The sequence below is a fragment of the Triticum urartu genome, chromosome 5, assembly GCF_003073215.2.
Source record: "Triticum urartu cultivar G1812 chromosome 5, Tu2.1, whole genome shotgun sequence".
NCBI classification, from domain to species: Eukaryota; Viridiplantae; Streptophyta; class Magnoliopsida; order Poales; family Poaceae; genus Triticum; species Triticum urartu.
Window position 1 is genome coordinate 583,148,899 of NC_053026.1, and position 71,307 is coordinate 583,220,205.

At 43.5% G+C, this 71,307-nt stretch overlaps 6 protein-coding genes and 1 non-coding gene across 7 annotated transcripts in view; 3 read left to right on the top strand and 4 right to left on the bottom strand.

The window, feature by feature from the left end:
- Positions 1-28,590: 28,590 nt before the first annotated feature.
- Positions 28,591-28,787, bottom strand: LOC125511939. Its single transcript, XR_007285205.1, has one exon. It is a non-coding gene; the product is annotated as a U2 spliceosomal RNA (small nuclear RNA).
- Positions 28,788-29,013: 226 nt separating this feature from the next.
- LOC125510946 (PITH domain-containing protein At3g04780) lies at positions 29,014-32,289 on the top strand. The gene is made up of 7 exons (XM_048676232.1): positions 29,014-29,333; positions 29,533-29,656; positions 31,085-31,133; positions 31,237-31,297; positions 31,435-31,481; positions 31,567-31,644; positions 32,030-32,289. Exons 1-7 carry the CDS (start codon positions 29,157-29,159, stop codon positions 32,076-32,078), a joined length of 585 nt encoding a protein of 194 aa, XP_048532189.1. The 5' UTR covers positions 29,014-29,156; the 3' UTR covers positions 32,079-32,289.
- Positions 32,290-32,426: 137 nt separating this feature from the next.
- On the bottom strand, positions 32,427-34,407 carry LOC125510948 (protein LIFEGUARD 2-like). The gene is made up of 2 exons (XM_048676234.1): positions 33,095-34,407; positions 32,427-33,015 (listed from the first exon to the last, which is right to left on the bottom strand). Exons 1-2 carry the CDS (start codon positions 33,348-33,350, stop codon positions 32,540-32,542), a joined length of 732 nt encoding a protein of 243 aa, XP_048532191.1. The 5' UTR covers positions 33,351-34,407; the 3' UTR covers positions 32,427-32,539.
- A 147-nt stretch (positions 34,408-34,554) lies between these two features.
- On the bottom strand, positions 34,555-38,376 carry LOC125510945 (protein LIFEGUARD 2-like). The gene is made up of 4 exons (XM_048676231.1): positions 37,973-38,376; positions 37,754-37,867; positions 35,109-35,266; positions 34,555-34,986 (listed from the first exon to the last, which is right to left on the bottom strand). Exons 1-4 carry the CDS (start codon positions 38,226-38,228, stop codon positions 34,780-34,782), a joined length of 735 nt encoding a protein of 244 aa, XP_048532188.1. The 5' UTR covers positions 38,229-38,376; the 3' UTR covers positions 34,555-34,779.
- A 271-nt stretch (positions 38,377-38,647) lies between these two features.
- LOC125510944 (heat stress transcription factor A-2e-like) lies at positions 38,648-42,541 on the top strand. The gene is made up of 2 exons (XM_048676230.1): positions 38,648-39,362; positions 41,302-42,541. Exons 1-2 carry the CDS (start codon positions 39,075-39,077, stop codon positions 42,052-42,054), a joined length of 1,041 nt encoding a protein of 346 aa, XP_048532187.1. The 5' UTR covers positions 38,648-39,074; the 3' UTR covers positions 42,055-42,541.
- Positions 42,542-42,981: 440 nt separating this feature from the next.
- LOC125510947 (sigma intracellular receptor 2-like) lies at positions 42,982-44,183 on the bottom strand. The gene is made up of 2 exons (XM_048676233.1): positions 43,729-44,183; positions 42,982-43,331 (listed from the first exon to the last, which is right to left on the bottom strand). The coding sequence occupies exons 1-2, from the start codon at positions 44,050-44,052 to the stop codon at positions 43,167-43,169; spliced, it is 489 nt and encodes a 162-aa protein (XP_048532190.1). The 5' UTR covers positions 44,053-44,183; the 3' UTR covers positions 42,982-43,166.
- A 24,525-nt stretch (positions 44,184-68,708) lies between these two features.
- LOC125510950 overlaps positions 68,709-71,307 on the top strand; it is a 4,076-nt gene continuing 1,477 nt past the window's right edge. Inside the window, exons 1-4 of the mRNA XM_048676235.1 lie at positions 68,709-69,866; positions 70,061-70,253; positions 70,787-70,932; positions 71,158-71,275. Coding sequence (XP_048532192.1) covers positions 68,807-69,866; positions 70,061-70,253; positions 70,787-70,932; positions 71,158-71,275 — 1,517 coding nt within the window. The 5' untranslated portion in view covers positions 68,709-68,806. The remainder of the gene's footprint in view (positions 69,867-70,060; positions 70,254-70,786; positions 70,933-71,157; positions 71,276-71,307) is intronic.

Consider the following 71,307-nt stretch of genomic DNA (forward strand, 5'->3'; position numbering starts at 1 on the left):
GGACTATATTGGGCTTTATTTTCCACTTTTATATTATTTTTGGGACTAACCTATTAACCGGAGGCCCAGCCCAGAATTGTTGTTTTTTGCCTATTTCAATGTTTCGGAGAAACAGAATATCAAACGGAGTCCAAACGGAATAAAACCTTCGGGAACGTGATTTTCTCACCGAACGTGATCCAGGAGACTTGGACCCTACGCCAAGGCATCAGAGAGGCAGTCACGAGGGTGGGTGCACCCCTCCCCTAGGGCGCACCCCCTGCCTCGTGGGCCCCTCGATGCTCCACCAACGTACTTCTTCCTCCTATATATACATACGTACCCCCAAACGATCAGAACAGGAGCCAAAAACCTAATTCCACCGCCGCAACTTTCTGTATCCACGAGATCCCATCTTGGGGCCTGTTCCGGAGCTCCGCCGGAGAGGTCCGTCATCACGGAGGGCTTCTACATCATCATAGCCTCTCCAATGAAGTGTGAGTAGTTTACCTCAGACCTTCGGGTCCATAGTTAGTAGCTAGATGGCTTCTTCTCTATTTTTGGATCTCAATACAAAGTTCTCCCCCTCTCTTGTGGAGATCTATTCGATGTAATCTTCTTTTTGCGGTGTGTTTGTTGAGACCGATGAATTGTGGGTTTATGATCAAGTCTATCTATGAATAATATTTGAATCTTCTCTGAATTCTTTTATGTATGATTGGTTATCTTTGCAAGTCTCTTCAAATTATCCGTTTGGTTTGGCCAACTAGATTGGTAGTTCTTGCCATGGGAGAAGTGCTTAGCTTTGGGTTCGATCTTGCGGTGTCCTTTCCTAGTGACAGAAGGGGCAGCAAGGCACGTATTGCATCGTTGCCATCGAGGATAACAAGATGGGGTTTATTTCATATTGCATGAATTTATCTCTCTACATCATGTCATCCTGCTTAAAGCGTTACTCTGTTTTTAACTTAATACTCTAGATGCATGCTGGATAGCGATCGATGAGTGGAGTAATAGTAGTAGATGCAGAATCGTTTCGGTCTACTTGTCACGGACGTGATGCCTATATACATGATCATGCCTAGATATTCTCATAACTATGCTCAATTCTGTCAATTGCTCAACGGTAATTTTTTCACCCACCGTAGAATACTTATGCTCTTGAGAGAAGCCACTAGTGAAACCTATGGCCCCCGGGTCTATTCTCATCATATCAATCTCCATCACTTAAATCTTGCTTTGCTTTTTTACTTTGCCTTTACTTTTTACTTTGCATCTTTATACTAAAAATATTATATCTATCAGATCTCACTCTCGTAAGTGACCGTGAAGGATTGACAACCCCTAATCGTGTTGGTTGCGAGTAGCTATCGTTTTGTGCAGGTACAAGGGACTTGAGCGTGGCCTCCTACTGGATTGATACCTTAGTTCTCAAAAACTGAGGGAAATATTTACGCTACTCTGCTGCATCATTCCCTTCCTCTTCGGGGAAAACCAACGCAAGCTCAAAAGGTAGCAGTGGGTAAGTCCTGTCCATTGTGTCCCTAAAAAGGGAGGTATTACTACCGTTCCTAATGCTAAAGATGAATTGATTCCGCAAAGAATTATTACAGGTTATAGGATGGTAATTGATTTCCGCAAATTAAATAAGGCTAATAAAAAAGATCATTACCCCTTACCTTTTATTGATCAAATACTAGAAAGATTATCCAAACATACACATTTTTGCTTTCTAGATGGTTATTCTGGTTTCTCTCAAATACCTGTGTCAGCTGATGATCAATCTAAGACCACTTTTACTTGCCCGTTCGGTACTTTTGCTTATAGACGCATGCCTTTGGGTTTATGTAATGCACCTGATACCTTCCAAAGATGCATGATGGCTATATTCTCTGACTTTTGTGAAAAGATTTGTGAGGTTTTCATGGATGATTTCTCCATCTATGGATCCTCTTTTGATGATTGCTTAACAAACCTTGATCGAGTTTTGCAGAGATGTGAAGACACTAACCTTGTCTTGAATTGGGAGAAGTGCCACTTTATGGTTAATGAAGGTATTGTCTTGGGGCATAAAAGTTTCTGAAAGAGGTATTGAAGTTGATAAAGCTAAGGTTGATGCTATTGAAAAGATGCCATGTCCCAAGGACATCAAAGGTATAAGAAGTTTCCTTGGTCACGCCGGTTTTTATAGGAGGTTCATTAAGGACTTCTCAAAAATTTCTCGGCCTCTACCTAATTTATTACAAAAAGATATACCATTTGTTTTTTATGATGATTGCGTAGAAGCATTTGAAATACTTAAGAAAGCATTGATCTCTGCACCTATTGTTCAGCCACCTGATTGGAATTTACCCTTTGAAATTATGTGTGATGCTAGTGACTATGCTGTAGGTGTTGTTCTAGGACAAAGAGTTGATAAGAAATTAAATGTTATTCAATATGCTAGTAAAACTCTAGACAATGCATAGAGAAATTATGCTACAACTGAAAAAGAATTCTTAGCAGTTGTATTTGCTTGTGATAAGTTCAGACCTTATATTGTTAATTCTAAAGTAACTATTCACACGGATCATGCTGCTATTAAATATCTTATGGAAAAGAAAGATACTAAACCTAGACTTATTATATGGGTTCTCCTCCTACAAGAAATTGATCTGCATATTATTGATAGAAAGGGAGCTGAGAACCCCGTTGCAGACAACTTGTCTAGGTTAGAAAATGTTCTTGATGACCCACTGTTGGAAATATGCCCTAGAGGCAATAATAAAAGTATTATTATTATATTTCTTTGATCATGATAATTGTCTTTATTCATGCTATAATTGTATTATCCGGAAATCGTAATACATGTGTGAATAACAAACACCAACATGTCCCTAGTAAGCCTCTAGTTGACTAGCTCGTTGATCAACAGATAGTCATGGTTTCCTGGCTATGGACATTGGATGTCATTGATAACGGGATCACATCATTAGGAGAATGATGTGATGGACAAGACCTAATCCTAAGCATAGCACAAGATCGTGTAGTTCGTTTGCTAGAGCTTTTCCAATGCCAAGTATCTTTTCCTTTGACCATGAGATCGTGTAACTCCCGGATACCGTAAGAGTGCTTTGGTGTATCAAACGTCACAACGTAACTGGGTGACTATAAAGGTGCACTACAGGTATTTCCGAAAGTGTCTGTTGGGTTGACACGGATCGAGACTGGGATTTGTCACTCCATATAACGGAGAGGTATCACTGGGCCCACTCGGTAATGCATCATCATTATGAGCTCAAGGTGACCAAGTGGTTGATCACGGGATCATGCATTACGGTACGAGTAAAGTGACTTGCCGGTAACGAGACTGAACAAGGTATTGGGATACCGACGATCGAGTCTCGGGCAAGTAACATACCGATTGACAAAGGGAATTGTATACGGGGTTGATTAAATCCTCGACATCGTGGTTCATCCGATGAGATCATCGTGGAGCATGTGGGAGCCAACATGGGTATCCAGATCCCGCTGTTGGTTATTGACCGGAGAGTCGTCTCGGTCATGTCTACATATCTCCCGAACCCGTAGGGTCTACACACTTAAGGTTCGGTGACGCTAGGGTTGTAGGGATATGTATATGCAGTAACCCGAATGTTGTTCGGAGTCCCGGATGAGATCCCGGACGTCACGAGGAGTTCCGGAATGGTCCGGAGGTAAAGATTATATATAGAAGTGCAGTATTCGGCCATCGGGACAAGTTTCGGGGTTATCGGTATTGTACCGGGACCACCGGAAGGGTCCCGGGGGTCCACCGGGTGGGGCCACCTGTCCCGGGGGGCCACATGGGCTGTAGGGGGTGCGCCTTGGCCTGCATGGGCCAAGGGCACCAGCCCCAAAAGCCCATGCGCCTAGGTTTCCACAAAAGGGAAGAGTCCCAATGGTGGAAGGCACCTCTAGGTGCCTTGGGGGGAGGGAAACCTCCCCTTGGCCGCCGCCACTAGGAGATTGGATCTCCTAGGCTGGCGCACCCCCCCCCTTGGCCCTCCTATATATAGTTGAGGAGGGACTTCATACCTCAGCCTTTGGTGCTTCCCCTCTCCCCTGTTACATCTCTCCCTCGTAGTACACGGCGAAGCCCTGCTACTGTGACGCCCTGCATCCACCACCACGCCGTCGTGCTACTGGATCTTCATCAACCTCTCCTCCCCCCTTGCTGGATCAAGAAAGGAGGAGACGTCATCCGTTCCGTACGTGTGTTGAACGCGGAGGCACCATCCGTTCGGTGCTAGGATCTCCGGTGATTTGAATCACGTCGTGTTCGACTACATCATCCCCGTTCTTTGAACGCTTCCGCTCGCGATCTACAAAGGTATGTAGATGCATCCGATCACTCGTTGCTAGATGAACTTCTAGATGGATCTTGGTGAAACGAGTAGGAAAATTTTTGTTTTCTGCAACGTTCCCCAACAGTGGTATCAGAGCCAGGTTTATGCGTAGTTCTCTTGCACGAGTAGAACACAATTTGTTGTGGGCGTTGATGTTGTCAACTTTCTTGCCGCTACTAGTCTTATCTTGCTTCAACAGAATTGTGGGATGAAGCGGCCCGGACCAACCTTACACGTATGCTTACGTGAGACCGGTTCCACCGACAAACATGCACAAGTTGCATAAGGTGGCTGGCGGGTGTCTGTCTCTCCTACTTTAGTTGGAGCAGATTCGATGAACAGGGTCCTTATGAAGGGTAAATAGAAGTTGACAAATCACGTTGTGGCTTTCACGTAGGCAAGAAAACGTTCTTGTTAGAACCCTACTTCAGCCACGTAAAACCTGCAACAACAATTAGAGGACGTCTAACTTGTTTTTGCAGCAAGTGCTTTGTGATATGATATGGCCAAAGTTGTGATGAATGATGAATGATCGATATGTGATGTATGAGATGTTCATGCTATTATACAAGGAATCACAACTTACATGTCGATGAGTATGACGGTGACAGGATGATCATGGAGCCCCAAGATGGAGATCAAAGGAGCTATGTGATATTGGCCATATCATGTCACTATTATTATTTGATTGCATGTGATGTTTATCATGTTTTGTATCTTGTTTACTTAGAACGACGGTAGTAAATAAGATGATCCCTTACGTCAATTTCAAGAAGTGTTCTCCCCTAACTGTGCACCGTTGCTACAGTTCGTCGTTTCGAAGCACCACATGTTTATTGGGTGTGATAGATCCTTACGTTCACATACAACGGGTGTAAGACAGTTTTACACATGCAAAAAACACTTAGGGTTAACTTGACGAGCCTAGCATGTACAGACATGGCCTCGGAACACAGAGACCGAAAGGTCGAACACGAGTCGTATGGAAGATACGATCAACATGAAGATGTTCACCGATGATGACTAGTCCGTCTCACGTGTTAATCGGACACGGCTTAGTCGACTCGGATCGTGTAACACTTAGATGACTAGAGGGATGTCTAATCTGAGTGGGAGTTCATTAATAATTTGATTAGATGAACTTAATTATCATGAACTTAGTCTAAAATCTTTACAATATGTCTTGTAGATCAAATGGCCAACGTTGTATTCAATTTCAACGCGTTCCTAGAGAAAACCAAGCTGAAAGACGATGGCAGCAACTATACGGACTGGGTCCGGAACCTGAGGATCATCCTCATAGCTGCCAAGAAAGATTATGTCCTACAAGCACCGCTAGGTGATCCACCCGTCCCACAGAACCAAGACGCTATGAACGCTTGGCAGACACGTACTGATGACTACTCCCTCGTTCAGTGCGGCATGCTTTACAGCTTAGAGCCGGGGCTCCAAAAGCGTTTTGAGAGACATGGAGCATATGAGATGTTCGAAGAGCTAAAAATGGTTTTTCAAGCTCATGCCCGGATCGAGAGATATGAAGTCTCCGATAAGTTCTTCAGCTGTAAGATGGAGGAAAATAGTTCTGTCAGTGAGCACATACTCACTATGTCTGGGTTACATAACCGCTTGACTCAGCTGGGAGTTAATCTCCCGGATGACGCGGTCATTGACAGAATTCTCCAGTCGCTTCCACCAAGCTACAAGAGCTTTGTGATGAACTTCAATATGCAGGGGATGGTAAAGACCATTCCTGAAGTATTTGCTATGCTGAAATCAGCAGAGGTAGAAGTCAAGAAGGAACATCAAGTGTTGATGATGAATAAAACCACTAAGTTCAAAAAGGTCAAGGGTAAAAAGAACTTCAAGAAGGACGGCAAGGAAGTTGCTGCGCCCGGCAAGCAAGCTGTCGGGAAGAAGTCAAATAATGGACCCAAGCCTGAGACAGAGTGCTTTTATTGCAAAGGGAAGGGTCACTGGAAGCGGAACTGCCCCAAATACTTAGCAGACAAGAAGGCCGGCAACACCAAAGGTATATTTGATATACATGTAATTGATGTGTACCTTACCAGTACTCGTAGTAACTCCTGGGTATTTGATACCGGTGCCGTTGCTCATATTTGTAACTCACAGCAGGAGCTGCGGAATAAACGGAAACTGGCGAAGGACGAGGTGACGATGCGCGTCGGGAATGGTTCCAAGGTCGATGTGATCGCCGTCGGCACGCTACCTCTACATTTACCTACGGGATTAGTTATAAACCTCAATAATTGTTATTTAGTGCCATGTTTGAGCATGAACATTGTATCAGGATCTCGTTTAATACGAGATGGCTACTCATTTAAATCCGAGAATAATGGTTGTTCTATTTATATGAGAGATATGTTTTATGGTCATGCTCCGATAGTCAATGGTTTATTCTTAATGAATCTCGAGCGTATTACTACACATGTTCATAGTGTGAGTACCAAAAGATGTAAGGTTGATAATGATAGTCCCACATACTTGTGGCACTGCCACCTTGGTCACATAGGTGTCAAACGCATGAAGAAGCTCCATGCAGATGGACTTTTAGAGTCTCTTGATTATGAATCATTTGACACGTGCGAACCATGCCTCATGGGAAAAATGACCAAGACTCCATTCTCAGGAACAATGGAGCGAGCAACCAACTTATTGGAAATCATACATACTGATGTGTGCGGTCCAATGAGTGTTGAGGCTCGCGGTGGCTATCGTTATGTTCTCACCCTCACTGATGACTTGAGTAGATATGGGTATGTCTACTTAATGAAACACAAGTCTGAAACCTTTGAAAAGTTCAAGGAATTTCAGAGTGAGGTTGAAAATCAACATGACAGGAAAATCAAGTTTCTACGATCAGATCGTGGAGGAGAATACTTGAGTCACGAATTTGGCACACACTTAAGAAAATGTGGAATAGTTTCACAACTCACGCCGCCTGGAACACCTCAGCGTAACGGTGTGTCCGAACGTCGTAATCGCACTCTATTAGATATGGTGCGATCTATGATGTCTCTTACCGATTTACCGCTATCTTTTTGGGGCTATGCTTTAGAGACTGCCGCATTCACTTTAAATAGGGCTCCGTCGAAATCCGTTGAGACGACACCGTATGAATTATGGTTTGGGAAGAAACCTAAGCTGTCGTTTCTAAAAGTTTGGGGATGCGATGCTTATGTCAAGAAACTTCAACCTGAAAAGCTCGAACCCAAGTCGGAAAAATGCGTCTTCATAGGATACCCTAAAGAAACTGCTGGGTATACCTTCTACCTCAGATCCGAAGGCAAGATCTTTGTTGCCAGGAATGGATCCTTTCTAGAGAAAGAGTTTCTCTCGAAAGAAGTAAGTGGGAGGAAAGTAGAACTTGATGAAGTATTGCCTCTTGAACCGGGAAATGGCGCAACTCAAGAAAATGTTCCTGAGGTGCCAGCACCGACTAGAGAGGAAGTTAATGATAATGATCAAGATACTTCTGATCAAGCTCCTACTGAAATTCGAAGGTCCACAAGGACACGTTCCGCACCAGAGTGGTATGGCAACCCTGTCTTGGAAATCATGTTGTTAGACAACGGTGAACCTTCGAACTATGAAGAAGCGATGGCGGGCCCGGATTCCAACAAATGGCTAGAAGCCATGAAATCCGAGATAGGATCCATGTATGAAAACGAAGTATGGACTTTGACTGACTTGCCCGTTGAACGGCGAGCCATAGAAAATAAATGGATCTTTAAGAAGAAGACAGACGCGGATGGTAATGTGACCATCTATAAAGCTAGGCTTGTTGCTAAGGGTTATCGACAAGTTCAAGGGGTTGACTACGATGAGACTTTCTCACCGGTGGCGAAGCTGAAGTCCGTCCGAATCATGTTAGCAATTGCTGCATTCTACGATTATGAAATATGGCAAATGGACGTCAAAACGGCATTCCTTAATGGTTTCCTTAAGGAAGAATTGTATATGATGCAGCCGGAAGGTTTTGTCAATCCTAAGAATGCTAACAAGGTGTGCAAGCTCCAACGCTCGATTTATGGGCTGGTGCAAGCATCTCGGAGTTGGAACATTCGCTTTGATGAGATGATCAAAGCGTTTGGGTTTACGTAGACTTATGGAGAAGCCTGCGTTTACAAGAAAGTGAGTGGGAGCTCTGTAGCATTTCTCATACTATATGTAGATGACATACTTTTGATGGGAAATGATATAGAACTCTTGGACAGCATCAAGGCCTACTTGAATAAGAGTTTTTCAATGAAGGACCTTGGAGAAGCTGCTTATATATTAGGCATCAAGATCTATAGAGATAGATCAAGACGCCTCATAGGTCTTTCACAAAGCACATACCTTGATAAGATTTTGAAGAAGTTCAAAATGGATCAGTCCAAGAAAGGGTTCTTGCCTGTTTTGCAAGGTGTGAGATTGAGCTCGGCTCAATGCCCGACCACGGCAGAAGATATAGAAGAGATGAGTGTCATCCCCTATGCCTCAGCCATAGGTTCTATTATGTATGCCATGTTGTGTACCAGACCTGATGTAAACCTTGCCGTAAGTTTGGTAGGAAGGTACCAAAGTAATCCCGGCAAGGAACACTGGACAGCGGTCAAGAATATCCTAAAGTACCTGAAAAGGACTAAGGAAATGTTTCTCGTTTATGGAGGTGACGAAGAGCTCGTCGTAAAGGGTTACGTCGATGCTAGCTTCGACACAGATCTGGATGACTCTAAGTCACAAACCGGATACGTGTATATGTTGAATGGTGGAGCAGTGAGCTGGTGCAGCTGCAAACAGAGCGTCGTGGCGGGATCTACATGTGAAGCGGAGTACATGGCAGCCTCGGAGGCAGCACATGAAGCTATATGGGTGAAGGAGTACATCACCGACATAGGAGTCATACCCAATGCGTTGGGGCCAATCAAACTCTTTTGTGACAACACTGGAGCTATTGCACTTGCCAAGGAGCCCAGGTTTCACAAGAAGACAAGGCACATCAAGCGTCGCTTCAACTCCATTCGTGAAAATGTTCAAGATGGAGACATAGAGATTTGTAAAGTACATACATACCTGAATATAGCAGATCCGTTGACTAAACCTCTCCCTAGGGCAAAACATGATCAACACCAGAATTCCATGGGTGTTCGATTCATCACAATGTAACTAGATTATTGACTCTAGTGCAAGTGGGAGACTGTTGGAAATATGCCCTAGAGGCAATAATAAAAGCATTATTATTATATTTCCTTATTCATGATAATTGTCTTTATTCATGCTATAATTGTATTATCCGGAAATCGTAATACATGTGTGAATAACAGACACCAACATGTCCCTAGTAAGCCTCTAGTTGACTAGCTCGTTGATCAACAGATAGTCATGGTTTCCTGGCTATGGACATTGGATATCATTGATAACGAGATCACATCATTAGGAGAATGATGTGATGGACAAGACCTAATCCTAAGCATAGCACAAGATCGTGTAGTTCGTTTGCTAGAGCTTTTCCAATGTCAAGTATCTTTTCCTTTGACCATGAGAACGTGTAACTCCCGAATACCGTAAGAGTGCTTTGGGTGTATCAAACGTCACAACGTAACTGGGTGACTATAAAGGTGCACTACAGGTATTTCCGAAAGTGTCTGTTGGGTTGACACGGATCGAGACTGGGATTTGTCACTCCATATAACGGAGAGGTATCACTGGGCCCACTCGGTAATGCATCATCATTATGAGCTCAAGGTGACCAAGTGGTTGATCACGGGATCATGCATTACGGTACGAGTAAAGTGACTTGCCGGTAACGAGACTGAACAAGGTATTGGGATACCAACGATCGAGTCTCGGGCAAGTAACATACCGATTGACAAAGGGAATTGTATACGGGGTTGATTAAATCCTCGACATCGTGGTTCATCCGATGAGATCATCGTGGAGCATGTGGGAGCCAACATGGGTATCCAGATCCCGCTGTTGGTTATTGACCGGAGAGTCGTCCCGGTCATGTCTGCATGTCTCCCGAACCCGTAGGGTCTACACACTTAAGGTTCGGTGACGCTAGGGTTATGAAGATATGTATATGCGGTAACCCGAATGTTGTTCGGAGTCCCGGATGAGATCCCGGACGTCACGAGGAGTTCCGGAATGGTCCGGAGGTAAAGAATTATATATAGGAAGTGCAGTATCGGCCATCGGGACAAGTTTCGGGGTTATCGGTATTATACCGGGACCACCGGAAGGGTCCCGGGGGTCCACCGGGTGGGGCCACCTGTCCCGGGGGGCCACATGGGCTGTAGGGGGTGCGCCTTGGCCTGCATGGGCCAAGGGTACCAGCCCCAAAAGCCCATGCGCCTAGGTTTCCACAAAAGGGAAGAGTCCCAATGGTGGAAGGCACCCCTAGGTGCCTTGGGGGGGAGGGAAACCTCCCCTTGGCCGCCGCACCTAGGAGATTGGATCTCCTAGGCTGGCGCACCCCCCCCCCTTGGCCCTCCTATATATAGTTGAGGAGAGGGAGGACTTCATACCTCAGCCTTTGGTTCTTCCCTCTCCCCTGTTACATCTCTCCCTCGTAGTACACGGCGAAGCCCTGCTACTGTGACGCCCTGCATCCACCACCACGCCGTCGTGCTACTGGATCTTCATCAACCTCTCCTCCCCCCTTGCTGGATCAAGAAAGGAGGAGACGTCATCCGTTCCGTACGTGTGTTGAACGCGGAGGCACCATCCGTTCGGTGCTAGGATCTCCGGTGATTTGAATCACGTCGTGTTCGACTACATCATCCCCGTTCTTTGAACGCTTCCGCTCGCGATCTACAAAGGTATGTAGATGCATCCGATCACTCGTTGCTAGATGAACTTCTAGATGGATCTTGGTGAAACGAGTAGGAAAATTTTTGTTTTCTGCAACGTTCCCCAACACCCACTACCTATTGATGATAACTTTCCTGATGAACAATTAAATGTCATAAATGCTTCTCATACTGCTCCATGGTATGATGATTATGCTAATTACATTGTTGCTAAATTTATACCACCTAGCTTTACATACCAGCAAAAGAAAAAGTTCTTCTATGATTTGAGACATTACTTTGGGAATGACCCACATCTTTATAAAGAAGGAGTAGATGGTGTTATTAGACGTTGTGTACCTGGGCATGAACAGGAACAAATCCTACGCAAGTGTCACTCCGAATCTTATGGAGGACACCACGCTGGAGATAGAACTGCACATAAGGTATTGCAATCCGGTTTTTATTGGCCTACTCTCTTCAAGGATGCACGTAAGTTTGTTGTATCTTGTGATGAATGTCAAAGAATTGGTAATATTAGTAGACGTCAAGAAATGCCTATGAATTATTCACTTGTTATTGAACCATTGATGTTTGGGGCTTTGATTATATGGGACCTTTTCCTGCCTCTAATGGATATACACATATTTTAGTTGTTGTTGATTACGTTACTAAGTGGGTAGAAGCTATTCCAACTAGTAGTGTTGATCATAACACCTCTATTAAGATGCTTAAAGAAGTTATTTTTCCAAGGTTTGGAGTCCCTAGATATTTAATGACTGATGGTGGTTCACATTTTATTCATGGTGCTTTTCATAAAATGCTTGCTAAATATGATGTTAATCATAGAATTGCATCTACTTATCACCCACAGTCTAGTGGTCAAGTAGAATTGAGCAATATAGAACTCAAATTAATTTTGCAAAAGACTGTTAATAGATCTAGAAAGAATTGGTCCAAGAAACTTGATGATGCATTATGGGCCTATAGAACTGCATATAAAAATCCTATGGGTATGTCTTCGTATAAAATGGTTTATGGAAAAGCATGTCACTTACCTCTCGAACTAGAACATAAGGCTTATTTGGCTATTAAAGAACTCAATTATGATTTCAAACTTGCTGGTGAGAAGAGGTTATTTGACATTAGCTCACTTGATGAATAGAGAACCCAAGCCTATGAGAATGCCAAATTATTTAAAGAAAAGCTTAAAAGATGGCATGACAAAAGGATACAAAAGCGTGAGTTTAATGTAGGTGATTATGTATTTCTATACAACTCTCGTTTAAGATTTTTTGCAGGAAAACTTCTCTCTAAATGGGAAGGTCCTTACGTTATCGAGGAGGTCTATCGTTCCGGTGCCATAAAAATCAATAACTTTGAAGGCACAAATCCGAAGGTGGTGAACGGTCAAAGAATCAAACATTATATCTCAGGTAATCCTATAAATGTTGAAACCAATGTTATTGAAACCGTAACCCCGGAGGAATACATAAGGGACACCTTCCGGAACGTTTCAGACTCTGAAAAGGAATAGGTGTGTGGTACGGTAAGTAAACCGACTCCAAAACAGTTCTAATGGCAATTTTCTCCGTTTTGGAATATTTAGAAAAATAGAAAAATAAGAAGCAGTCCGGGAAGGACACGAGGGCTCCATGAGGGTGGAGGGCGCGCCCTGCCCCCCTGGGCACGCCCCCTACCTCATGGGCACCTCGTGTGCTCTCCGGACTCCGTTTTCTTGCACGTTACGTATTTTGGTGGGTAAAAATTCATTATATAATCTCCCAAAGGTTTTAACTCCCGTATCACACAAATATCCTCTGTCTTTGTTTCGAGCTATTTTTCTGACAGATCTAGGTCGTCATGTCGTCTTCAAGTGCCCCCAAGGACCAATTCTTCGAGAAGGTCATCAACCCCTACCTCGCGGAAGTGCTGCAACACCCTCAAACCATCGAGATGCGTGAGGGGTTGTTGCACATCCGCGATGTTGAGGGACCAAGGAAGACCGGAAGCATGGAGGCAAGGCTCGAGGCATTGGAGCAACAAGTTTTCAAGTGTCAGGAGATGGTGGAGCGTGGACTCGATTCCAATCACATTATGATCACGGACTTCACCAACAACCACAAGCTGGACGTCAAGGACATTGGGGAGGCCATCTTCAAGCTTCATGAGAAAATCGAGCACCTCCAAGCCCAGATCTATGACCTGCCAAATCAAAACTGTGAGTATGAATATAGATTCAAGAGGATGAGTTTGGATGCAGATTTGAGGTTTCAGGAGACTCGATCATCCTTCTATGATGGTGAGCCTATGCCTTGGAAGAGGGACGACAAGCCTACGCCATCAACAAAACCATCAACCCCTTCACCGGCAAAAGAGATATAATCACATGGGTATGGGCACTCCTCTTGGCAGCTGCCAAGCTTGGGGGAGTGCCCCGGTATCGTATCACCATCACTTCTATCTTTACTGTTTTCTCTTAGTTCGATCCTTTTGATAATATCTTGATCTAGTAGAATAAAGTTTTAGTATGATCTAGTTGTGAGTTTTGCTTTATGATCCTTCTATGTAATCGAGTCTGTGAGCTATATATAAAAAAGATTAGTGTTGAGTCAAGGGCTTGATTATTTTGCCATGATCTTGAGTGAATAAAAGAAAAGAGAAAGAATAAAAAGGAAATAAAAGAGATCATATAGATCCTATGGAGAGTAATGAGCTCACATATAAAAAGTATGATGAATAAAAGTTGTTGAGAGTTGACAAACATAGTTTTGGTCATCATTGCAATTAATAGGAAGTAATAAAGAAGAGAGGTCTTCACATATAAATATACTATCTTGGACATCTTTTATGATTGTGAGCACTCATTAAAATATGACATGCTAAAGAGTTGACGTTGGACAAGGAAGAAAACATAATGGGTTATGTTTTCTTACATCTGAGATAAATTATATTGTCATGGATCATCCAACATGATTGAGCTTGCCTTTCCCCCTCATGCTAGACAAATTCTTTGCACCAAGTAGAGATACTACTTGTGCTTCCAAACACTCTTAAACCAGTTTTGCCATGAGAGTCCACCATACCTACCTATGGATTGAGTAAGATCCTCCAAGTAAGTTGACATCTGTGCAAGCAATAAAAATTGCTCTCTAATTGTGTATGACTTATTAGTGTGGGAGAAAATAAGCTTTATACGATCATGTGATATGGAAGAAATAAAAGCGACGAACTGCATAATAAAGGTCCATATCACAAGTGGCAATATAAAGTGACGTTCTTTCACATTAAGATTTTGTGCATCCAACCATAAAAGCGCATCACAACCCCTGCTTCCCTCTGCAAAGGGCCTATCTTTTACTTTTATCTCCTACCTTACATAAGAGTCATGGTGATCCTCACCTTTCCTTTTACATTTTATCTTTTGGCAAGCACAATATGTTGGAAAGATCCTGGTATATATGGCTAATTGGATGTGAATTTTCATGAACTATTATTGTTGACATTACCCTTGAGGTAAAACGTTGGGAGGCAAAACTATAAGCCCCTATTTTCTCTGTGTTCGATTAAAACTCCATACCCATAAGTATTGCGTGAGTGTTAGCAATTGTGAAAGACTATATGATAGTTGAGTATGTGGACTTGCTGAAAAGCTCTTATATTGACTCTTTCCTATGTTATGATAAATTGCAATTGCTCCAATGACTGAGATTGTAGTTTGTTAGTTTTCAATGAAGTTTATGATTCATACTTGAAATTGTGATTGAATTATTACTCTAGCATAAGAGATCATATGACAATAATTATATAAGCTGTTGTTCTAATAATGATCATGATGCCCTCATGTCTGTATTTTATTTTTATCAACACCTCTATCTTTAAACATGTGGACGTATTTTTCGATTTCGGCTTTCGCTTGAGGACAAGCGAGGTCTAAGCTTGGGGGAGTTGATACGTCCGTTTTGCATCATGCGTTTATATCGATATTTATAGCATTATGGGCTGTTATTACACATTATGTCACAATACTTATGCCTATTCTCTCTTATTTTACAAGGTTTACATAAAGAAGGAGAATGTCGGCAACTGGGATTCTGGGCTCGAAAAGGAGCAAATATTAGAGACCTATTCTGCACAGCTCCAAAAGTCCTGAAACTTCACGGAAGTCATTTTCAGAATATATAAAAAATACTGAGCGCAAGAAGTACCGGAGGGGGGCCACACCCTGCCCGCGAGGGTGGGGGCGCGCCCTACCCCCCTGGGTGCGCCCCCTGCCTCGTGGGCCCCCTGTTGACCCTCCGATACCCATCTTCTGCTATATGGAGTCTTTCGATGAGGAAAAAATCATAAGCCAGCTTTCGGGACGAGACTCCGCCGCCACGAGGCGGAACCTTGGCGGAATCAATCTTGGGCTCCGGCGGAGCTGTTCTGCCGGGGAAACTTCCCTCCGGGAGGGGGAAATCATCGCCATCGTCATCACCAACGATCCTCTCATCGGGAGGGGGTCAATCTCCATCACATCTTCACCAGCACCATCTCCTCTCAAACCCTAGTTCATCTCTTGTATCTAATTCTTGTCTCTAAGTCCGGGATTGGTACCTGTAGGTTGCTAGTAGTGTTGATTACTCCTTGTAGTTGATGCTAGTTGGTTTATTTGGTGGAAGATCATATGTTCAGATCCTATATGGATATTAATACTCCTCTGATTATGAACATGAATATGCTTTGTGAGTAGTTACGTTTGTTCCTGAGGACATGGGAGAAGTCTTTCTATTGGTAGTCATGTGAATTTGGTATTCGTTCGATATTTTGATGAGATGTATGTTGTCTCTCCTCTAGTGGTGTTATGTGAACATCGACTACATGACACTTCACCATTATTTGGGCCTAGAGGAAGGCATTGGGAAGTAATAAGTAGATGATGGGTTGCTAGAGTGACAGAAGCTTAAACCCTAGTTTATGCGTTCCTTCGTAAGGGGCTGATTTGGATCCATATGTTTCATGCTATGGTTAGGTTTACCTTAATACTTTTGTTGTAGTTGCGGATGCTTGCAATAGAGATTAATCATAAGTGGGATGCTTGTCCAAGTAAGGGCAGTACCCAAGCACCGGTCCATCCACATACCAAATTATCAAAGTAGCGAACACGAATCATATGAACGTGATGAAGACTAGCTTGACGATAATTCCCATGTGTCCTCGGGAGCGCTTTTCTCTATATAAGAATTTGTCCAGGCTTGTCCTTTGCTACAAAAAGGATTGGGCCACCTTGCTGCACTTTATTTACTTTTGTTACTTGTTGCTCGTTACAAATTATCTTATCACAAAACTATCTATCACCTATAATTTCAGTGCTTGCAGAGAATACCTTGCTGAAAACCGCTTATCATTTCCTTCTGCTCCTCGTTGGGTTCGACACTCTTACTTATCGGAAGGACAACGATAGATCCCCTATACTTGTGGGGCATCACATACCTATTCCTTTTCGGAGTCTGAAACGTTCCGGAAAGTGTCCCTTATGTATTCCTCCGGGGTTACGGTTTCAATAACATTGGTTTCAACATTTATAGGATTACTTGAGATATAATGTTTGATTCTTTGACCGTTCACCACCTTCGGATTTGTGCCTTCAAAGTTGTTGATTTTTGTGGCACCGGAACGATAGACCTCCTCGATAACATAAGGACCTTCCCATTTAGAGAGAAGTTTTCCTGCAAAAAATCTTAAACGAGAGTTGTATAGCAATACATAATCACCTACATTGAACTCACGCTTTTGTATCCTTTTGTCATGCCATCTTTTAACTTTTTCTTTAAACAACTTGGCATTCTCATAGGCCTGGGTTCTCCATTCATGAAGTGAGCTAATGTCAAGTAACCTTTTCTCACCGGCAAGTTTGAAATCATAATTGAGCTCTTTAATAGCCCAATAAGCCTTATGTTCTAGCTCGAGAGGTAAGTGACATGCTTTTCCATAAACCATTTTATACGGAGACATGCCCATAGGATTTTTATATGCAGTTCTATAGGCCCATAATGCATCATCAAGTTTCTTGGACCAATTCTTTCTACATCTATTAACAGTCTTTTGCAAAATTAATTTGAGTTCTCTATTACTCAATTCTACTTGACCACTAGATTGTGGGTGATAAGGAGATGCAATTCTATGATTAACATCATACTTAGCAAGCATTTTACGGAAAGCACCATGAATAAAATGTGAACCACCATCAGTCATTAAATATCTAGGGACCCCAAACCTCGGAAAAATAACTTCTTTAAGCATCTTAATAGAGGTGTTATGATCAGCACTACTAGTTGGAATAGCTTCTACCCACTTAGTAACGTAATCAACAGCAACTAAAATATGTGTATGCCCATTAGAGGCAGGAAAAGGTCCCATATAATCAAAGCCCCAAACATCAAACGGTTCAATAACAAGTGAATAATTCATAGGCATTTCTTGATGTCTAATAATATTACCAATTGTTTGTCATTCATCACCAGCTTAGACTTTATGCTTCCGGCTCGTATGTTGTGTGGAATTGTGAGCGGATAACAATTTCACACAGGAAACAGCTATGACCATGATTACGCCAAGCTATTTAGGTGAGACTATAGAATACTCAAGCTTCAGAGTGGCACTTGCGTAGGATCTGTTCCTGTTCATGCTCAGGTACACAACGTCTAATAACACCATCTACTCCTTCTTTATAAAGATGTGGGTCATCCCAAAAGTAATGTCTTAAATCATAGAAAAACCTTTTCTTTTGCTGGTATGTGAAACTAGGTGGTTTAATTTTAGCAACAATGTAATTAGCATAATCAGCATACCATGGAGCAGTATGAGAAGCATTTATGACATTTAATTGTTCATCGGGAAAGCTATCATCAATAGGTAGTGGGTCATCAAGAACATTTTCTAACCTAGACAAGTTATCTGCAACGGGGTTCTCGGCTCCCTTTCTATCGATAATATGCAAATCAAATTCTTGTAGCAAGAGAACCCATCTAATAAGTCTAGGTTTAATATCTTTCTTTTCCATAAGATATTTAATAGCAGCATGATCCGTGTGAATAGTTACTTTAGAATCAACAATATAAGGTCTGAACTTATCACAAGCAAATACAACTGCTAAGAATTCTTTTTCAGTAGTAGCATAATTTCTCTGGGCATTGTCTAGAGTTTTACTAGCATATTGAATAACATTTAATTCCTTATCAACTCTTTGCCCTAGAACAGCACCTACATCATAATCACTAGCATCACACATAATTTCAAAAGGTAAATTCCAATCAGGTGGCTGAATAATAGGTGCAGAGATCAATGCTTTCTTAAGTGTTTCAAATGCTTTTGCACAATCATCATCAAAGACGAATGGTATATCTTTTAATAAATTAGTCAGAGGCCGAGAGATTTTTGAGAAGTCCTTAATGAACCTTCTATAAAAGCCTGCATGACCAAGGAAACTTCTTATACCTTTGAAGTCCTTGGGACACGGCATCTTTTCAATAGCATCAACTTTAGCTTTATCAACTTCAATGCCCCTTTCAGAAATTTTGTGCCCCAAGACAATACCTTCATTAACCATAAAGTGGCACTTCTCCCAATTCAAGACAAGGTTAGTTTCTTCACATCTCTGCAAAACTCGATCAATATTGCTTAAGAAATCATCAAAAGAGGATCCATAAACAGAGAAATCGTCCATGAAAACCTCACAAATCTTTTCACAAAAGTCAGAGAATATAGACATCATGCATCTGCGAAAGGTAGCAGGTGCATTACATAAACCAAAAGGCATACGTCTATAAGCAAAAGTACCGAAAGGGCAAGTAAAAGTGGTCTTAGCTTGATCATCAGCTGACACAGGTATTTGAGAGAAACCAGAATAACCATCTAGAAAGCAAAAATGTGTATGTTTGGATAATCTTTCTAGCATTTGATCGATAAAAGGTAAGGGGTAATGATCTTTTTAGTAGCCTTATTTAATTTGTGGAAATCAATTACCATCCTATAACCTGTAATAATTCTTTGCGGAATCAATTCATCTTTATCATTAGGAAGGACAGTAATACCTCCCTTCTTAGGAACACAATGGACAGGACTTACCCACTGACTATCAGCAACGGGATAAATTATACCTGCCTCAAAGAGATTTAGTATTTTTTTATTACCACTTCTTTCATCTCAGGATTCAGCCGTCGTTGATGATCAACAACTGGTTTGGTATCTTTCTCCAAATTTATTTTGTGTTGACATAGAGTGGGACTAATGCCCTTAAGATCATCAAGAGTATATCCAATAGCAGCACAGTGCTTCTTCAGAGTTTTCAATAAATTTTCTTCCTCCTTCTCTGAAAGGTTAGCACTAACAATAACAGAATATATATTCTTTTCATCAAGATAAGCATATTTAAGAGTATCAGGCAATGGTTTAAGCTCAAACACGGGATCACCCTTGGGTGGAGGAGGATCCCCTAAGATTTCAATAGGCAAGTTGTGTTTCAGAATAGGTCCCTATTTAAAGAAAACTTCATCTATTTCCCTTCTTTCATTCATAAACATATCATTTTCATGGTCTAGCAAATATTGTTCTAAAGGATCACTAGGAGGTACATCAATAGAAGCAAGACCAATAATTTAATCTTTACTAGGCAATTCCTCTTCACGGTGTTGTCTACGAAATTTAGAAAAGTTGAACTCATGAGACATATCACCTAAACCAATAGTAACAACATCCTTTTCGCAGTCTATCCTAGCATTAACAGTGTTTAAGAAGGGTCTAACAAATATAATGGGACAAAAGCTATCTTGTGGGGAACCAAGAACAAGAAAATCAGCAGGATATTTTGTTTTCCCACACAAGACTTCAACCTCTCTAACAATCCCAATTGGTGAAATAGTATCTCTATTGGCAAGTTTAATTATGACATCAATATCTCCTAACTCAGCAGGTGCAATATCATGCATAATTTTTTTGTATAAGTCAATAGGTATTGCACTAGCACTAGCACCCATATCACACAAGCCATGATAACAATGATCTCCTATTTTAACAGAAATAACAGGCATGCCTACCACAGGTTTATGTTTATCTTTAGCACAAGGTTTAGTAATTCTAGCAGTTTCATCACAGAAATAAATAACATGCCCATCAATATTATCAGCCACGAGATCCTTAACAATAGCAATATTAGGTTCAACTTTAACTTGCTCAGGAGGTGTATAGGTTCTAATATTGCTTTTACGAACCACAGTTGAAGCTTTAGCATGATCTTTTATCCTAACAGGAAAAGGTGGTTTCTCAACATAAGCAGTAGGAATAATAGGATCATTATAAGTGATAGTCTTTTCTTCAACTTTAATAGGTGCAGCTACTTTTACTTCTATGGGAGGATGATATTTAAACCACTTCTCCTTAGGGAGATCAACATGAGTAGCAAAAGATTCATAGAAAGAAGCTACTATCTCAGAGTCAAGTCCATATTTAGTGCTAAATTTACGGAAAACATCGGTATCCATAAAAGATTTAACACAATCAAACTTAGGTGTCATACCTAACTCCTTACCTTTGTCGAGATCCCAATATTTAGAGTTGCGTTTAATTCTTTCCAATAAATCCCATTTGAATTCAATAGTCTTCATCATAAAAGAGCCAGCACAAGAAGTATCGAGCATGGTGCGATTGTTGTCAGAAAGCCGAGCATAAAAAATTTGAATAATCATTTCTCTTGAGAGCTCATGATTGGGGCATGAATATAACATTGATTTAAGCCTCCCCCAAGTTTGAGCGATGCTTTCTCCTTCGCGAGGACAAAAATTATATATATAATTACGATCACGATGAACAAGATGCATAGGATAAAATTTCTGATGAAATTCCAATTTCAATCGTTTGTAGTTCCATGATCCCATATCATCACATAGCCTATACCATGTAAATGCATCTCCCTTCAAAAATAAAGGGAAGACCTTATTCTTGATAACATCATCGGGCATACCTGCAAGCTTAAATAATCCACAAACTTCATCCACATATATTAGGTGCTCATCAGGATGTAATGTTCCATCTCCTGCAAAAGGATTAGTTAGCAGTTTTTCTATCATACCCGAAGGAATTTCAAAGTAGACATTTTCATTTTCAGTAGGTTCAGTAGGTTGAGGAGCAACTCTTTGCTCTACTGGTCGGGATGAAGATACCCCGAACAAGCCCCTCAGAGGATTACTTTCCATAGTAACAAGTGACAGTAAATTTCAGCACACTATATAAATTTTTCCTTACCAAATTCCACCTACCAAAGGCGCTTCACTCCCCGGCAACGGCGCCAGAAAAGAGTCTTGATGACCCACAAGTATAGGGGATCTATCATAGTCCTTTCGATAAGTAAGAGTGTCGAACCCAACGAGGAGCAGAAGGAAATGATAAGCGGTTTTCAGCAAGGTATTCTCTGCAAGCACTGAAATTAGAGGTAATAGATAGTTTTGTGATAAGATAATTTGTAACGAGCAACAAGTAACAAAAGTAAATAAAGTGCAGCAAGGTGGCCCAATCCTTTTTGTAGCAAAGGACAGCCTGGACAAACTCTTATATAGAAGAAAGTGCTCCCGAGGACACATGGGAATTACCGTCAAGCTAGTTTTCATCACGTTCACATGATTCGCGTTCGGTACTTTGATAATTTGATATGTGGGTGGACCGGTGCTTGGGTGTTGTCCTTACTTGGACAAGCATCCCACTTATGATTAACTCCTATTGCAAGCATCCGCAACTACAAAAGAAGTATTAAGGTAAACCTAACCATAGCATGAAACATATGGATCCAAATCAGCCCCTTACGAAGCAACGCATAAACTAGGGTTTAAGCTTCTGTCACTCTAGCAACCCATCATCTACTGATTACTTCACAATGCCTTCCTCTAGGCCCAAATAATGGTGAAGTGTCATATAGTCGACGTTCACATAACACCACTAGAGGAGAGACAACATACATCTCATCAAAATATCAAACGAATACCAAATTCACATGACTACTAATAGCAAGACTTCTCCCATGTCCTCAGGAACAAACGTAACTACTCACAAAGCATATTCATGTTCATAATATGAGGGGTATTAGTATGCATATAGGATCTGAACATATGATCTTCCACCAATAAACCGACTAGCATCAACTACAAGGAGTAATCAACACTACTAGCAACCTACAGGTACCAATCCCAGACCTAGAGACAAGAATTGGATACAAGAGATGAACTAGAGTTTGAGAGGAGATGGTGCTGGTGAAGATGTTGATGGAGATTGGACCCCTCCCGATGAGAGGAGCGTTGGTGATGACGATGGCGATGATTTCCCCCTCCCGGAGGGAAGTGTCCCCGGCAGAACAGCTCCGCCAGAGCCCTAGATTGGTTCCGCCAAGGTTCCGCCTCGTGGCAGCGAAGTCTCGTCCCGAAAGCTTGCTTATGATTTTTTTCCTCAACGAAAGACTCCATATAGCAGAAGATGGGCATCGGAGGGCCACCAGGGGGGCCACGAGGCAGGGGGGTAGGGCGCGCCCCCCACCCTTGTGGCTGGTGAGTGGTCCCCCTCTGGTACTTCTTGCGCTCAGTATTTTTTATATATTCTGGAAATAACTTCCCTGAAGTTTCAGAACTTTTGGAGGTGTGCAGAATAAGTCTCTAATATTTGCTCCTTTTCTAGCCCAGAATCCCAGCTGCCGGCATTCTCCCTCTTTATGTAAACCTTGTAAAATAAGAGAGAATAGGCATAAATATTGTGATATAATGTGTAGCAACAGCCCATAATACAATAAATATCGATATAAAAAGCATGATGCAAAATAGACGTATCATGAATGCATAATCGAGTGAGTCCTACATGCAGTCAATATTTCTGTCGTGATAGTGAAAAGCAATGCCGCGAGGAAACGCCGCGCCCAGGCCATCGACACACGACAAGAGCAGTGTTACACACCAACACTATTCTCACGGGTGTAAAGAAGAACGGAGGTGACTAGGATAGAATCAACTTTTCATGTGCAAAAATAGAAAAAAGCAATGTGTGTCGTCTGTTTTATGATCGATGTCAGAGATTCTGCTTTGGTGGACCTTGATGTACATTTCATGATAACCCTCTGACTAACACTTACATAAAAAACAAATCCTTCTACTATATCCATCTCACAAGACATGTAACATCCATCAAAGATCTAACGGTCCACATTGCACTTTTCTGTGTTTGCACATGGAGACTTGATTCTATCTAGCCGCTCTCAAAAGAATGCGACTCTGCATGCATTCCACCGCCTTACGCTAACAGTTACTTTTTTCCATGTGTGTGGTAGCCGATGATTAATTTGAGTCATTCATCAAAATTAATGGAATATGTTTCTTGTAGCGGAGAAATATTGTGCAATATGATACAGTTAATGACCTAACTAAGCCACTTCCTTGCGAACATGAATTACTCCAAAGATTAATGACAGTTTTTCTTATGACTTCAATTCATATATATGTTTTGTTCTCAGGTTAGTGTTCAAGGTTTTTAAATCTTGACTGCACGTATAATAGTGTGCCTAACACTTCGAGGAGAGAGTATTGCATGGCTTTCGTTGTGATGTGGAATTGAGCCCAAATACTAGACATGTTCCTTCTAATTACCACCTCATGGGTGTTCTTGTGAATTTTCCTAAAAACAATTCCCACTTTCTAAGGAACGCCGGCATATGAATGCAGTACCACATGTATGTGCATGCGCTCGTGTTCTATCTTCTCATAAAGTTCTGAGGCTTTTCTTGCACCCACTCTTAGTCTCTGAAGATGAGACCGTTGTGGGGCTCACTAATCAACTACTCCCTCTGTGATTGAAAGAGTATTCTTCCAACTTCGTTGAAGGATCAAACTATCTAAAAGTTTCATCGAGTTTGTGCAAAAATATATCAATGTTTATGAAACCAAATAGGTATACGATGAAAATATATTTTATCATGAATATAATGTTACTAATTTGAGGGCATAAATGTTGGTGTATTATTATATAAATACGGTCAAACATAAAAAAAATTAACTTTCCAACAAAGTTAGAAGTACACTTTTTCAAGGACGGAGGGAGTACCTCTTGGTTCATCAACCCGCATACGGTAATAACTAAGCAACCCCAACCCATATCTCTACTCCTATAAAGACTTAGTTGGTGATGACGGTGTGTCTAGCATCCGTCATTTCCGACCATTAGATCTGCATCTAATGGTTGTGAGGTAAGTTGTGGCATTTTTGCAACAATAGGCCACTTCTCTGCTTCAATTTGCAGAAAACCCCTTATTATCTTGAAAGCAATCACATCCCTCCCTCACCTCATCAAAACAACTTGAGAAATATATTTTGAGTGAAACCAAATATATTTTTAGTGGTATATGTATATAAAAACAAGAGTGTTTTCTTTCAAGTTTGTGAACAAGTACTATTCTATTCCGGATCCGTTGCGACGCACAGGCACGTTGCTACTATTATATATTTGTATCTTCACTTCTACATGGACAAACTGCTTTTTAGCACCTTGTATCCAACTTCAAGTACTCCAGTTCATGCACTAGTGTTTACATATGAAAAAAATACTAGTGTTGTCCATTGAATGATACACAAAAATAGAAAGATGATAAGTTAGAAGAGCAAGATTAATTTCTTGTTGTTGATGAGTATGTATGCATGGGTTTAGTGGTGAGTTTAAGAACGGATGATATATGGAGGAATTATCACGCTCAAGCCTTCAAACCACGCTGCGACCAACTTGGACGTGCGAGGGCATGATCTTTATTTTGAAGTTGCTCAAGCTACTTGCACGGAAATTCATTACATCTCAAAAGCATAGATACTCTTGGTATCTTGACTGCACATAAATGTCGAGGTTCAAGATGAAGCACGTGACTCAGCTGGTATGCCGATGATCAATCCTAGACCTTGCTGAGTGATGGGTCATTCAATTCTTCTTAGTGAGCACTAATTTTGCTACCTAAGAATCTATGACTTTGTGCCATCAATAGGCTGGCTACAACACAAAACTAAGCGCATCTCAAAAGATATTCACCCAATGTCCTCCCCTACTTGTTTCATGGACACCCCCTGCTTGTCTGCGGCTGACGAGGTACCCAACGATGTCCCTCAATTTTTCGCTACTTGTCAGCTCCCCCACCTCCTTCTCTCTTTTATCTTCTCAGACTCATTTTTGCACTTGCCATTGAAATAATTAAAATATAAATACTGAAGCAATAGTAACTCAAATGTAAAGTTTCCAAATTACTAGCTCAAATTTAAATCAATTCTATTCATTCACTCATGTTCTATTGGTTTCCATGATGCACTCACATATGCTTCACTAAATGATTGAGAAGTTGTGTATGCACTTCTTGACAACGAATCCGTCGATGCATCTCAAGGAAGTTCTCAAACTCAACTGTGTGTTGTGTGTAAGTTTGATAGGAGCACCCGGTCCAAACATACACGGATACACCACGTACACCATCCCCCTCGCTCTCCACAATCATGTTGTGCACAGTTACACAATATTTCATCGTATCTCACAATGTATCAGGATCACACTATTTATCAGATCTGCGAACACTTGCCAAACGTGCTTTTTTGCATGGTTATATGTGTCCCATTCATATCATAAAGATCATAGTACAAGCCACATAGACACCGATATGATAAAACTGAAAAGACAGCATAACGCTAACCTTTGCATGAAGGACCACCATCCAAGAAGGCAAATTACAATCAAGACTGAAGAATCCCTTTAGCTCGACACCAACATCCGTCACATGCCTCCGACACCGCCACAACAACCACCAAAGGAAAATATGACAGATCACCTCCTCACCCGAGCTCAACGCAGCTCCATCATTGATATGCAGCTCCATCACACGAATCAAACTTTGCAACACCTCAGACACGCTATCAAACTCCAGATCTGGCACTCCCGCTCGACGAAGTCGTCTTCGGAGGAAACCATATCTGCCAACCACCAACCACGATCCCAACATACTATCCGCCATCTTCTAAATGCCGCCAACACAACCCACTATCTGGATCCACTCCTGGACTACCTCCCAAGCTCCATGCCGACACTGGAGCAAATATTGTCGCATCTGCGGAGCCCGAGGGCACATGTCCACTACAGGGATGCCGCCGCTATCATACTACCCCTTCTTGAACTGATAGCCACCAAGAACCATCACCAACCACATAGCATAACACCGCATCGTGAGATGATTTGGAGTGCTTTTATTTACCGTCGTCGTCGCCCTCGCCGAAGCCAACCATGAGAGACTAGAGTGCGGTAGTGGAGCTTCCGAAGTCAAATAGTCTTAGCGTGGGCCCCATTGTCAGCCAACACACCTAGAAATCCCCCTCCCCCAAGGGACTGGCCCCCATGCTACTCCCTAGGTGGCACTGAAGCGTCAACCCTTCCCTAATAAATAAATTACTTTGGGCTTGGACCCACGTAAAAAATGAAACATGCATTTTTTAGATTGTGTATGTTTTGCTCACTGTAATATTTTTCTTGCACATGCTCTCAGTCTTCCAACATGTGGCTCATGGAACCCACCTACCTACTAAACTTAAAGCGCTAACTGGGCCAACCCATTCCAATAACATATACATCTCTTTCACCCCCCCTTACATGGACATGACTTGAAGTCCATAGTATGCACTACAATCTTAGTCTCAACATATAGGTGGTGTCGATCATGATACTAAGAAGATAGATAGTTGAGTTATTAAAACTTAAGAGACCAAGAAAGATTGGATTCATGTATGTTGGGTGTATGTATGGGCTTGCTATCAATACCAATTTTGATAATTTTAAGAATGGAGGGCGTCGGGAGGAATTCCATTAGAAAGCCCATCAAACTAGTAAGTAGTTGATGCCAGATCCAGACAATGTGTTCAAAGTCATAAAGGAAGAAGCTTCTCCTATTCAACAGGAGCAAGTTAAAAAGGTCTTGGCAATTGAGTTCGGCCGGGGCTTCACTTTTAGTTGTGCTCTTGTACATAAAGAATGTCCATCAAGATAAATGTGACCTTTTGCATTTGCATCTAAGTACTATGATTATCTGGTCTGATTCGAGAAGACCCTTTTTTGAAGGTAAACCGAAATCTTGACCTTTCAAAATTTGCTGTGGTTCGGAGTCCTTCATTCTGAACAAGAGTTTCGGTCATTCTCACGTGGAACTTATGATTCATAAAAACTCATTTAACAACATCTTACGGTTTTAGCTATCTAGGTAAATTTTGCGCCCTGCATCCCAGCAAAACTATCAAGGCACCACTCAAAATAGCTCATGGGACAGAGACACGCAGCAGACAGAAGGGAAATTTCAAAGTTAGAGTTGGTTGGGCTAGTGATGGATATCTTCTTCTCTGGTCTTGAGTTTGAGACCGATGGCTAGAGTCGATGAGAATTTGAAAAACTTTCGTTATGATAGTTGTTATTGGAAGCTTGAGTCAGCCGCGTAGCACATTGAAGTACGCTTTTGAAAAAGTTGTTAAAGAGTCTTTATGAACGAGCGGGGTGAGTGGGTTGGCATGGCAGGTGCTGGTTCGACTTGGCTTGTGGCAATTAGAATTCTTTGTTGGATGTCGTTAGGTGGTGTTGGGTGCTCTCTAATTGTGCTGAACTGATCGTGCAGCTAGGGTAGGTAGTGATAGATTCCTCCTCTGGTGTTGAATTTTCAAACCGATGGCTGGAGTAGGTGCCATCTGGTTGTTCTCTATGAAAAAAATTACGAACAAAGACAACTCGAGCAAGAGGCATACGAATGAGCTGCTTAAATGTGTTTCCTGTAAAGAACTAACTAGCTAGAATCAATGCGCCACCTGTTCTCGAGTAATTTTGGAACGGTTTAACCGCTTTCTTTCTACGTATAACCGCGGCGTAGCTCATTTGTGGCTCAACCATGCTAGAGCTTTCGGTGAATTCCGAGCATCTTATCTCAGCCCGAACCAAATCTACTGAATGGCACAACCAAACTTTCGATCACACCATTCATGTTTGTGATCAGATACTCGAATCAGCTGAACACCCAATCTTGAGATGCCCCGTTGCAAAGGAGGTCTGGTGCCGCATGGCTACAAAATCAGAGCATGAATGAAGGGGAATCCTATTTTAATTAACACCGTATCCACTGCTAGACAAAGAACTTCAAGCACATTCACTCTTGTGGAAGGAAATATCGTTGGATCTGCTCCAGCTGCTGGCTATTTTTCAGCCATGGCGCGGGGCAGAAGAAAAAAGTGAGGGAGAGTCTAAACCTGACCTTTGGCCTTATTCCTTCAGCACGGAGGAATATTCCAAAGCTGCAGGAGCACAGCGTTCAGGTTTATCAGTTCTGATTTCAGACAGATACAGAGAAGAACCGTCGGCTCATTTCAAACAAACTTTTGGATTCGATTTGGTTGGGGTGCGCCGGGCCCAGGCAGCAGTGCAACGCCTGGGCGACACGCAAGGGCCCCAGTGGCAAGCCACTGTGGTGGGCCCTTCCCCACAAAAAATAAATTTAATATCATTATGGGCACATGACCCACATATCAGATATTAAACTGATAAGAACAGATACTACACTTGATCTTAGCCAAAAGGCCGAGAAAGGTATGAGTTGCAAGCCGCGCCAGCCGCTCCTTGTTATAGCCTCGCCGAGCCCCTCGCCCTCCCTCGCCGCGCGATGTGGGACTAAACGAAACCACCAGCCTCCGCTCCCCTCACGCACCGGCAGTTGTGCTAGCCGCGTGGGCTCTGATTTCCGCCGGCCCGATGGGCTTCAGCTCGAACGGGCCCGACTGCGCGACCGAGAGGAAAAGAAAAGGCATCGGGTGCTACCCCGGCCGCAGCTCGCTCGCACGCAACGCAAGTCGTCATCGCACGAGACGAGACGAGTCGAGGTCCAAGTCGCTCGAGCGCGAGCCCGCCGTCTCTCTCGCGTCCGCCCCTGCTCCGACCTTCCAGAAGCTTCCGGGAGCCATCCATGGCCACCGCGCCCGCGCCGACCGCAGCCGCCCCCGCGCCCGCCGCCGCCGCCGCGGCCGCCCCGTCCGCGTCGGTGCCGCGCGGGCAGGTGGATCTGGTCGACTTCATCGACTGGACCGGCGTCGAGTGCCTCAACCAGGACCCCGCCCATGCCATCGCCAACGCCCTCAAGCAGGTACCGCGTCTACTCCCGCGGCCAGACGCGATCCCCGGCGCCGATCTGGCGGCGGCCCGTTCGATTTTCGCCGGGGGCACTCCCCCCTAGGGTTTCGTAGATTAGCGTCGTGTCACGGGCGTGTGTGTGCTGTGTTAACCCTTCTTCGGATTTTAGTTTAGATGGGATTATGTTTCTGACGATTGTTGGTTTTTATCAGGGTTACAGGGAGGATGAGGGGCTGCACCTCGCCAGCGACTCCGACGAGCAGCTGCTGATCTACATCCCCTTCATGCAGGTCATCAAGCTGCATTCCGCGCTCTTCAAAGGCCCTGAGGAAGAAGGTGAGATTTGTCACTCAAAATGCTAGGTTGCTGCATACATTGACTACTTAAGAGTTAAGCCTCTTTTCTGAGCTCAGGGAGGAACTTGTCTATGTTCGAACTAGGGGGCTCGATTTAGTCTGTTGTGAATGCTAATAGACGGTTGAACACAAGTTTTTGTAAATGCATGATAAGCAAGTTGTTTGGACCTTATGTGTGTCTGGCCCAAAGTTCAAAAAGGTGCTGGGCGTTAATTATGCATTTAGGGACCTATTTGCGCCTAGTTTGCCACTCCGTATGCGCGCCCAAATGGAAAAGGCGCTACGCGTATGCACACCTTGCTCTTTTCCGAGCGCACAGGGCCAAAGCGCTATGTTTGGCCGACGCTTGCGCGCTTTTTTGAACTTTGCTATGACCTGTCGTCTAGTGTTTAATGCTTAATAGAAGAGATTATTATTTATGGTGCTACGGACAGTATAGAAAATTCTAGAGGTATAACAAGTATAGAAAATTCTAGAGGTACAACAAGTATAGAAAATTCTAGAGGTACAACATGGGTGTGTGCATTAATCAATGCAGAGCCTGGGGCTCCTTCCTTTTTGGGAAAATAACATGGCATGATCTAGTGGCCTAGTACGCTTGGATTTGCCACTTCTTGGGTGTTGTATATAAATAAAATTGACAATTTACAGCTAATATCTGGAGTTATTGATACACTAGTGGGCTAGAACACTCTTTTCTGATGTCAAGGAGCACTTGTCGCCTTTGGAACTAGTGGACTATTTAGTCTGTTATAGGTCTGCAAATGCTAGTAGAGGGTGCAAGCTCTGTTATTTCTGTTAATTTATGATCAAATGTTATTTGGTGGGACCTATGTGGTGACCATCTGACCTATCGTCTAGTTTTTCATGCTACATAAAATGGATGGGGTTACTTATGGTGCTGTTGACAGTATAGGCTGTGTGCATCAGTCAATGCAGAGGATAGGGCTCCCTCCTTTTCGGGAAAAACACGGCATAATCCAATGCAACCTAGGATTTGATCCAATGGCCTATGACGCTCAGATTTGCCACTTCTCCATCATTGGACATAAGTAAATTGATGGCTGGTATTTGAAATTATTGTTACACTAGTGGTAAATAACATAGAAAACATTACTCATGTATCATTTACATATTTTAGTTTTGTTTAATGCTGGAAAGCTCAAGAGTTTTTTCTCTTTCAACGGTTTACATCAATATATTGCTTGATATTGGCAAGAATGACTTCGCATGCTAAGCTGCATGCTGCTTCTCTCTTACGACCTTTTTGTGTTCATGCTTCTTTTTCTCTACCTTGGAGTTATGTATTTAGTTTGTAAGTAGTAGGCCCTTTCTTAAACCACTTTCAGTATTTCGCTTGGGTGTTGATGCTTCCTCAAATACTTAATGCAATTTTCTTTGAACACAGGCCCAAAGACAGTTAAACTCTTCTCCAACAGAGAGCATATGGGTTTCAGGTATACTTCCTTTTAGTTTAACTTGAAGCTCATTGATACTGACTTCTGAAAACGTTTTGGGTTTTCCCTTAAGCCTGACATAAGTTTCTGTATTGGTTGGCAGCAATGTCAATGACTTTCCTCCAAGTGACAGTGTTGACCTATCATCCAGCCATTTACTGGAAGTACGTTCTTATCCTAAAAATCTAAGTCTGCTTTGATACTCTTTTTCTTGATGCCCATGTAGCATCATCAGTTATTCGTCCTGTCTTGGCTTATGCATTACCTCAAATTGATGAGCCTTGGCTATTCTTCTCTGCAGGGTAAGCCTGTGACGCTGAAGTATGTGAAGTTCCAGAATGTTCGCAGGTATGTGCATCTCTCTCTAGCACGTTTGTAACAGGCATTTTGCAGTGTTACCTGATTCTTATAACCCCTTTTTTTGTCATCCCAGCCTGACTATGTTTATCGAAGACAATCAAAGCGGAGCTGACATCACAAAAATTCAGAAGATTGCGCTTTATGGAACCACGTAAGTTCTGTTAGCACTTGGTTCTGTTAGCTGTACTGCTCAGATTGTGGGTGATCTGTGATTAGTTGTGCCATCAGCATCCTTAGTTCCTAAAGTTGCACAACAATCCAACCATTATATTCTTAGTAACAGAGTATTTTGGAAAGATAACTGAAGGGTGAAAGAGTCATTATTTTAGCAAATCAGAACTGAATGTGCAAGAGTCATTATTGTATGAGGCAATAATGAAGTTTAAGTTCTGACTTCCTTTGTCATAGATTAAGAAGAATCACTACATTGATATTGTAGACTGAATTTCTCTTTTCCCATGTACACATCTGATGAAAATCATCATTACTTGTGATTCATCTCCTGAACACTTGCTTTTTTTTTGTTCTTTTGCCAGTGTGGACACAACAAATATGAAGGACCTGAAGAAGATAGAAGAACATTAAGAAGACCCATCTAAGATGGTGTGTTCCAGTGGGTGTAAACAGTTAACTGTTGTGCTTGATGCTGGCAACTTTGTGCCCCTATTTTACACATGAGGTATTTAAGAGCCCAGTTAGCCTCCTGTAGGCTGCAATTTCTGCGTGTGGGCTTGTTTGACAAACGAAACGATGTTCCTTGCTGAGAAAATTCATATCCATATCCCTTTTTCCTTGAGAGTTTGGTGTTGATGATGCTTGCCTTGGCTTGTTGAGATCGCTTCATGTTTGTCCCGACGAAAAATGTTGATTGGAGATTGGCAATACTACATTTCTGTTAATGTCCAAATCACAGTCACTCTTGTTGAGAGCACGTAATAACTTTCCATACATACATGGTAATCTACATACGGTATCTAGTTTAGCATACATACATGCGCCAGGCAGGCATCGTCATGTTAGGTCTGGCTGGTTTGCTACGATCAAGATCAGTCGGCGGCCTCGAGGGCCATGAGGATGGCCCTGAAGAGGTTGATGATGTCGAGGTAGAGGGTGATGGAGGCAGCGACATACTCGTCGTAGGTGTAGCGCTTGATGAGGTTGTCGGTGTCGTAGATGATGAAGGCGGAGAAGATGAGGGCGGCGATGCAGCCGTAGACGAGCACGGCCGTCTTGCCCATGGGGAAGAGGATGATGACGATGGCGTAGAGCATGAGGATGACGCAGGCGGCGAAGAGGAAGGGCCCCAGGAACTCGAAGTCGTGGCCGCGCCTGCCCGCCCAGAAGGTGTAGGCGGTGAGGGAGACGACGACGACGAGCGTCATGCCCGCCGCCTCGAAGATGATGGGCCCGCGCTTGGTGAGGCACCCCAGCCCCACCGACAGGCTGACGCACACGGTGAAGATGCCCAGGAACACCATGTTCACCGGGTGCTTCTTCCGGTAGTAGACCATGGGCAGCATCACTGCGCTTGCAGCCACTGCGTCCATCAGCAACGCATGGAGAAATTAGGCATGAATGAAAAGCGAAGCAGAGATGCCGACCGAGGAGGGGGGAGATGAGGATGAGGATGAAGGCGACGAGGGCGGCGAGGGTGCGGGAGAGGAAGAAGTTGCGGACGCAGACGGTGAGGTTCATGGCGGCGGCGACGGCCACGGTGACGAGCATCTGGATGGAGACGATCACGTACACCTTGCGGATGAATGCCCAGCGCAGCTCCGGGCTCTCAATCATGTACCCGTCGGGCCCCGACGGGTAGCACGCCTCCACGTCGTAGTGGTGGTGATCGTGCTTCCCCATGGCCTTGGATCGGCGCCTGCCTTTCCTTGCCAGCAGGTAGAGGACGACGGACGGACGCACGGACGGGCAGGTTGGTCGACGGTCGTGTCCCGGCCAAGGAATGGTGTCTCAATAGCTTCCGCTAGCCATGGGCGTCAAGTCATTTGGAGGTCATGGCTGGAGGCATCTATTCTGGGCGCGGTCGCTTCAAAATCTGCTTCCCTGTGCCTCTTTCTTCACCATCCAAATAATTCCATCACGTTGCTGATAATAACGGAATACACAAGCTAGGACTGACAGGGACCACATAGCACCCTTGATGAACAATCCAGAATAGCGGCGAGCACCAAAGGAACGCAAAAAAAACCTCCAAGCCATGTCTCCAAAACAATGCTTCCAATACCCTTAAAAAAAAAACAATGCTTCCAATAGAGAAACACAGTGGGTGCTATCGCCCGGATCCGTTTTGTGCAGACCGTTGGCATGGTGCGATTGTCTAGCAGTGGCGCTGGCTGCTCTGGGCCGTGCGGGCAGCAATGGCGGTGAGTGGTGCGACGTTGTGGCTTCCGGAGCCCTGTTGCAGTGGTTTGTGCTGGTGCCGGCGTCAACACAAGTAGTACACCATGGTGATGATGTGACCGTGGGGTCCTTTTCCTCCAGTCCGGTTCGCGCTACGAAATTCGAGCGGGGCTCCTACCCTGAGTCAGAGGTGGCGAGGCGGAAATGAGCGAAAGCCTTGTTCTTCACGGGGGTCGTTGCCGGTGATGTTCCTTGGAGGGCATTGTCGAAGAGTATTTCCTCCCACTGAATTATGGTCGGTCGGAAGGGAAGTGGCGTTTGGAGGTTGATGTATGTTTGGGGTGGCTTCGACAGTTCTTCTTTTTCACTTGTTTATAAGGGTTTTCGGCCTATTTTTTCTTATAAAGCAACCGACTTAGTGATTTTTCCTTTCTAAATGAAATCAGATCCCCTGCCTGCTCCTCAAAAAAGGCATTGATGCCGCTATCATCGCCAATCCGGACCCAAACCTGGCTGTCAGACCCATCACAATAGGGGGGTGATGGAGATGTGTGATTCTCCTTTCCCTTTCTCTACGACCCTCGAGTAGAGGATATCTATCATACCACAAGATCAAAACATCCAGGATTTTGCATTCATGCCAATATGCAACATTCAGAGGAATTAGAATGAAACATTCCGTAGCAAGGAATTAAATTCAAGAGTCTTGCAGTCACAAAGCACCAGCGAATATATTTTCATCGTGCAGCTTAGTTCAATCACACATTGCATACTCCAGGAAGCTAGGAAACAAGACATGTCATGGAGTCTAGGACGGCAGAATTTACTGATAACGATTGTACATGCCTACAGGTATCCGCGGGCATTCATGAATTTTCTGATATGCACAAGCTAGTGGGCTTAAATCAAGGCGAGCAGGGCTCAGGTGCGCTCAGCTATCGGCTGCCCGCAGAATTTGCATCAGATTCAGGAACAGGTTGATGATGTCGAGGTAGAGGGACACGGCAGCCCAGATGTACTCGTCGTACGTGTGGCGCTTGATGATGTTGTCCGTGTCAAAGATGATGTAGCCACAGAAGATGATCGACGCCACGGCCCCATATATCATGGTGGAGATCTTGCCCAGTGGGAAAAAGATCTGCCAGCACCAGTGTTATTTTTCAGTATATGATGCACGAACCAACATGATCGAAACTAGTTTAGCAATATCCATCTGAAGAAATATACTGTACAAGGGAACATAAGGTGCAGCTGCCCAACCTGGATAAGTGAGAACACCATCAGCACCATAAGAGCTCCAAACAGGAAGGGGCCCAGGAAGTTGAAGTCATGGCCTCTCTTTGCAGCCCAGAAAGTGTAGGCAGTCAAGCTGATCACCACCACTGCTGTGAGAATTGCAGCTTCCAAGATGATTTTTCCTGTGCACACAACAATACCATAATCAATTCACAGTAGAGGCCCTGCCCTATAGAGTTGATGCGCACAACTCCTGCGGAGAGTATGACAACTCATGACATAAATGAAGTGAAGACAGAAGAACATGCATCATGATAGCTGAAGCAATTTGTTATTTCTAGTCCAAACTTTAGCGATGTTGATCAAAAGCAAATTAAAAGATCACAAGAAGAGAGTAATGCCAAAGCCCTCATTGTCAACAACCATGTCTTAGCATCAAATCCAAAAGAGGTAACTTACAACATCCAAACATGCAGTGATGCCTCAAGTGCTTAGCGGAAATGTTCAACAGAAACAAGTTAACATAGTATTCCTAAACTAAATAAGAATCTATGCATTGTGTAGATCTGAAACATGCCATTCAGAGCAATTCTAGACCCCTGGAGAAAACACTCAATAAAGTTGTGCTATTTTTTTTCACTGAAAATTTAGAGTACATCATATATATAGACCTTAAGTGGTTGCATTATCAAAAGTTGATGTCGACGGTACGAACTTTATGGCATGCACATTAAGAAATATTAAGGCAAAAAACACACACTGGATGACATTCTAGCTCTTCAAAAGGTCAATCAAATCATGCCTTGGGTTCCAAAAAATTAAAACTGCAGCAGGGATAATAAATCTATGAAGGGGAGAAAAAGGACAAAGGGTTCGATACTAAACAAACAAGACAACCTTTATAGTCTCAACAAGGGAACAACAAGAAAACTGAAGAAGGATCGACTCAACAGAAGTGGTGATATGGTAAATGCTTTTGTATTGGTAAGTGCATTATAGATTTTCTGACACCTCAAAACCTTGCCCCTAGTGGTAGCACAGTCACAAGAGACTTGGAATTATCACAACAAAATGGGAGGAACTAGAATGGCATTTGCTGATAAGAATTGATGCATTGTGTAGCTCTGGACAGGTCATTCGGATTCTAGAACCTCACTGGAAATTTAGAGTACATCTGATAATATAGACCTCAGGTGGTTGCATTATGGAAGTAAATACCGATGGTAGGATTTATTTATTTTGACATGCACATTACAAAAATATGAAGGCAGAAAATACACACATGAGAACTCTCTAGCACTTTGAAAATGTTAATAGAGCCGCCCCTAAAACTGCAACAGGGATAAATCATAAATGTGTGAATGGGAAGAACAAAGGCAAGAGGTTCCACTACTAAATAAACAAGACAACCTTTCGAGGGAACAGGAAGAAAACTGAAGAACTATCTATCGATTCTACTAACATTTGGAATTATGAATTATCACAACATAATGGGAGGGAGCAACTAGAACGACATTTGCAAAACTTTGCTGGACAGCCTGAAGTATAGCACAAACAAGATTGGCATAGTAATACATCAGGAACATATATATGTAAAAGCTGTGGACCCAGAGAAAACTCAAACTTGCTGCCAATACAAACAAATAGGATCATGTAATCAACAGATGGATCGAGCGAATCACTGCATTCTATTGACGTGCACATTAAGAAATATGAAGAAAGAAAACACACACAGGAGAACTCTCTAGCTCTTTGAAAATGTTAATAGAGTCGCCCTTAAAACTGCAACAGGAATAAATGTATGAACTGGAAGAAAAAAGGCAAGGGGTTCCACTTCTAAACAAACAAGACAACCTTTCGAGGCAACAAGAAGAAAACTGAAGAAGTATCGACTCATACTAACATTTGGAATTATCAGAATATAATGGGAGGGAGCAACTAGAACTGCATTTGCAAAACTTTGCTGACCGACCTTAAGTATAGTATACAAACAAGATTGGCATAGTAATACATCAGGAACCTATATATGTAAAAGCTGTGGACCCAGAGAAAACTCAAACAATAGGATCATGTAATCAACAGATGGATCAACGAATCACTGCATTCAATTGTTTCCTGTAGCACCAAAGAGGCACATGCATACACATACTCCTGCTTTGCATCCTAAGTAGGAATCCAAAATTTATATGAGTAAAGTGTTCTACTTATGAAAACACCATCAGTATGAGCCAATGCTTGTATGGAAGACAAAAGGACAGATTCTCAATGTTAGAATTGGTTTGCATTCACTACTAATCTATTATATCATGCATAGCTGTTGCAGATACTGAAACAAGACCAAATGAAAACTCCATTCACAGAATCTAGCAATCATTCAAGGAGATGAGCAAGAAATCAGAGGCTAACGCAAGGAACAAACAAAACCATCGTGTGGCATTAGTGCTCAATCATAATCATAACCTGACACAACTGATTTGAATGCAAACTAAGTTCAATTACAAAAATCAAGTAGCACACGCATAACGAACAATGATTTTAGTGAGCGGTGCAAGAGTGTAAAGGGTTCCATCCGTGACAATTAACACACATAAAGGGGCAATCTATTAGCAATGATTCAGAAGGAATTGTGGACTGAGGGGCAATCTATTACAGATGTTGTTATTTATTACCGCTGGTGAAGGCGCATGTCATGCCGACGGCGAAGCTGATGGAGACGGTGAAGATGCCGAGCAGGATGAGGTTGACGGGGTGCTTCTGGTGGTAGTAACGCAGCGGGCACAGCACTGGAGCACGAACGAAGCAAGCAATTCCATGAGTCAACGCACGAACCCGAATTCAGAGAGGCAGGGGCGGGGGTCTGGGCGGGGGAGGCTCGACGTAATAATTACCGACGAGGGGCAGGACGAGGAGGAAGATGTAGAGGCCGAGGCCGGCGTTGGAGGAGACGAAGAACTCCGAGACGGCGGGGACCTTGACGACGAAGCCCGCGACGGCGGCGGTCATGGCGAGCTGCACGGAGAGGATGACGTAGATCTTGCGGATGAAGGCCCAGCGCAGCTCCACGTCCTCCGTCATCCCCGGGTAGAGCGCCGCGGAGCCGCCCGCCTCGAGGTCGAGGTCCGGCGCCTTCCGGTAGCCGAACATCGCGCCTCTCGCTCGCTAGGGTTTCGGCCGGGGGTCGGAGGGAGACGGGGAGGGGGAGGAAAGCAGATGGAGTTGGGCACGCTTCGTAATCGTCTCCTCGTGGGGCGGACGGGGAGTAGAAGAAGACCGAACTGCCGGGTCAGGTCGGGTCGGTTCGTGCCTTGGCCTTGACCCTTGAAGGCTGGTGGGGTGGGATGGGAACGCACGCGACTGACTTTCGCCAAGACCGGCTCCGGCCCGTTATCTGTGGTCTATGTTGGCCCACCAAGGCCCGGCCCATTTATCCGTGGTCTATGTTGGCCCACCATGGCCCGGCCCATCTACCTCCCCGGTGGACGCACGCGTCGCGTCTCTGTCCTCTCTGATCGGAGAGGATAATCCCCACGCCACACATGTCCACCGCTTCCGCGGGGTCGCATATTCCCACGCGCACCGCTTCCAGAACCTTCCACCCCCCAAGCCAAGCCAAGCCAAGCCAAGCGGCGGCCGCTGCTACGGCTACGAGCCCGTCCCCACCACCTCCCGCCACCTACCTACCACCTCCGTCCTCCGATTCCGTTGGTGGTGCTGCGTGCGCGGAGATCTCTCCCGCCTCCCCCTGCGTCACGGCCATCACGCCCGCGCCGTGCTTGTGCCCGCCCGTCTCTCCTCCAGCGCTGCCGCCGCTGCTGGTGCTAGGCGTGCCTCGTCACGGGTCTAGGCCCCCCGCGCGCCCATTCCCCCGCCCTTTTGTCACGCGCAAGCCGTGCCCACTTGCGCCACATCAAGGCTTGCACGGGCGAAAAACCCCATCCCATCTCCGGTGCCAGAAGGCGCGGCCCTCTGTTGGTGGGTCCTGCCGCGGCCATGAGCCACCGGATGATGATGAATCCGGTGAAGGTGGAGGGCGATGGGCGGGCCGGCGGCGGAGGCGCGCCGAGGCCGATGGACGGGCTGGGCGACGCCGGGCCCACGCCGTTCCTCGCCAAGACCTACGACATGGTGGACGACCCCGCCACCGACGCCGTCGTCTCCTGGAGCGCCACCAACAACAGCTTCGTCGTCTGGGACCCGCACCTCTTCGCCACCGTGCTGCTGCCGAGGTACTTCAAGCACGGCAACTTCTCCAGCTTCGTCCGACAGCTCAACACCTATGTAAGTATCAGACCTCTCCTCGCTGCTTTGCTTGGCCCTTTGTGCCCCAAAATCGATTCGTTGATGCCAATTGCAAGGGTTAGGAATGAGTGGAGCTTGATGGGATTACTCAAAGTACTGGAGTATTTGCTCACCCTGGGATTACTGAAATTTTGATTCATCCAGTTTTGCCTCGTGTTCACACAGTCCTGACGACTCCGATGCCGCCAGTTGTTGGCTGTAGTTCAGAAGCTGTGGCAGGGGAACAGCTACAGATAAATAGATCAAGCTAATTAGGGGGTGATTGACAGGACATCCGTATAGGTTTGGGAGATCACAGTGGCATTGCTGCGGCTTGGGGACTTTGGGGGGGTGAAAAGGAGGTCCACTGCAGTTCAAACTTCCGCTTCCATTAACATCAAAGTACTCGTATAGACAAATACTCCCTACATACATCCATCCTTACCGATGCTGTTTTAACTTCACTCAAGTTATGCTGCAAGATATAACATAGGTGTCCACCTAAGTGCCCAAGAAGAAACAACCTGTAGGATGGTAGCCGATACTTGGTGGTTCGTGTCATGTTTTCGTTTTATGCAACGATTCAGTAAAAAAAATATCCTCGAATTATGGCAACCAAAATTGTAAGTTGTGAGTAAAATTTTCAAGCCTACAGAGTCAATTGATATCAACTTGGAATTTACGAGCATGTGATAATCTTCAAGCCAGCTGGTAGTTCGTGTGCTGCTTTTCTTTTTAGGTAGTGGTTCATAAAAACCATTGAATTAACCAAAGTTGCAAGTGCTTGAATCAAATCCCAAACCTACAGAATTAGTTGAGTGCAATTTGGAATTTACAAGCACATAGTAAAATTGAAAGATAAAGAAGGTGATGGGTGTGTTCAGAACTTGAGAAGATGGACAAAATTTTAAGCCTTGACATTTTGGCCAAAAGAGCAGAAAGAGTAAAAGAGGACGTTTGTTATACTACTGTCTGTGTTAGCATTGCTGATAGTGTGGGACTGAGGGCTATTCTTTTATCATTATTCTCTTACTGTAGAAACTTGCGGATGTTGGAAGACCAGATTTTACAGGATGATTGTTGCATTTCCAGGAGAACCTTCAGATTTTACGTGATTTGAGCTATGATTTAATCCGTGGGTGGTAGTTGTATTGACCTTATAAATCTTTGAGAGCATGTGCGCAGCCGCCAACTGGATGCTTTCATATGATGATGTTAGCTCCGAGTAGGTGTCACACATTCTAGTTAGGCTATCACCTGATCTTTTCAGTAAAATCTTCCAGTCGAAACTTCATTTGTTTGCCTTGAGTAAAATCTTCCAATTCTAGTTAGGCTATCACCTGATCTTTTCAGTAAAATCTTCCAGTCGATACTTCATTTGTTTGCCTTGAGTAAAATCCTCCAATTGATACTTCATTTTGTCTTGAGTAAGCTCCCAGTTCATACAATATTAAAGGATGAAGATGAAGAGGAAAGTTGACAAATAAAGTCTTCCAATTGATACTCCATTCTGCCTTGAGTAAGCTTCCAGTTCATACAATATTAAAGGATGAAGATGAAGAGGAAAGTTGACAAATAAAGTGAAGAACTGAAATCAGCTAACTGAAAAATGTATCAAGTGAGTAAAATCTTCCAATTGATATCTTTCCTTGAGTAAGCTTCCAGTTCATACAATATTAAAGGATGAAGATGAAGAGGAAAGTTGACAAATTAAGTGAAGAACTGAAATCAGCAAACTGAAAAATGTATCATGAGAACTGAAACTTGTCATAAAGAGGTAAATTAGATATTCTTACAGGCTCATCCTCTCCACACCCTCTCTCTTTTTGTCACTGTTGTTTATCTAAATTTCTGAATGGTTAATTTTCTGTTGGGTAAACCTTCTTTTTGCCTTATTTAATTATCCGATTTCCGACATGGTTGTTATCACCTTTGGCAGGGCTTCAGAAAGGTGGATCCTGACAGGTGGGAATTTGCAAATGAGGGATTCTTGCGAGGGCAGAGGCACCTTCTCAGAAATATTAAGCGCCGGAAACCTACACATGGGTCTCAGAATCAGCAATCTCTTGGCTCCTACCTTGAGGTGGGGAACTTTGGACATGATGTGGAGATAGATCATTTGAAAAGAGACAGGCAGCTCTTGATGGCTGAAGTGGTGAAGCTCAGGCAGGAGCAACAGAACACAAGGTCAGATCTGCAAGCCATGGAAAAGAGGCTGCAAGGAACTGAGCAGAAGCAACAGCAGATGATGTCATTCTTGGCGCGAGTCATGCAGAACCCCATGTTCATACACCATCTGCTCTCCCAGAGTGAGATGCGGAAGGAGCTCGAAGATGCCATCTCAAATAAAAGACGGCGCCGCATCGACCAGGGACCTGAAGCTGTCGATAGCATGGGCACTGGCTCTACCCTGGAGCAAGGGTCACAGGTAATGTTTGAGCAGCAGGAGCCAGTGGACTCGCTCGTGAACGGTGTCATATCCGATCTTGAAAGCTCGTCCGTCGATACAAAGGGAGCTGAGGTGCAGCAGAGTGTCGCTTCCAGCCGTTCGGAGCAACTGAGAGGCAGGCCCAGTGGAGAGCTAAATGATGATTTCTGGGAGGACCTGCTGCATGAAGGGGGGCTCGGCGAGGAGGCCAGCAACCTGGTGGTTCCAGATGACATGAACTTGTTGGCTGAGAAGCTGGACTAGCTCGACTCAAAGGACGCGAATTCCGGACAATAATCCATCGCATTCTATTGCCGAGCAGCCCTGAGAATCCTTACCAGAATGCCTGTTGTTATATATGTATATATGTCTGCTTCGGCCATGATCAGTCAGTCGAGTAGATCACTGCTGCCTTTGGTGATGATGCCACCCTATTATCTTATTGTCGATCTTATTTTCGTCAATGCCGTGTTTAGTTCAACTTCTGGGAGGATTCTAGTTGGGTTGCTTGCCACTGTCTGCTGTGCAAAGATTTTAGTCGGATTGGGCTGTATGCCTAGTTTTCTGATAGCTAATGTCATCCATATGAGAATAAATATGATAGTACCCAGTATATAGCACGTATATGTGCAGTGATTGTATCTGGATGATATCGATGTACAGTAGTATCATGTTGTGCCTATGTGTAATGTGCCTGCTACCATCTTCTTTTAGGCAACTGTGCTTGTTGCTTCCTTAGGGAGGCTTTGTACTGTATCCTGTATTCCTCACTAAGGAATTGGTATCTAAAGTTGCTCACATTAAGAAAGTTTATCAGAAGTAAAAAGCATTAATTCCTGACTTGTAAACCCTGATGCATTGCATTAGAGCTGTAAGTTTATCACGGAGTATGTCACAATTTTCTATTGTTTTCTCTCACATTGCTTTATTTGTGCAAGTTAAAATTTATTTGCTTGGTTTTGGAACAAAATGCTTACTTCCATAAACTAGGTTGCAAGATAAATCACTTCACAAACCTAACAGCTTATACATTGCTTACCATATAGCAGCTAATGAAGAGTTGATGTATGTCCTCGTTGTTTATCTTCTGATATAGCCAAACTAAATATTACTTGAAATTCCACAGCCAGTCGCCAGGTATATATATGTAGCTATAATAAAATAAATAAATAAATAAATAAACAAAAGATATGGCAAACCAATGCTGCGTTGAACACATAGAACAGATGCAGTACAATCTTCTTCAAAATGTGAACAATAACTTTGGCAGTATGGACATTTACATTCCACTGGGTGTTGAATGATAGATTGGGCAGTACAACCGTTGAACAAAATTGAATACTTTCTCCATAAAATGTCAGAAATGCAAATCAAATCTAGACCCTCTTCTTCCGAGCAGAAGATGCAGGCGAGGGCGGCGCGGAGCATGAGCAGAGACCGCGCAGAATGGCAACGACGGAGAACACGACGTATGGAACATACAGCTGAAGCAGCTTCGGCGTTGCCTTTCCTGAGCCCAGCATCTCACCAAGTATCGCAGACTGAAACAGTTGCGAGATCACTATTAGGAATGAAATCAGGATAATCCCCAGAGTGATGTGCTCTATTCAACTGCCAAGTAAGAAGGCCTATCTGGCCAATCTAAGTGGAAATTAAATCTTCTCAGTCCAGACTGGTTGCCTATTTATTTCTGATCAAAATGACTCGTAAATCGCTGCATCGGATTGGATCAGAGCATACACAAAAATTAGGCAGATCCACATCGTTGTCATCTATAGAAATTTCTCTACCGAGACGTGAAGTAATTGAGTTACTGTGGAGTTGACCTCTGATTTTACAGATCCGAGGAATAGGCGGCACATTTAATCTCAGACCAACATGCTCTCAGTAAATCATGGACAAAAATATTGGCGAGGAGGCCGAGAGAGACGGGGTTACCATGGAGGTGAGGGTGGTGACGCCGGCCATGAGGGAGGTGGTGGCGGCCCATCGGCGGCGGGCGAGGACGCCGTAGATGGTGGCGACGGAGAGCGGCCAGAGGAAGGCGAGCTCGAGGCAGAAGAGGCCGTGGAGGAAGGCCGGCGGGTGGGCCATGAGGTAGTCGTCGAACTCGGCGGCGTACCACCGCTTGAGGTCCCGCAGCGGCGCCGGGTAGAGGTCGGGCGGGAGGACGGTCTGCGCGTCGATGAGCGGGACCGCCACCGTGATGATGAGGGAGAAGAGGACGACCACCGCGTCCGCCACCGCCGAGACGACGCCCATCGCTTCTGCCGTGCGTGCCTGGTCCTGGTCGTGGGTGCGTGATGTACTTGGCTGGGATCTGAATATCTGATGAAATGGCTTTGTTTTTGTTTCGCCTGCAGGGTTATTTCACGAGCCTGGGCAGAAACACACCAAAGGTGGGAGAAGAAGAGCATGTGAAAGCCTCTTATAAGTTGAGAAAATTCCCTATATAACATTATTTTGAATGTTGTTTCCTTATTTAACACTGCAAAAAAAGTTCTTCCTTATATAACACCAACCTTAAATTTCTTTCCCTTTCTAACACTTCCGTCAGTTCCGTTAGCCTACACTGTTAAAATCGATTTTAACTGATGCTAGTTTTTTATAGTTGGACGAAATTGCCCTTGTCCATAAGAATGAGAAAATAGAAAAACAGAGCTCTTCTCTTCCCCTTTCTCCCCAACCCTAGAGGAGGCGGCGGCGGCAGCAAACCTCCCAGGCCTGGCGGCGGCGGAGTGCGGAGGGAGATGGCGCCGCGGACGACGGGCAAGGCGCGACTGCGGACGGCTCAGGCCTTGGCGCGGCTATGGATCCAGCGTTGACCGATGACGACGGCGGGGCAGCGGTGGGGTCGGGCCAGCGTCGGGCTACGGTGCGGTCGACCAGCGCCTGGCAAAGGCAGTGCCTCGGCTGCAGCGGCATCAGGCCAGGGCGCAGCTACTGGCCAGGGCACTGTTGGGTCGGCTGTCGGCGTGGCTGGAAGTTCCTGTCAGGGTGTCCCCGGGTTGGCATCGGCAATAGCTTCAGGCCGGGCGCAGCCACATGGGCTTGTTCAGGTGGCTAAATGGCACTCCTAGGAATGCAATGTTAGTAGTAGCAATACAGAGGCTCATTTGAACGCAGTGTTAGTAGTAGCTACTGACCATCTAGTTAATGATCTGTTAGTAATGATCAAATTGTCTAGCAATGTTTGTAATGGAGGAGTTAGTTTGCTTGGCTGTGATCACAACAAGATTAATGCTTTACTTTATTTCTGTTAATGTTGCAAAATATGTATATGTGAATTGTGTGATCAGATATGCATCAAATTATAGAGGAGGTTGTGCCCAATTTTTGAACTAAATATCAAAATAATTTAAATCCAGATGTGGAATTTTGCATGTTTACAGGGGAGGTTCTGCCTAATCTTGCATTTAACAACAGAAAAAAGTTATTGCTTTTTAGTATGTGAACATTTTTGGTCATAATCTGCGCCAGGGGTAAAATCGTCTTCTCACGTGTCATTTAACACCGTTAGTACTCAAAATGGATGTAAGTGTTAGAAAGGGAACAATTTTTAGAATTGGTGTTAGATAAGGAAGAAATTTTTACCAGTGTTAAATAAGGCACAAAATTTTAAGCTAGTGTTAAATAAGGAATTCTCTCTTATAAGTTCACCTCTAACCAATCCCTTAAAAGCTTCTAATGAAATATATATGAGAGACTAACGCACTTAGCCAATCTCTTAAACGGTTAAAGAAGTTATAAAAGATAAATAAGTGTTGGCCTCCAAAAGCAGCTCGAGTCTCTCAAATATACTCGAACGGTGTCACTTCTCAGGATAATTTTCGGTCGTCTCCACAACCGCCCGAGGCACCACCACAACCCCCGATTCCGGCTGGAATAGAACCGGAAGGCTCCTCTGCTACCCCGTCGGGTGTGACGGCATCGGAATGGACCCCCTCCTCCCTCCCTGCCCGCCAAGAAAGAGGTTGGGGATAAATAAAAAACATGTTCCAGACCGGCGTGCCGTCTACAACGACCAGTGGCAAGGTCGCGGCGGCCGCGATGATGGCATGTCGGCCTTCCCTTGCTCCTGTCGTTGACAAGCGCACGAGAAAGCCGACGGAGATGATGAAGGCGCTCACCGAGAAGGCAAATCTTGTATAATCATCGACAATGACAAGGCAATACCTCCTCCCCCAAGCTATCATAAGATGGAGGTCCAAAGAGATCCAAGTGAAGGAGCTCAAGGAGCCTCGTCGTGGTAATGATAGTCTTCACCTTATGTTCTTTTTCATGTAGCTTTCCGGCAATGCAAGCACTACAAGGATGATCTTTGACAAAAGACACATTGGTTAGTCCAAGAATGTGCTCCCCCTTTAAGAGAGATTCTAAATGTATCATGCCAACATGGGCTAGCCGTTGGTGCCATGGCCACCCCACGTCGGCCTTGGCCATTTAGGCATGTTGCATTATGAGTTTTCTCTTTTAAGAAATCAACCACGTAAAGACTGTTTTCAACATGCTCGTCAAAGACCGCTTTGAGATCGCTCCTCTTAAAGATGGTCACAAGGAATTCAACGAAACATGAATCATAACCGGAACGTGCCAATTGAATAGTTGAAAATAAATTATAGGGAAGGGATTGAACAAGATTGATATTTCGTTAGTGATGAATCGCTAGAGATTACCACCTTGCCTAATCTCAATACCTTGCCCCTGCTATTGTCACCAAAATTCTTTATGACGAACCAAAATCCAAACTACTCAGAGCATGTGACACGTCACTTGGTGATGCCATGAAGAACCGTCAAAACTACATTGGGAACTGAAATTAGATTTGTGACGAGCCGACGTACCGCCTACATGGAACCGGGACGTTCTTTATGAGGAACGGACATCCAACCTATTCGGAAGCGTACAACACATCAGTTGGTGATGTCGTTAAGAACTGTGAAAACTACACTAGGAACCAAAGTTAGGTTTGTGAAGAACCGACAGACCGCCTACACGGAACCTAAAAAATCTTTATGAGGAACCAAAATCCAACCTACTCGGAAGCATACGAAGAACCGTCAAAACTACACTATGAACTGAAATTAAATTTGCAAAGAATTGACGTCATGCCTACATGGAACTGAGACGCTCTTTATAAGGAACCGACATCCAACCTATTTGGAAGCGTACGACACGTCACTGGGTCATGTCGTAAAGAACCGTCAAAACTGGATTAGGAACTAAAATTAGATTTGCGAAGAACCGACATACCACCTACATGGAACCGAAAAATCTTTATGAGGAATCAAAATCCGACCTGCTCGGAAGCATACGACATGTCACTTGGTGATGCCGTTAAGAACAATCAAAACTACATTGGGAATTGGAATTATATTTGTCAAAGAATTGACGTACTGCCTATCAAAACATTCTTTATGAGAAACCGACATCCATACTACTCGGAAGTGTACGTGAAGAACCGTCATGGTTACACTCTGAATTGAAATACTTTTTAAGAGTAACCAACATCATTTTTTGCGAGAACCAAAATCCCACCTACTTGGACACGTAAACCACCACACAAGGGGTCGCAATGAAGAACCGTCAGGGCTACACTGTAAACCAAAATTTTCTTCTGCGAAGAATCGATATCACCTTTGTTGAACTGTTGTTCGATTTACACGAAAACATGACACAACCCTAGAGATCGTCATGAAGAACCATCATCTCTACTGCTTTGTGTGATTTAGGAGCTGGTGTTAGTGTTATGTCTTTCTCTTTATATAAAAGACTTGACTTGAATAAACTCACACCTACTGAAATATCTTTGCAAATGGCTGACAAATCAACTGCCATACCTATCGGTATCTGTGAGGATGTGCCCGGTGTTGTTGCTAATGTTACTATTTTGACTGACTTTGTTATAGTTGAGATGCCCGAGGACGACAACATGTCGATTATCCTTGGTAGACCCTTCTTCAATACTGCAGGGGCTGTTATTGATTGCAATAAAAACAAGGCCACTTTTCATATTAATGGCAATGAGCATACGGTGTACTTTCCGAAGAAACAATTCCAAGTGAATGGTATTAATGTTATTGAAAAATCTCCGACAATCACTATTGGAAGTTTTCAAATACCTCTACCTACTTTCAAAAAGAAATATGAAATGCTTATTGTCGGGGAAATGCATATCCCCATTGAGGTAACCTAGTGATTTATGAAAGTTCTTCGGTTTCATGCTAATTGAAAGTGGTTGTTAATAAGACTTGATCAACCTTATTAATGGATCATTTTTGAACGGTATGAAGTTGATGAATTTAGTAAGCACTACCTTCTGTCCTTACCTTTTGTTTTCTATTTTTATTAGTTAAATAAAATAAAATGCCATGTTTTGTCTGTTTTCTAAATTTCCAGTGCAATAAAAAAATGACCCAAAAATAAAAGTTCTCAGAATGCCCTGAAAAATTTACATGATTTTTTCCGAATATTTCTGAATTTTTGGTGCAATAAATACCAGAGGGAGGTGCACTATGTGGGCACAACCCACCTGGGCACGCCAGGACCCCCAGGCGCGCCCTGGTGGGTTATGGGCCCCACGTGGGCCCCCTCACTTATCTCTTCATCCCACATCATTACTTGCCCCCGGAAAAAAACCTCCATTGCTCTCTCTCCCGTGTTCTTGAGCTCAAACCCACAGATTTCGATCTTTTTGCTCGAAGCTCCGTTTCCGAAATTGTTTCGGGGGATTGTTGCTTGGTATATGACTCCACTGTTTGTCCAATTAGTTTTTGCTTTAGTGGTTTATGTTTTAAATAATTAGCTACTCTTGGTGCTACTATAGATGTGCTTGCTTGTTGAATTCTTAGTGTTTTAAGTAGTTTGAATGCTTGCTTTGGCCTCTATGTATCCCGATGAGTAGTTGCTATCAATCTTATAAAGTTTTGTTGACAAACTTTTGTCACCCAAATTTTTTTATTTTTCAGAAAATTGTACGCGGACATGATGAACTTATTTGGAAGGAGTTCTTCGAGGAGACGATCCTCGAGGGCATCTTCCAGTGACAGTTATGCTCGCCGGTCTTATGTTGAACCAAGTGAAAGTTCTACACGAGATGCCGCCACCAAAACATGCTTATGGCCTTGCGATGAGTATATGGTTCGTGTGGGCATTAAGGAGGAATTTGAGCAATATGTTCACAATGCTGGTCTCGGTCCCTACCTCTCAGATAAGTGTGAACAACACCAACTTCTCACTGAATCATTTGTCAAGGGATTTAAATATTTTCCACGTGAGTCTAGGGTGTCATTTTATGCTTTATGATAGTCCATTTACCATATCACTAGAAAATTTTGCTTATCACTATAAGCTTCCATTTTGGGGTTCATTTGACGAACCACCAAAGGCTGAGTCTAAAACATTCTTGACGAGCCTTTGTAACGGTGAAAGGAGGGGAGTGACTCAAGGTAGAATAAAGAGCATTCATTTTCCCGCAATTTAGTATTTTGCATTATTTAACGGAAAACGCATAGTAGGCAAGCAAGACAGCAGCACACTTTGTGCTCCAGACTGGAGCCTCATACGTACTGCTCTCACCGGTGAAAGGGATTATAACCTTGCAGCCATCGTTGCACGCGGACTTCAACACAACGCTAATAGTGGCTGGTTCTATGGTGGAATTTATGCCACGCGTTTAGCACGAGGGTTGTGTGCTTCACCTCTGCCCTTTGATCCGATTCTACCCACGTAGTATTTAGATTTTAACACCTTAAAAGACCATAAGATTCTCAAGGGAAAGGCCGATAACTTCACTTATAGTCTTTTGTTTAACCAAACATCTCCCTGAAGGAAATATGCCCTAGAGGCAATAATAAAGATATTGTTTATTTCCTCATATCATAATAAATGTTTATTATTCATGCTAGAATTGTATTAACTGGAAACATAATACATGTGTGAATACATAGACAAACATAGTGTCACTAGTATGCCTCTACTTGACTAGCTCGTTAATCAAAGACGGTTGAGTTTCCTAGCCATAGACATGAGTTGTCATTTGATTAATGGGATCACATCATTAGGAGAATGATGTGATTTACTTGACCCATTCCGTTAGCTTAGCACTTGATCGTTTAGTTTACTGCTATTGCTTTCTTCATGACTTATACATGTTCCTATGACTATGAGATTATGCAACTCCCGATTACCGGAGGAACACTTTGTGTGCTACCGAACGTCACAACGTAATTGGGTGATTATAAAGGTGCTCTACAGGTGTCTCCGATGGTACTTGTTGAGTTGGCATAGATCGAGATTAGAATTTGTCACTTCGATTGTCGGAGAGGTATCTCTGGGCCCTCCCGGCAATGCACATCACTATAAGCCTTGCAAGCAATGTGACTAATGAGTTAGTTGCGGGATGATGCATTACGAAACGAGTAAAGAGACTTGCCGGTAACGAGATTGATCTAGGTATTGAGATACCGACGATCGAATCTCGGGCAAGTAACATATCGATGACAAAGGGAACAACATATGTTGTTATGCGGTTTGACCGATAAAGATCTTCGTAGAATATGTAGGAACCAATATGAGCACCTAGGTTCCGCTATTGGTTATTAACCGGAGACGTGTCTCAGTCATGTCTACATAGTTCTTGAACCCGTAGGGTCCGCACGCTTAAAGTTCTGTGACGATCGGTTTTATGAGTTTATATGTTTTGATGTACCGAAGGTAGTTTGGAGTCCCGGATATGATCACGGACATAATGAGGAGTCTTGAAATGGTCGAGACGTAAAGATCGATATATTGGATGACTATGTTCGGACACCGGAAGTGTTTCGGGAGATTTTCGGGCATATACCGGAGTACCGGGGGGTTACCGGAAACCCCCGAGGAGTATATTGGGCCTAATGGGCCTTAGTGGACAAGAGGAGGGGCGGCCAGGGCAGGCCGCGCGCCCCCTCCCCCTCTAGTCCAAATTGGACAAGAAGGGGAGGCGCCCCCTTTCCTTCCCCTCTCTCCTCCTCCCCCCTTCTCCTACTCCTACTACGAAAGGAGGAGTCCTACTCCCGGTGGGAGTAGGAATCCCCCCTTGGCGCGTCCTCCTCCTTGGTCGGCCGCCTCCCCCCTAGCTCCTTTATATACGGGGGCGGGGGGGCACCCTAGGAGACACAAGTTGATCATTGATCTCTCCCAGCCGTGTGCGGTGCCCCCTGCACCATAATCCACCTCGGTCATATCGTAGCGGTGCTTAGGCGAAGCCCTGCGACGGTAGCTTCATCAACATCGTCACCATACTGTCGTGCTGAAGAAACTCTCCCTCGAGCTCTACTGTATCGTGATTTCGCGGGACATCATCGAGCTAAACGTGTGCTGAACGCGGAGGTGTCGTACGTTCGGTACTGAGGATCGGTCGATCATGAAGACGTACGACTACATCAACCGCGTTGTCAGAACGCTTCCGCTTAACAGTCTACGAGGATACGTGGACGACACTCTCCCCTCTCGTTGCTATACGTCACCATGATCTTGCGTATATGTAGAATTTTTTTGAAATTATTACGTTCCCCAACACTCCCGTGCAAACATATTTGCATGCATGCGTCTGCTCTTTTTTATTATCATAGCAAGGAAAGATATTTTGTTCTGGAGAGCGAGGCCCGGGCTCACAACATAGCAGTAGAGGCAGCACGGCGGGACGAAGTGTCCGCACCTAGAGCCTTCGTGAGCTACCACGCCGACTACACTACCCTCCAGGCTACTGATCGACTACCAAGTTAGGCTAAAAGCCTAAGCTTGGGGGAGTACATGTTTCCACCGACTTTACATTCATGTTCACTTATTCCATTTGTCAGTGTCCACACTTTTTCATTGTATCATCCATGCTTAGATTTATTTTATTGCTTTCTTCTTGTGTGCTTGAAAGACTTTTGAAAGAACCAAAAAAATTAGTTGTAGCTAGTTTACTTTCTATGCATGCTTAATAGTAATACTAAATAGAAAACCCCAAAAGATTTCCTTGTTCTTCTTTTCCTTGGTGGGAGCTTTCCTGTGTAAATAGTTTTTCTCGTTTTTGTTTTCCCCTTATTTGCTTGTTCAAGAAAACCAAAAACTCCAAAAATATTTCAGTGTGTTTCTCTGAATTTCTTTTCTTTTTATTCGAGTTGTACCAAGGAGAAGACCACGATGAAAATGTTGAGTGGCTCTCATATGAATAATTGTTGAACTAATAAAGAGCACATTTTACCTTGTCTTCTCCTGTTGAATAAAATGTTTGCAGATTCCAGCTTAGTCCATGGCACTCTTGCACTATTATTATTTTCATATCATTCGATCGTGCAAGTGAAAGGCAATAATGACGACATTTGATGAACTGGCCGTGGCGGAGAGGCTGATATGAACTCGACTTGTTTTGTCTGTGTAAATATGTTTAACTTAGTATCCATGATTCAGCCCATTATGATTAAACATGTTTGCAATGACAATTAGAGAATATAGTTTCTCATGCCATGCATAAGTAGCTGGGAGTTGACAATGATTTATCTTGGATATCAACATAGCGTTAAAATGATTGTGATGGAGTATGATAATATTGTATCCTCCTCTGAATGTTCAAGTGGCTTGACTTGGTACATGTTCATGCATGTAGTTGAATCAAAACCCACATAGCCTCTATGATATTTATGTTCATGGTGTTGATATCCTACTTATGCTAGTGTCCAATGTTACATATGCATAATGCATGGTTATGATCGTTGTTGCTCTCTAGCTGGCCGCTTCTCAATCTAAATCGCTAGCCTTCACCTGTACTAAGTGGGGATTCTGCTTGTACATCAAAAACCTTGAACCCAAAGTTATTCCAGATGAGTCCATCATATCTACCTATATGCGGCATTACCCTGCCATCCTAAGTAAATTTGCATGTGCCATCTCTAAAACTTCTAAAAAAATTCCGTTTTGTGTGCCTGGATCGTTCATGGAATGACAGGAGGTACTCGGTATCTTCCATGCTAAGCGAGTTATTCTCAGGTCGAGTGTTTATTCACTCGCCATCGCACGACAAAAGGGCGCTAATAGGAATGCCCAATCCCAAACTGCAAAATACAAAAAGATTTGATCGCTTGAATAATCAAACAAAAACTCCCAATGGAGTCAAAACCTTTACTTTTCATCGCTTGGGAACCGCCACTAGCTCGTTTAGCATGGGAGATATTGATAATTGATAGTCGTGAAGTAAATGAGAAGGATGCATGCCTCAAAATATCATTTATCTTTAAAAAAAACTTGAGCTCTGTCACCTCTGCAAATCACTGCTTCCCTATGCGGAGGGATTGTCTATTTACCTTTATGTTGTGTCATCACCTTCTAAAATAAGCGCTGGAAAATGAGTAGAGCACAGTTGTCATGATTTATGCATTGTGTGTAGCTAATGTTGGGTGCATCATGACTGGATCTTTTCTACCATGAATTACAATGTTTAGTCGCTGCTTGAACTTTGGAGGTGCTTTGCATTTATGTTTTGCGGTCTTAGAAAGGGCTAGCGAGATACCACTATTGTCATATTATATCATGGTTGTTTTGACAATGTGTTGCTGTTTGAGATATGTTATTATTGCTCGCTAGCTGATTATGTCATTGATATTTGTCATTATAATCTTTAAGAGTTATTGTAGACATGGTTAGTTATAATGTTGGCTGAAAACTTGGGTGTTGTTTAAGCTTATTTATGCAAACAAGAGCAAAAGAGTTCGTAAAAGTTTTTTTTTCACTTTCACTTTATCAACTGAATTGCTTGAGGACAAGCAAAGGTTTAAACTTGGGGGAGTTGATACATCCCCAACGTATCTACTTTTCCTAATGCTTTTCCTCTTGTTTTGGACTCTAATTTGCATGATTTGAATGAAACTAACATCAGACTGACGCTGTTTTTAGCAGAACTACCACGGTGTTGTTTTTGTGCAGAAATAAAAGTTCTCAGAATGGAACGGAACTTTGCAAGGATTTTTTTATATCAATAATAAGAATTTCTGGAGCCAAGACCAGCAGGAGAGGGGCACCTGGGTGGGCACAACCCACCAAGGCGCGCCCCCCTCTCCTGGCGCGCCCAGGTGGGTTGTCCCCACCTGGTGGCCCCGCTGACCCTGAAACCAATGCTATAAAATCCTATTTTTGAAGAAAAAAATTGGGTAGAAAGAATTATCGCGATCCATGAGACGGAGCCGCCGCCAAGCCTTGTTCTTCCTCGAGAGGGCAGATCCGGAGTCCATTTGGGGCTCCGGAGAGGTGGATCTTCGTTCTTCGTCATCACCAACCCTTCTCCATCGCCAATTCCATGATGCTCCCCACCGGGAGTGAGTAATTCCTTCGTAGGCTCACTGGTTGGTGAGGAGTTGAATGAGATTCATCATGTAATCGAGTTAGTTTTGTTAGGGATTGATCCCTAGTATCCACTATGTTCTTAGATTGATGTTACTATGACTTTGCCATGCTTAATGCTTGTCACTTTGGGCCCGGGTGCCATGATTTCAGATCTGAACCGTTTATGTTATCATCATTATATCCATGTTCTAGATCCGATCTTGCAAGTTATAGTCACCTACTACGTGTTATGATCCGGTAACCCCGGAGTGACAATAACCAGGACTTCTTCCGGTGATTACCGTAGTTTGAGGAGTTCATGTATTCACTATGTGTTAATGCTTTGTTCCGGTTCTCTATTAAAAGAAGACCTTAATATATCCCTTAGTTTCCAATATGGACCCCGCTGCCACGGGAGGGTAGGACAAAAGATGTCATGCAAGTTCTTTTAATAAAGCACGTATGACTATTTACGGAATACATGCCTACATTATAATGATGAACTGGAGCTAGTACCAATAGCCCTAAGTTATAAATGTCACATGATGAATATCATCCAACAAGTCACCGATCCAATGCCTACGAATTTATCTTATATTGTTTCTGCTGAGTTACTACTGCTATCATCACTATTATGCTTGCTACAAAATTACTGTTGTCATTGTTACTGCTACTATTTTTGCTGTCACTACTATCAAAACTATCAAACTACTTTGCTACTGATTACTTGCTGCAGATAATTAATCTCCAGGTGTGATTGAATTGACAACTCAGCTGCAAATACCTTCAAATATTCTTTGACTCCCTTTGTGTCGAATCTATAAATTTGGGTTGAATACTCTACCCTCTAAAACTGTTGCGATCCCCTATACTTGTTGGTTATCAGTGGCTGCAATTGGAAAGGGGCCGCCGCAAACCTCCAGCGCCGCTCGCCGGATGTGGCGGAGAAAGAAATTCCAGCAAGATTCATCAGGGTCGCGTGTGGGAGGATAAGGAAGAAAGGGGTGCGGTCCCTGAGAGATTTCCAGAAAAACGAAAAGAGCTGCTGGATGTGAGGCTGGGACTGTTGGGGAACGTAGTAATTTCAAAAAATTTCCTATGCACATGCAAGATCATGGTGATGCATAGCAACGAGGGGAGAGTATGATCTACGTACCCTTGTAGATCGCAACGGAAGCGTTGACACAACGTAGAGGAAGTAGTCGTACGTCTTCTTCCCGATCCGACCGATCCAAGCACCGTTACTCCGGCACCTCCGAGTTCTTAGCACACGTACAGCTCGATGACGATCCCCGGGCTCCGATCCAGCAAAGCTTCGGGGAGGAGTTCTGTCAGCACGACGGCGTGGTGACGATCTTGATGTATTACCGACGCAGGGCTTCGCCTAAGCACTACAACGATATGATCGAGGTGGAATATGGTGGCAGGGGGCACCGCACACGGCTAAGGAACGATCTCAATGATCAACTTGTGTGTCTAGAGGTGCCCCCTGCCTCCGTATATAAAGGAGCCAAAGGGGAGGGGTGCGGCCAGCCCTATGGAGGCGCAGGAGGAGTCCTACTCCTACCGGGAGTAGGACTCCCCCCCCCAATCCTATTCCAAATAGGACTCCCAAGGGGGAAAGAGAGAGAGAGGTGGCCGGCCACCTCTCCTAGTCCTAATAGGACTAGGGGAGGGGGGAGGCGCGCAGCCCACTATGGGCAGCCCCTTTCACCTTTCCACTAAAGCCCAATAAGGCCCATATGACTCCCGGGGGGTTCCGGTAACCTTCCGGTAATCCGGTAAAATCCTGATTTCACCCGGAACACTTCCGATGTCCAAACATAGGCTTCCAATATATCAATCTTTATGTCTCGACCATTTTGAGACTCCTCGTCATGTCCGTGATCACATCCGGGACTCCGAACAATCTTCGGTACATCAAAATGCATAAACTCATAATAATTGTCATCGTAACGTTAAGCGTGCGGACCCTACGATTCGAGAACAATGTAGACATGACCGAGACACGTCTCCGGTCAATAACCAATAGCGGGACCTGGATGCCCATATTGGCTCCTACATATTCTATGAAGATCTTTATCGGTCAGACCGCATAACAACATACGTTGTTCCCTTTGTCATCGGTATGTTACTTGCCCGAGATTCGATCGTCGGTATCCAATACCTAGTTCAATCTCGTTACCGGCAAGTCTCTTTACTCGTTCCGTAATACATCATCCCGCAACTAACTCATTAGTTGCAATGCTTGCAAGGCTTATGTGATGTGCATTACCGAGAGGGCCCTGAGATACCTCTCCGACAATCGGAGTGACAAATCCTAATCTCGAAATACGCCAACCCAACATCTACCTTTGGAGACACCTGTAGTACTCCTTTATAATCACCCAGTTACGTTGTGACGTTTGGTAGCACCCAAAGTGTTCCTCCGACAAACGGGAGTTGCATAATCTCATAGTCATAGGAGCATGTATAAGTCATGAAGAAAGCAATAGCAACATACTAAACGATCGGGTGCTAAGCTAATGGAATGGGTCATGTCAATCAGATCATTCACTTAATGATGTGATCCCATTAATCAAATAACAACTCATTGTTCATGGTTAGGAAACATAACCATCTTTGATTAACGAGCTAGTCAAGTAGAGGCATACTAGTGACACTTTGTTTGTCTATGTATTCACACATGTATTATGTTTCCGGTTAATACAATTCTAGCATGAATAATAAACATTTATCATGATATAAGGAAATAAATAATAACTTTATTATTGCCTCTAGGGCATATTTCCTTCAGTCTCCCACTTGCACTAGAGTCAATAATCTAGTTCACATCGCCATGTGATTTAACAGCAATAGTTCACATCACCATGTGATTAACACCCATAGTTCACATCGATATGTGATCAACACCCAAAGGGTTTACTAGAGTCAGTAATCTAGTTCACATCGCTATGTGATTAACACCCAAAGAGTACTAAGGTGTGATCATGTTTTGCTTGTGAGATAATTTTAGTCAACGGGTCTGTTACATTCAGATCCGTAAGTATTTTGCGAATTTCTATGTCAACAATGCTCTGCATGGAGCTACTCTAGCTTATTGCTCCCACTTTCAATATGTATCTAGATCGAGACTTAGAGTCATCCAGATCTGTGTCAAAACTTGTATCGACGTAACTTTTTACGACGAACCTTTTTGTCACCTCCATAATTGAGAAATATTTCCTTATTCCACTAAGGATAATTTTGACCGCTGTCCAGTGATCTACTCTTAGATCACTATTGTACTCCCTTGCTTAACACAGTGTAGGGTATACAATAGATCTGGTACACATCATGGCATACTTTATAGAACCTATGGCTGAGGCATAGGGAATGACTTTCATTCTATTTATATCTTCTGCCGTGGTCGGGCTTTGAGTCTTACTCAATTTCACACCTTGCAATACAGGCAAGAACTCTTTCTTTGACTGTTCCATTTTGAACTACTTCAAAATCTTGTCAAGGTATGTACTCATTGAAAAAACTTATCAAGCTTCTTGATCTATCTCTATAGATCTTGATGCTCAATATGTAAGCAGCTTTACCGAAGTCTTTCTTTGAAAAACTCCTTTCAAACACTCCTTTATGCTTTACAGAATAATTCTACATTATTTCCGATCAACAATATGTCATTCACATATACTTATCAGAAATGTTGTAGTGCTCCCACTCACTTTCTTGTAAATACAGGCTTCATCGCAAGTCTGTATAAAACTATATGCTTTGATCAACTTATCAAAGCGTATATTCCAACTCCGAGATGCTTGCACCAGTCCATAGATGGATCGCTGGAGCTTGCATATTTTGTTAGCACCTTTAGGATTGAAAAAACCTTCTGGTTGTATCATATACAACTCTTCTTTAATAAATCTATTAAGGAATGCAGTTTTGTTTATCCATTTGCCAGATTTCATAAAATGCGGCAATTGCTAACATGATTCGGACAGACTTAAGCATAGATACGAGTGAGAAACTCTCATCGTATTCAACACCTTGAACTTGTCGAAAACCTTTTGCGACAATTCTAGCTTTGTAGATAGTAACACTACTATCAGCATCCGTCTTCCTCTTGAAGATCCATTTATTTTCTATGGCTTGCCGATCATCGGGCAAGTCAACCAAAGTCCATACTTTGTTCTCATACATGGATCCCATCTCATATTTCATGGCCTCAAGCCATTTTGCGGAATCTGGGCTCACCATCGCTTCTTCATAGTTCGCAAGTTCATCATGGTCTAGTAACATGACTTCCAGAACAGGATTACCGTACCACTCTGGTGCAGATCTTACTCTAGTTTACCTACGAGATTTGGTAGTAACTTGATCTGAAGTTACATGACCATCAACATTAGCTTCCTCACTAATTGGTGTAGTAGTCACAGGAACAAATTTCTGTGATGAACTACTTTCCAATAAGGGAGCAGGTACAGTTACCTCGTCAAGTTCTACTTTCCTCCCACTCACTTCTTTCGAGAGAAACTCCTTCTCTAGAAAAACTCTGAATTTAGCAACAAAAGTCTTGCCTTCGGATTCGTGATAGAAGGTGTACCCAACAGTCTCCTTTGGGTATCCTATGAAGACATATTTCTCCGATTTGGGTTTGAGCTTATCAGAATGAAACCTTTTTCATATAAGCATCACAATCCCAAACTTTAAGAAATGACAACTTAGGTTTCTTGCCAAACCATAGTTCATACGGTGTCGTCTCAACGGATTTAGATGGTGCCCTATTTAACGTGAATGCAACTGTCTCTAATGCATAACCCCAAAATGATAGTGGTAGATCGGTAAGAGACATCATAGATTGCACTATATCCAATAAAGTACGGTTATGACGTTCGGACACACCATTACACTATGGTGTTCCAGGTGGCGTGAGTAGTGAAACTATTTCACATTGTTTTTTAACTGAAGGCCAAACTCGTAACTCAAATATTTTACCTCTGCGATCATATCGTAGAAACTTTTATTTTCTTGTTACGATGATTCTCCACTTCACTCTGAAATTCTTTGAACTTTTCAAATGTTTCAAACTTGTGTTTCATCAAGTAGATATACTCATATCTGCTCAAATCATCTGTGAAGATCAGAAAATAATGATACCTGTCGCGAGCCTCAATATTCATCGGACCACATACATCAGTATGTATGATTTCCAACAAATCTGTTGCTCGCTCCATTGTTCCGAAGAACAGCGTTTTAGTCATCTTGCCCATAAGGCATGGTTCGCAAGCATCAAGTGATTCATAATCAAGTGATTCCAAAATCTCATCAGCATGGAGTTTCTTCATGCGCTTTACACCAATATGACCTAAACGGCAGTGCTACAAATAAGTTGCACTATCATTATTAACTTTGCATCTTTTGGTTTCAATATTATGATTATGTGTATCACTACGATCGAGATCCAACGAACTATTTTCATTGGGTGTGTAACCATATAAGGTTTTATTCATGTAAACAGAACAATAATTTATTCTCTTACTTTTAAATGAATAACCGTATTACAATAAACATGATCAAAACATATTCATGCTCAACGCAAACACCAAATAACACTTTTCAGGTTCAACACTAATCCCGAAAGTATAGGGAGTGTGCGATGATGATCATATCAATCTTGGAACCACTTCCAACACACATCGTCACTTCACCCTTAACTAGTCTCTGTTTATTTTGCAACTCCCGTTTCGAGTTACTAATCTTAGCGACTGAACTAGTATCAAATACTGAGGGGTTGTGGCGTATAGGTGTCTCCAAAGGTACTTGTTGGGTTGGCGTATTTCGAGATTAGGATTTGTCACTCCGATTGTCGGAGAGGTATCTCTGGGCCCACTCGGTAATGCACATCACTATAAGCCTTGCAAGCATTGCAACTAATGAGTTAGTTGCGGGATGATGTATTACGGAACGAGTAAAGAGACTTGCCGATAACGAGATTGAACTAGGTATTGAGATACCGACGATCGAATCTCGGGCAAGTAACATACCGATGACAAAGGGAACAACGTATGTTGTTATGCGGTCTGACCGATAAAGATCTTCGTAGAATATGTAGGAGCCAATATGGGCATCCAGGTCCCGCTATTGGTTATTGACCAGAGAGGTGTCTCGGTCATGTCTACATAGTTCTCGAACCCGTAGGGTCCGCACGCTTAAACGTTTGTTGAGGATATAGTACTATATGAGTTATCTATATTGGTGACCGAATGTTGTTCGGAGTCCGGGATGAGATCACGAACATGACGAGGAACTCCGGAATCATCCGGAGACAAAGTTTGATATATGTGATAATAGTGTTTGGTCACCGGAAGGGGTCCAAAATTCACCGGAAGGGGTTCCGGATGTTTCCCGAAATGTTTGGGTAGGAGAACACTTTATTTGGGCCAAAGGGGAAAGCCCACAAGGTTTTTGGAAAGCACAAAAAGAAGTTTTGCAGAGTCCAGGGGCCAGACGCCAGGGTCCCTGGCGTCTGAGTCCAGACGCCGGGCACCCTGGCGTCTGGCCCTGGAGTCCGAGAAGGACTCTTGCCTTTTGGGTGAAACTGACTTTGTGGAGGCTTTTACTCCAAGTTTCGACCCCAAGGCTCAACATATAAATAGAGGGGCAGGGCTAGCACCCAAGACACATCAAGAAACACCAAGCCGTGTGCCGGCAACCCCGTCCCCTCTAGTTTATCCTCCGTCATAGTTTTCGTAGTGCTTAGGCAAAGCCCTGCAGAGATTTTTCTTCACCAACACCATCACCACGCCGTCATGCTGCCGGAACTCATCTACTACTTCGCCCCTCTTGCTGGATCAAGAAGGCGAGAACATCACCGAGCCGAACGTGTGCAGAACTCGGAGGTGTCGTGCTTTCGGTACTTGGATCGGCCGGATCGTGAAGACGTACGACTACATCAACCGCGTTGATATAACGCTTCTGTGAACGGTCTACGAGGGTACGTAGACAACACTCTCCCCTCTCATTGCTATGCATCACCATGATCCTGCGTGTGTGTAGGAATTTTTTTGAAATTACTACGTTCCCCAACAGTGGCATCCGAGCCAGGTTTTATACGTTGATGTAATATGCACGAGTAGAACACAAGTGAGTTGTGGGCGATATAAGTCATATTGCTTACCAGCATGTCACACTTTGGTTCGGCGGTATTGTTGGATGAAGCGGCCCGGACCGACATTACGCGTACGCTTACGCGGGACTGGTTTTACCGCCGTGCTATGCACACAGGTGACTAGCGGGTGTCAGTTTCTCCAACTGTAGTTGAACCGAGTGTGGCTACGCCCAGCCCTTGCGAAGGTTAAAACAACACCAACTTGACGAAATATCGTTGTGGTTTTGATGCGTAGGTAAGAACGGTTCTTGCTAAGCCCAGTAGCAGCCACATAAAACTTGCAACAACAAAGTAGAGGACGTCTAACTTGTTTTTGCAGGGCATGTTGTGATGTGATATGGTCAAGGCGTGATGAGATATAAGTTGTTGTATGATATGATCATGTTTTGTTGAAGTTATCGGCAACTGGCAAAAGCCTTATGGTTGTCTTTCTATTGCATAAGATGCAAGCGCCAAATAATTGCTTTACTTTATAGCTATGCGATAGCAATAGTTGCAAGAGCAACAGTTGGCGAGACGACCATGTGACGACACATTGATATAGATCAAGATGATGGAGATCATGGTGTCATGCCGGTGACGATGGAAATCTTTACGATGCTTTGGAGATGGAGATCAAAGACACAAGATGATGATGGCCATATCATGTCACATATTTTGATTGCATGTGATGTTTATCTTTTATGCATCTTATCTTGCTTTGATTGACGGTAGCATTATAAGATGATCTCTCACTAAATTTCAAGATAAAAGTGTTCTCCCTGAGTATGCACCGTTGCCAAAGTTCGTCATGCCCAGACACCACGTGATGATCGGGTGTGATAACCTTTACGTCCATCTACAACGGGTGCAAGCCAGTTTTGCACACGCAGAATACTCAGGTTAAACTTGACGAGCCTAGCATATGCAGATATGACCTTGGAACACTGGAGACTGAAAGGTCGAGCGTGAATCATATAGTAGATATGATCAACATAATGATGTTCACCATTGAAAACTACTCCATTTCACGTGATGATCGGTTATGGTTTAGTTGATATGGATCACGTGATCACTTAGATGATTAGAGGGATGTCTATCTAAGTGGGAGTTCTTAAGTAATATGATTAATTGAACTTTAATTTATCATGAACTTAGTCCTGATAGTATTTGCATATCTATGTTGTAGATCAATAGCTCGCGTTATTGCTTCCGTATGTTTTGATATGTTCCTAGAGAAAACTAAGTTGAAAGATGATAGTAGCAATGATGCGGACTGGGTCCGTGATCTGAGGTTTATCCTCATTGCTGCACAGAAGAATTATGTCCTTGATGCACCGCTAGGTGACAGACCTATTGCAGGAGCAGATGCAGACGTTATGAACGTTTGGTTAGCTCAATATGATGACTACTTGATAGTTTAGTGCACCATGCTTAACGGCTTAGAATCGGGACTTCAAAGACGTTTTGAACGTCATGGACCATATGAGATGTTCCAGGAGTTGAAGTTAATATTTCAAGCAAATACCCGAGTTGAGAGATATGAAGTCTCCAACGAGTTCTATAGCTAAAAGATGAAGGAGAATAGCTCAAGCAGTGAGCATGTGCTCAGATTGTCTGGGTACTACAATCGCTTGAATCAATTGGGAGTTAATCTTCCAGATAAAATAGTGATTGACAGAATTCTCTAGTCACCATCACCAAGTTAGTAGAACTTAGTGATGAACTATAATATGCAAGGGATGACGAAAACAATTCCCAAGCTCTTCGTGATGCAAAAAATCGGCGAAGGTAGAAATCAAGAAAAACATCAAGTGTTGATGGTTGACAAGACCACTAGTTTCAAGAGAAAGGGCAAAGGGAAGAAGGGGAACTTCAAGAAGAACGGCAAACAAGTTGCTGCTCAAGTGAAGAAACCCAAGTTTGGACCTAAGCCTGAGACTAAGTGCTTCTACTGCAAAGGGACTGGTCACTAGAAGCGGAACTACCCCAAGTATTTGGTGGATAAGAAGGATGGCAAAGTGAACAAAGCCATATTTGATATACATGTTATTGATGTGTATTTTACTAGTGTTCGTAGAAACCCCTCAGTATTTGATACTGGTTCAGTTGCTAAGAGTAGTAACTCGAAACGGGAGTTGCAGAATGAACAGAGAGTAGTTAAGGGTGAAGTGACGATGTGTGTTGGAAGTGGTTCCAAGATTGATATGATCATCATCGCACACTCCCTATACTTTCGGGGTTAGTGTTGAACCTAAATAAGTGTTATTTGGTGTTTGCATTGAGCATGAATATGATTTGATCATGTTTATTGCAATACGGTTATTCATTTAAGTAAGAGAATATATTGTTGTTCTGCTTACATGAATAAAACCTTATATGGTTACACACCCAATGAAAATGGTTCGTTGAATCTCGATCGTAGTGATACACATATTCATAATATTGAAACCAAAAGATGCAAAGTTAATAATGATAGTGCAGCTTATTTGTGGCACTGCCGTTTAGGTCATGTTGGTGTAAAGTGCATGAAGAAACTTCATGCTGATGGACTTTTGGAATCACTTGATGCTTGCGAACCATGCCTCATGGGCAAGATGACTAAGACTCCGTTCTCCGGAACAATGGAGCGAGCAACTGACTTATTGGAAATAATACATACTGATGTATGCGGTCCGATGAGTGTTAAGGCTCACAGCAAGTATCGTTATTTTCTGACCTTCACAGATGATTTGAGCAGATATGTGTATATCTACTTGATGAAACACAAGTCTGAAACATTTGAAAAGTTCAAAGAACTTCAGAGTGAAGTGGAGAATCATCATAACAAGAAAATAAAAGTTTCTACGATATGATCGCAGAGGTAAAATATTTGAGTTAAGAGTTTGGCCTTCAGTTAAAACAATGTGAAATAGTTTCACTACTCACGCCACCTGGAACACCACAGTGTAATGGTGTGTCCGAACGTCATAACCATACTTTATTAGATATGGTGCGATCTATGATGTCTCTTACCGATCTACCACTATCGTTTTGGGGTTATGCATTAGAGACAGCTGCATTCACGTTAAATAGGGCACCATCTAAATCCGTTGAGACGACACCGTATGAACTATGGTTTGGCAAGAAACCTAAGCTGTCGTTTCTTAAAGTTTGAGGTTGCAATGCTTATGTGAAAAAGTTTCAACCTGATAAGCTCAAACCCAAATCGGAGAAGTGCGTCTTCATAGGATACCCAAAAGAAAATGTTGGGTACACATTCTATCACAGATCCGAAGGCAATATATTCGTTGCTGATAATGGATCCTTTCTAGAGAAGGAGTTTCTCTCGAAAGAAGTGAGTGGGAGGAAAGTAGAACTTGATGAGGTAACTGTACCTGCTCCCTTATTGGAAAGTAGTTCATCACAGAAATCTGTTCCTGTGACTACTACACCAATTAGTGAGGAAGCTAATGATGATGATCATGTAACTTCAGATCAAGTTACTACCGAACCTCATAGGTAAACCAGAGTGAGATCCGCACCAGAGTGGTACGGTAATCCTGTTCTGGAAGTTATGTTACTAGACCATGACGAACCTACGAACTATGAAGAAGCGATGGTGAGCCCAGATTCCGCAAAATGGCTTGAGGCCATGAAATCTGAGATGGGATCCATGTATGAGAACAAAGTGTGGACTTTGGTTGACTTGCCCATTGATTGGCGAGCCATTGAGATTAAATGGATCTTCAAGAGGAAGACGGACGCTTATAGTAGTGTTACTATCTACAAAGCTAGAATTGTCGCAAAAAGGTTTTCGACAAGTTCAAGGTGTTGACTACGATGAGAGTTTCTCACTCGTATCTATGCTTAAGTCTGTCCGAATCATGTTAGCAATTGCCACATTTTATGAAATCTAGCAAATGGATAAACAAAATTACATTCCTTAATGGATTTATTAAAGAAGAGTTGTATATGATGCAACAAGAAAGTTTTGTCAATCCTAAAGGTTCTAACAAAATATGCAAGCTCCAGCGATCCATCTATGGACTGGTGCAAGCATCTCGGAGTTGGAATATACGCTTTGATAAGTTGATCAAAGCATATAGTTTTATACAGACTTGCGGTGAAGCCTGTATTTACAAGAAAGTGAGTGGGAGCACTACAACATTTCTGATAAGTATATGTGAATGACATATTGTTGATCGAAGATAATGTAGAATTATTCTGCAAAGCATAAAGGAGTGTTTGAAAGGAGTTTTTCAAAGAAAGACCTTAGTGAAGCTGCTTACATATTGAGCATCAAGATCTATAGAGATAGATCAAGACGCTTGATAAGTTTTTCAATGAGTACATACCTTGACAAGATTTTGAAGTAGTTCAAAATGGAACAGTCAAAGAAGGAGTTCTTGCCTGTGTTACAAAGGTGTGAAGTTGAGTAAGACTCAAAACCCGACCACGGCAGAAGATAGAGAGAGAATGAAAGTCATTCCCTATGCCTCAGCCATATGTTCTATAAAGTATGCTATGCTGTGTACCAGACCTATTGTATACCCTGCCCTGAGTTTGGCAAGGGAGTACAATAGTGATCTAGGAGTAGATCACTGGACATTGGTCAAAATTATCCTTAGTGAAATAAGGATATGTTTCTCGATTATGGAGGTGACAAAAGGTTCGTCGTAAAAGGTTACGTCGATGCAAGTTTTGACACTGATCCAGATGACTCAAAGTCTCAATCTGGATACATATTGAAAGTGGGAGCAATTAGCTAGAGTATCTTAGTGCAGAGCATTGTTGACATAGAAATTTGCAAAATACTTACGGATCTGAATGTGGCAGACCCGTTGACTAAATTTCTCTCACAAGCAAAACATGATCACACCTTAGTACTCTTTGGGCGTTAATCACATAGCGATGTGAACTAGATTATTGACTCTAGTAAACCCTTTGGGTGTTGGTCACATGACGATGTGAACTATGGGTGTTAATCACATGGTGATGTGAACTATTGATGTTAAATCACATGGCGATGTGAACTGGATTATTGACTCTAGTGCAAGTGGGAGACTGAAGGAAATATGCCCTAGAGGCAATAATAAAATTATTATTTATTTCCTTATTTCATGATAAATGTTTATTATTCATGCTAGAATTGTATTAACCGGAAACATAATACATGTGTGAATGCATAGACAAACAGAGTGTCACTAGTATGCCTCTACTTGACTAGCTCGTTGATCAAAGATGGTTATGTTTCCTAACCATAGACATGAGTTGTCATTTGATTAACGGGATCACATCATTAGGAGAATGATGTGATTGACTTGACCCATTCCGTTAGCTTAGCACTTGATCGTTTAGTTTGTTGCTATTGCTTTCTTCATGACTTATACATGTTCCTATGACTATGAGATTATGCAACTCCCGTTTACCGGAGGAACACTTTGTGTGCTACCAAACGTCACAACGTAACTGGTTGATTATAAAGGTACTCTACAGGTGTCTCCGAAGGTACTTGTTGGGTTGGCGTATTTCGAGATTAGGATTTGTCACTTCGATTGTGGGAGAGGTATCTCTGGGCCCACTCGGTAATGCACATCACTATAAGCCTTGCAACTAATGAGTTAGTTGCGGGATGATGTATTACGGAACGAGTAAAGAGACTTGCCGGTAACGAGATTGAACTAGGTATTGAGATACCGACGATTGAATCTCGGGCAAGTAACATACCGATGACAAAGGGAACAACGTATGTTGTTATGCGGTCTGACCGATAAAGATCTTCGTAGAATATGTAGGAGCCAATATGGGCATCCAGGTCCCGCTATTGGTTATTGACCAGAGAGGTGTCTCGGTCATGTCTACATAGTTCTCGAACCCGTAGGGTCCGCACGCTTAAACGTTCGTTGACGATATAGTACTATATGAGTTATGTATATTGGTGACCGAATGTTGTTCGGAGTCCGGGATGAGATCACGAACATGACGAGGAACTCCGGAATCATCCGGAGATAAAGTTTGATATATGTGATAATAGTGTTTGGTCACCGGAAGGGTTCCGGAATTCACCGGAAGGGGTTCCGGATGTTTCCCAAAATGTTTGGGTACGAGAACACTTTATTTGGGCCAAAGGGGAAAGCCCACAAGGTTTTGGGAAAGCGCAAAAGGAAGTTTTGCGGAGTCCAGGGGCCCCTGGCGTCTGGGTCCAGACGCCGGGAACCCTGGTGTCTGGCCCTGGAGTCCGAGAAGGACTCTTGCCTTTCGGGTGAAACCGACTTTGTGGAGGCTTTTACTCCAAGTTTCGACCCCAAGGATCAAAATATAAATAGAGGGGCAGGGCTAGCACCCAAGACACATCAAGAAACACCAAGCCGTGTGCCGGCAACCCCGTCCCCTCTAGTTTATCCTCCGTCATAGTTTTCGTAGTGCTTAGGCGAAGCCCTGCGGAGATTGTTCTTCACCAACACCGTCACCACGCCATCGTGCTGCCGGAACTCATCTACTACTTTGCCCCTCTTGCTGGATTGAGAAGGCGAGGACGTCCCCGAGCCGAATGTGTGCAGAACTCGGAGGTGCCGTGCTTTCGGTACTTGGATCGGTCGGATCGTGAAGACGTACGACTACATCAACCGCGTTGATATAACGCTTCCACGAACGGTCTACGAGGGTATGTAGACAACACTCTCCCCTCTCGTTGCTATGCATCACCATGATCCTGCGTGTGCGTAGGATTTTTTTTGAAATTACTATGTTCCCCAACAATCTCTTACCGCCTTCATGCAATCTCCCTAGATATCGACCATGTAACCCTAGATACCCTACCTGGCGTGTATATAAGCCAAGGGGTTTAGCCCGTAGAGGGGACCGAATCACAATCACATTCGCCTAGCCCTAGAGGTAAAACACAACTCACGATCTCGAGGTAGATCAACCCTGTACTTGATACATCTTCATCAATATAAACAAGAGCATGATGTTGGGTTTTACCTCCATCAAGAGGGCCCAAACCTAGGTAAACATTGTCTCCCCTGTTCCTGTTACCATCGATCCGAGATCCACAGCTCGAGACCCCCTACCCTGAGGTCTGCCGGATTTCACACCGACAAGGTGCTTTGTGCTACATATGAGTTTTTAATATAATCCCAAGGTCCTTTTCACAAAAAAGAGAACATTTTGATCCTTGTAGCTTAAACCCCGGTAACAAATATGTTTTTTTTATTGATTTTTCTAATTTTGTCAGACGTTGTTGGTTTTCAAATTAATACAATATACCATATTATATACCGGGCCATTTTTTATTTATTTCTAAAGATCGCTCAATTAATTTTAAATTTTTATTAGTTCTTTTTGCAATTATTTATTTATTTATTTATTAGTTGAGACCCATTAGATTTATATAGTTGAATTTCTAACTGGACGTCAAAATATTTCTTAGTGTTGCCCTATTATCACACGTGACCATCCCTCCCACCCATCGAGTGTCTCTCTCTCCTCTTTCAGGCCCCCATCCCGACTCCCCACATTTCCCCACCGGAGCGCAAAATTCCACCGGCGGCCACCATGCCGCCGCCGGAACTGTGCCACGACCTCCTCGTGGACATCCTCACCCGCCTCCCTCCGGACGACCCCGGGTGCCTCTTCCGCGCCTCGCTCGTCTGCACCGCGTGGCGCGCCCTCCTCACCAGCCCCGAGTTCGGCCGCCACTACCGCGAGGTCCACCGGACCCCGCCCCTGCTCGGGTTCTTCGAGAACCACGACACCGTCACGCCGTGGTTCGCGCCCTCGTCCCCCGCCGCCTCCCCCTTCCCCCCGCTCTTCCCCGACCGCCGCGGCCTCCAGGTGCTCGACTCCCGCCACGGCCTCGTCCTCAGAAACCCTATTCGAATCACCGAGGAGGACCACGCCGTGAGCCTCATCGTGTGGGACCCCGTAGGCCGCCGCCAGTGGGAGTCGTTCCCCCCTCCGGATTTCGGCAGCACCATCCTCTGCGACGTGGGGGTGGTGGTCTGCGCCGCCGACGACTGCGACCACCTCGGCTGCCATGGCAGCCCCTTCCTCGTGGGCTACGTGGGCACCGACTACAGGAGCGCCCACGCCTCCGTCTTCTCTTCGGAGACGAATAGCTGGAGCCCCGTTGTCTCTTGCCCCCACCCTGATGTCGAGATCCTGAGAGGCCAGCCCAAGCCCCTCATTGGGAATGCCGTCTACTTCATCTGCGAGTACCACCCGGATGAGAGTTTCATTCTGTGCTTCGACCTCTTCAGCCGGAAACTATCAAAGTTCGACGGGCCACCCATCCATCACTATAAGCATGCCCTCATGAAAACAGAGGAAGGCGTGCTGGGATGCGCGAGTATGGAGGGATCTCTGCTTTGCCTGTGGTCGACGGAGGCTGGTCCCGACGGAGCCGTGGCATGGATGGAAAGCAGGGTCATCGACCTCCACAAGCTGCTCCCTTCTAACTCATTCCTCCATGTGATTGGCTTTGAGGATAGAGCTGGTGTCTATTATCTGACGGCAGACTATGGTGTCGCAACGGTTGATCTTAAGTCAGGCCAAGTCAACAAGATGTCCATCATCGATTCCAATATCGTTCCCTACACAAGCTTCTACACTCCAGGTGCTAGCAATTGTTTCCATCTTCAAATCTGTTTAAGATTGTACGTATATATTATCTCTGCTGCAATTTGTTGATCATTTAGTAGGAATGTAAGTATTATTGTTGGTGATGTGAAGGTGTGGGTGATGGTGCATTTTCTCAATAAAGAGCTGTCAAGTTGGAGATAGTAATCCAGCATACACTTTTCTTTTCAGATCAAGCCGTTGAGGTGGCCCAGGAGGGCAGATGGGAGGAAGTGGGCGACAAGGAGGAGGAGGAGGCCGATGAGGAAGTGGAGCAGCAGGTAGAGAAAGCCGTGCAGGAGCTTTTCACCAAGGGGTCCAAAGCCCTTAAGGATGAGGACTTCTTCGGCGCTGAAGACTGCAAACGCAGGATCCTTGAGATCAGGTTAGGCTTCTTCCTTTCTACCTGGCACCTGCCACTCTTACTCCAAAGCCTAGCTGAAGCGTGCGTACATATGGATTGTTGGATACAATGTTCCAATTAGTTTGTTTCTCTTATGGATTCATCTTGACGTTTTGTATGTGATTTGTTGCTCTGCAATATTGGCCTATGTATTTTGGGAGATGAGTTTAGTTGGGGTTAGAATGTTATACAGATCAGGTCAGGGTGGTTATGTAACTGTACTTGGGAGCTGACTTGGCCTTCTTATTTTATGATGTGTGAATCGTGATTAGCGCCAAACTGGAGTATCTCTGGATGTAAATATTTCATCAGACTGCAGCTTATTGTACGCTACTTGACACTTGCACTCCCATGATCTGTACAAGCACTAAGCTACTGTACTTACAAAATGCAATCAACATTGAACACAGTTAGTACCTTCTCCCTGGAATATTGTGTCGGCTACTTCTGATTCCCATGCTCTACCTCAAATTATATTATCTTTACTACCTTCTTACACCTTTGTTATCACACAGGGTGGCACATCATGGTAAACTTTCTCCAAAGTGTCGCAGTGCATATCACAATTACGGATGTGCTTTGCTACAGAAAGCTCTATCAAATCATGATTCAGTGAAGAATACAACCACCCAAAGTAATACTGAAAGCGAAATAGTAGAGGGTATGTCGCATTCCCCATTTAGTCTTATACACTGAAAACATTGTTATTCTATACATGTAGTTGATAATTTTACTTTATGATTTACGGCCTTGTCTCTTTATCTGTTCATACCTGCTGAAGAAGTGCATTTCTTCCTCTCATGCTAAATGCTGAGATAACCATTGGTTATAGCAGAACTTAAATGGAAAGATGATTCTGATTTTTCAGTAAAATATTTTTGATCAGATTTGGATCTGGCCTGGAAAATGCTACATGTTGCAAGGGCAATATCTGAGAAGAGTCCTGGCAGCACTAATGAGAAATATAAACTCTTTGCTGTTCTTGCTAGAGTCTCTGGAAAGAGGTAGCCTCAGTCATCTTAGTTACACCTGCATT

Bases quoted from the DNA above. Each gene is read 5' to 3' on its own strand.
- LOC125510944 (XM_048676230.1), top strand. From the start codon at position 39,075: ATGAGCCACCGGATGATGATGAATCCGGTGAAGGTGGAGGGCGATGGG. The intron at 39,363-41,301 runs GTAAGTATCAGA...CACCTTTGGCAG, and splicing joins TCCGACAGCTCAACACCTAT to GGCTTCAGAAAGGTGGATCC.
- LOC125510945 (XM_048676231.1), bottom strand. From the start codon at position 38,228: ATGTTCGGCTACCGGAAGGCGCCGGACCTCGACCTCGAGGCGGGCGGC. The intron at 37,868-37,972 runs GTAATTATTACG...TTCGTGCTCCAG, and splicing joins CCTCGTCCTGCCCCTCGTCG to TGCTGTGCCCGCTGCGTTAC. The intron at 35,267-37,753 runs GTAATAAATAAC...TTGTGTGCACAG, and splicing joins GACATGCGCCTTCACCAGCG to GAAAAATCATCTTGGAAGCT.
- LOC125510946 (XM_048676232.1), top strand. From the start codon at position 29,157: ATGGCCACCGCGCCCGCGCCGACCGCAGCCGCCCCCGCGCCCGCCGCC. The intron at 29,334-29,532 runs GTACCGCGTCTA...GGTTTTTATCAG, and splicing joins TCGCCAACGCCCTCAAGCAG to GGTTACAGGGAGGATGAGGG. The intron at 31,645-32,029 runs GTAAGTTCTGTT...TTCTTTTGCCAG, and splicing joins ATTGCGCTTTATGGAACCAC to TGTGGACACAACAAATATGA.
- LOC125510948 (XM_048676234.1), bottom strand. From the start codon at position 33,350: ATGGGGAAGCACGATCACCACCACTACGACGTGGAGGCGTGCTACCCG. The intron at 33,016-33,094 runs GTCGGCATCTCT...CTGCAAGCGCAG, and splicing joins CCTCATCTCCCCCCTCCTCG to TGATGCTGCCCATGGTCTAC.
- LOC125510947 (XM_048676233.1), bottom strand. From the start codon at position 44,052: ATGGGCGTCGTCTCGGCGGTGGCGGACGCGGTGGTCGTCCTCTTCTCC. The intron at 43,332-43,728 runs GTAACCCCGTCT...CAACTGTTTCAG, and splicing joins TCACCACCCTCACCTCCATG to TCTGCGATACTTGGTGAGAT.